The following is a 72,072-nucleotide window of genomic DNA, read 5'->3' as shown; positions in this document are numbered from 1 at the left end:
AATGGATGACCTTTAAGGCCCCTTCCAACCTAAACAACTCTATGATTCCATGACTTTAAATTCTACAAGGTACATCAATGATTTCCTGGCAATTTATAAACTCCTTTCCTCCAGCACTGAAACTTTGATGCATCTTTTCTATGGAATGAAGCTGGAGTTTAAATCAAAGGGATCTGTTTGTTGCTATCTGCTACTGCATCTCTATCTGAAATTTGATTTTGCAACTAAACAAAATTATTGATGCCATTTGATAGCTTAAGAATCTCATAAAAAACCTATAAAGGAATAGTTCATTTTGTTTATAATCTAATCATTATTTAAGATAAATATCTGTAAGATATTTATCAAAAGATGTCTAGTCATTACTTTTATTGTATTTCATCTTGTGCTTTCCCCATCTTTTAGCTGAAGGACACTAAAGGATTTCAGTTTTCCCTGACAGTGCATTTTTTCTTTAAGGACAGGCAAATGAAAAATAATAATACCCAGGACAAAGTGCTGGATGTAATAGCTCTGATCCAGGGAAATGTCTTCATTCAGAAAAGGATTTTAACTGTATTTTAACATTATCATCAGCTTCAGTGAGAAAGAAGAAGGTGTGTGTTTCCAGAATAAAAAACCAGCTTTGAACAATTTGCATGCTTAGTCCTTCTCCCCAGGAGGGACAGGAGAGTTCCTTGATGAATGAGAACAATGAGAACAATGAATATTCAGATCAGTGCAGCGCCTCTCCAGTCCTTTCAGGAGACCTGGTAAAAATAGACAGATCAAATAGAGGTAGGGGAAATCTCAGGGTGTATCTCACATCATCACTGGCTCTTTGAAAAACAGAGGGGCCTGAAGCAAAGTGAAACCAGTAAATGCAAAGGCAGGATGGCAAAACTGGAGTAAGAATTTCTCAGGGAATAAAAACAAAAAGCTTGAAAAAGTAATAAATGTCTCATTCCCTTAAATTCTGAAAAGAGTTTAATCAGTAGTGGGAAGGGTACCAAAAATTTCTGTATCTCAGTATTGATTTTTATGCTATGCTTATCCTTTGAAAGGCACAAGCAGGTCATTACTGAATCAAAGAGAAGAGCCCTGAAAAGCTGAGGACTTTTATCACCCTCAAAAGCTACCTATTTGTCACTCAAGATCACAGTGAACATTTATTTTTGGAAAACCATTAGTTCCTTGTAGCATGCAAGGGAGAGCAGTCCTGGCTGTCAGACAACAAGCCTGATGTTTCTGTTGCTGTGTGAGAGGGTTCATACATCATCCTTTCTGTTCCAAAAGAAGATTATTTCTCAGGCCTAACAAATAATTTATTAATTTACTTTGGCTTTTCAGTTAATGATTACCCAGCATTGCACCACAGCAGGTTTGTGACTCTCTTTAATACAACTCTATGTACAACCCATGGCATTTACATGTTGGACTTTGTATAAATAAACTCTGGACTAACCAGAGGCTCTGTAAAAGAAAACAAATACCGTGCCCATGGTTAAAAATTTCCCCCTCCCCTGAGGAAACTTGCAAAGCTCTGCATTTGTGTGAGGTTTTCAGGGCTTGGACTGCTCACTGCTGGGTTTCCCACATGGATCCTCCTGCCAAAGGACAATGTGCAGCCCTGTTGTAGCAGCAGTAGCCAAAATGCCCGTTGTGCAATGTTTATTTTACAACTTCTCTTTATTAGCTTGCCAGCCAGCCTCTGTTTAATTACAGTTTAAACTTAAGTGCTTGGAAAAAAACAAACAACTCTCTCCCTTTTTCAGTATCTAATTTCTGTGCCCTCTCTGCTTTATGAGTACTTTTTCTTAGCCCTTTCTTTTTCTTCTATTGCTTCTTTCTTCTATTGCTTCAGACATTTTCTTTGAATATTAAATATACAGTAGGACATAAAGAACAAGGAAATCTCCAAGTTAAGCCTTCTATCTCATTATGCTTTGCAATTTCATTTCAGTTTTTCTTCTAATAGCCTACCAAGATCATGACAAACTGCTCCAGAGAAACCTTTTCTCTCAACAGAGATCAAATTATTGTCTTGGGGTAAAAACCAGGAGTTGTTTAGGGAGTGATAAATTAACACCATGACAGTTCATAATAAATGTCCTGGAAAAGCTGACTCTGTGCATGAGATTGAGGGGAATGTGCTGTGAAGGGCTGAGCAGCACCAGAGTGGGTCAGAGCCCCAGCTCTGCCTGGCTGCACCTGGATCCTCTGAGTAAAGCAGGACTAAACTGGTTAAATTCATTCTGTGTTATTCTGGGGAGTTGTGAAGATTAGGAAAAAGAAAAGAAATAAAACCCCAATTCCCCAAAACCCTTGCCAATTTGGTTCTTCTTTTTTGCAGGTAAAAGATGATGGGGATGTTAAAAATAGCATGGTGTCTATAATTTATTCAGTTGTTTTTATTTCAGGTTTTGATGCCCCAGTTAATAGAGTTGGTATTCAGGTTTTCTTTGAAAAAATAATTTCAAACTTTCCCTGCAGAGAGGGATTATTTGACAAGGGCTTTTTGATGAGAGTCTGCTTTAATAATTCTGTGAGCTGCAGTAAAAGAGAGTTACAGTGAACCTGAAACTCAACCCCAGCATCTTTTATATTCTTCCAGTGTCTAATGTCTGTAATTTACATAGAATCTGCTCTGATGATTTTTTCTCTTTGTGAAAAAAAAATGCTTCTTTTGCTCTTTTAATCAGACAACTGCTTCCTCTTGTATTATTGACAGGTTTTGCCAGACAAAGTGGGGAAAATTTAGGTTGTACAGTTTCATTTCTTCTCCATTTTGAAAGATGTGATTATTCTGTTGATTTTTTTTTTCTAAAGATTATAGGTCTTCAGGTAGAGAGCTTTAAACAGTAATTATTCCTTTCAGGATGAAAGGGGGAATAAATGGACTTGTAGGTATTTGCTATTTACATTGATGACATTCAGCCTTGCTCTAAATGTCTTGTCATTGTGGTTACAAGATAAAGTAACCTCTGTGTTTTGGCACCAAATTTTGCTGCCTTTCTTAATGCACACAGTGCAAGCTGTCAAAACAAGTAACAAATAGAATGAAAAGGAAACACTGAAATGTGTAGAAGGCATAGACAAAAACTCTTTTTCTTATTGAAAAGAGAACTGAGCACAGGAACCAAAGAGACTTTTTCCATTAATACTCTTCCCTGAATTTCCATTATTGAAAAGGTGCTTTAGTGCTGAAAATCAGAAGTTGCATTAATATTAGAGCTGATTTATTCCATATTTTCCTGCTAAATAAAATTGGCTTCTATAAATAAATAGACCTGCGTGTTCCAGGCTAATACCCTTTTACTCTGTGTTGTAATCTCTCTAAGTGCTGCAGTTCAGATATTCCAGGAATGCACATGGAACCCTGACTGCTGGCCACTCTGCTCCTTGCATTCTCATAAATATTCCTGTAAAGCATCTTAGGAGTTGTCACACATCCAAATCAGCACTAGGCAGCTCTCAGTAAATGTTTTGCTTGTGTTCTACATTGTGTCAGGCAGAATTACATGAGTACCCAAAATTCAGATAGCTTCAGATAACATGAGACAAAAAAAGAATTTTTTTTTCTATTTTTTCTAATTTCTATTTTTAATAGAATACGATTAAAACCTGTGAGATTGTTGTTTTATTTACCCCAAGGCTCTAATTTGGGGCAGTAATACAGAGGGCATACCTGTGGCAAACTGGATTCTTGCAGAAGTTTTAGAGGGAGGCAGATTTTTTTTATTTTCCTTTGTAAGCTTGGTTTTGAAACCTTCTCCTTGTACCTTACCCTAAGAATTTTAATGAAATCAATTTTGTGCCAGAGGCTCTGTTTCAGTGTGAAAAATGCCATTGCAAGCTTGACACTGAAGACATGATTTCTTGTGAGCATAAACTCATGCACTAATAAAGTAATATTCAATTGGGGCTGCTATACACAGGCTCAGCCCCAGCAATTTCACAGCTGGTTTTGGCTGAGTTGGTTCATATCCATTGTGGGGGATAATTCAATTTGAATGGACTGAAGGCAAACATCTTTTACCTTGCTCTTCTGGATTTATTAAGACTTTCCATTTACCTATTTTAATTTCAAGAAAAATGGTAATGACCAGCTAGGCATATTTTATCTGTCCACAGAGGGGGCCATGGTTTCTTCTACCTCAGTACATTAATAATGGTAATTTGTTTGTTTCTAGTTTTGATGTAGGAAAGGCTGATTTCCTTTATTTTCAAGGCTTGTATTATGTATACTGAACCTTTTCTTTAACCAGTTAACATATGTAAATCATAAGGAACTGGACTTGGATGACCCTTGTAGGTCCCTTCCAACTCAGGATATTTTATGATTGTGTAATTCTATAAAGTAGTTAATTCACACTATATTGGCATTTGTTAGAGCAGATTTTTCTAACAGCACCTAGAAGTTGATGTAGTGTTTTTAACCATGAACCATGACTTGTTCCCAATGATTTCCTCCAGCAGCTGCCCAGTGGCTGGCACTGAGATGAAGACTGTGCAGAATTAATGCTGGTGCCTGGGACTGATCAGGAAAGCAGTGCTGGTGTTTGCTGGCAGGGTGGCCAATGCCATGGCTGGGGTCACACCGGGGTGTGACAGGTTTGGGCTCAGCTCCTGGTGGGTGACACTGGGCCAGGGCAGTGTTTGTTCCTGTGGTTCACCCCTTCAGGGGGGCAGCAGCAATGCTCTGCTGCTGGCAGAGGATATTGTGGGAATGTGCTGGCTCCAGTGCTGTCCTCTTGAAGGTCAGCTGCTGAACTGCTCAAAAATAGCTTCCCTTCCCTTGTTTTGTCAGGAAAGTACTTCATTATCCCAGCTCAGGATTAATGGAACTGTTTGATGAGTCTGCTTGGGAGAGAGGGAAAGAAAAGCTTTCCAGGCATCCCTCTGGCTTATGGCTTATCTCAGCTTTAACAAGTGACACAGCAGCAGGGCTGACCTCCAGAGCAGGGTGCTCAGCAGGTTTGTACTTGGTAATTTCACTGCCTCTAGCAAAGGACTGATGATATCAGCAGGTTTGCTCTGCACAGGGCTGTGCATGTGGATCTTCATGAAACTCAGTAAAACTGACCACTGAGCCCCTAGAAAGACAAGACATCACCCTGGGAGCCCCATAGCTACAGATACAATGCCTGTCTCTGAATATAAATTTATTCCATGACACGATCAAGGTGCACTTTGTCATATTCCAGAAATTTACCTTGTATTGTGTGGTTTTGCCAGGATTTGGAAGGGAAAGCTTTGGCTGAGTGGCAGCCTTGGTGTTACAAGCAAAAATTGGTGCAGCCTTAGCTGTGGCCTGGCATGGCTCACAGATCAATGCCCACTGCAGTCTCAGATGCTGAGAACACAAACAATCTACACATTGTAAGCACCAGAAGTCAATTAATTCCCAGAAGGCAAAAAGTTGGTTTCTCTGCAGTTAGAACTGAACAAGAAGTTAAGGAGTGCAGTTGCTCTATCCTCCTTTCCCTGGCTTTCAGGCTGTTACACAAACATTGCAAAGATCAGGTTTCTCTAGGCACTCACACCACCCTTTACCATTCATTCCAGGCCATTCTGGTTTATTTGGATGTAGGATTAAGTGTTTGGGCACAAGCGGAAATGCTGATTGGTTTTAGACACCTTCAGGAACCAGGGATGCTGCAGAGCAGATTGTATGAGTTCATCTCTAGGGCTTCAATTCCTTTAAATTTGTCCAGGTAAATATCTGGACTCTTGCAATTCAAGAAATCTTTTACTGACAGTTTTTAGGTCCTGTAGCTCACTGTGGACACTGACATGTCAGTGGAAATGGTTCAAAACTGCATTAGAGGAGATTTAGATGGGTGTTAGCAGGCATTTCTTTACTGAAAGGGTGGCCAAACCTGGACCAGGCTTCCGGAGAGGTGATGGATGCCCCAGGGCTGTCAGTGTTTCAAAGGCTTTGGACAATGCCCAGAACGATTTGCTTTAACCTGCTCAGCTTGAGGTGATCAATTCAGTGTATGCAAGGGATCAGCCCCTCTGGGAGCAGCTCCAAGCAACCAGCAAACTGAATTATTTTATATTTGTGTACACACACATCTACCCTCCCAAACATCCTGCTAGCAGGGCAGGTAAAGATCAGGTAAAACTATCAATATCTTTTTATCAGATGTAAAGAAAACCAAAACAGATATGAGTATCCATCTTGTGGTTCATGTCATGGATACTCCCTTTGTGAGGAACTTTTTCCTTTGTTAAATTCAGTAATTCAACAGCAGTGGAACAACACAAAACTCCAGATATTGGAAAGAGAGAAATAAAAGAACAAATTACCTTGGAGAGGCCCATGCATGGAACCAATGTAAATTGAGACTAATTCATATTAGTTTATTCATATTATTCATATAATTCATATTGGTTTTGCTTTCAAAATCTGTCAGGGATGATAAAACTCAGAGCAGGAGTTCAGGGTTTCAGAGCCTGAAGGCTCAGGATTTGCCCAGGATTCAGAGCAGGTTTTAACTGCTCCCATGGCCACAAAGCTGGAGATTTTGCCTCCTACTCCTCCCATTTCTCCTCCTGGGAGGAACAGGGCACTGTTTCAGTGCTCAAGTAATACTGTTGTTCTCTGTAGGGAATGTCTGAAATCTTAGAAAAGGACTTTGGGATTAAGCTGTCAGAAATCCTGAACTACTGCAGTGTGGGAATAAATGTGACCTAAAGACTAAGTTTGTCTTGAAGGAGTTTTAGATTTTACCAGCACCTTCTCCTGTCAAAGTTGATGAGCAAAACCAAATCATATAATGTACTAGTGCACCTTTCAGAATTAGTGCAGCACATCTGGCAGCCTTACCTTATAAAAAAAAAATAAAAATAAGAAAAAAGAAAAAATCACTAGGGTTTTCAGTGAAGGTGCAACATTTAGGGCCTTAATCTAGATTATATCTCTCCATACAGCACATGAAGGGGCTTTATCTGCTGCAGACTTCTCATTCTTGATATTTGAAATGGTGGCAAACTGAATATGCTACCTGGTAGAATGTTTATATTGGTGCATTCCTGAGAATCATCCCTGAGCTAATGAGCTGCATTGTGCTGTGCACCCCCTTGAGTAGGAAAGAGGAAATCAGAGAGATAATTAGGCTGTTTAATTTCTATTTATTTATTACAAGATAATATTGAAAGTATGATTTATATTTTATCTGACCCTTTTTCATGGCTTTTGAGAAGAGGGCAACAAGGGCACAGTGACAATAATGGCAAAGTTGGTGGTCAAGTGCCCTCCCCAGCATGCTTGCAGATGACACCAAGCTGAGTAATGCAGGTGACAAACCCAAAGGACAGGAGAGCATCCAGAGGGACCTGGACAAGCTTGAGAAGTGGCACCATGGGAATCTCATGCAGTTTAACAGGACCAAGGGCTGGTGCTGCACCTGGCCTGGGCAATCCCAGGCAGCAGCTCAGGCTGGGGGAAGAGCTGCAGGAAAGGACTTGGGAGAGCTGCTGGATCAGAGGCTGGCCTTGAGCCAGCCATGGGCCCTTGTAACCCAGAAAACAAATGGTGTCCTGGGCTGCATCAAAGAGGGGGGCCAGCAGGTCCAGGGAACTGATTGTCTCCCACCTGGAAACATAACCACTACCAGCAGAAGTTAATCCCAATGTCCTGAACGCAGTATTTAATGTAAATAACTACACCAAGGTACCAACACATCTTTCTCTTGATGTTCCTCACTATCACCTTACTTTTCTCACACCTGAATACTGAATATTATCAATAAAAATAGCAACTGGCTGTAGTTCTTCACAAATTCTGTCACTAAACTCTTAAATCTGCACAGTTTCAAAAGGAGTAACTCAGATTGGCTGCCCCAAGATCAGAGGCAGAGAAGCAAACGCTCTGAGAAGTGACCAGGACCATGAGAGGAGCTCATGCTTGAGGGTGCTGGGATTTCTGAGTCCTAATGGCACAGCACAAGTGTTGACCTCTTCCCATAGGAAAGTGGCATGGCAGGTGTATCACACACATCTAGGTCACACATGAGTGCGTGTGTGTGTCTGTCCCAGGGTAGTGACCCACAGGAGCCTGGAGAGGCCTTTGCCTGCAACTGGCAAAGGTGGGTGGAAAAATGTGATAGCTGAAAAAGAACATGAGCTTACAACGATCTGAACCTCTGCAGAAGCTAGAAAAACCCAGACAAGACAACATTAGTTTCTGGGAGACTGTAAGTTATTCCTCTGGATATGGAAGATGTCCTTCATTTATCAGGGCAGAGAATTTCTTTCAAAACAGTTTCCTTTTTAGAACAAATGTAATGCCAGTAGAATTTGTGAGCTGGAAAAAGAGCAAAGTGGTTATCTTTCACTTCCAGTTTTAAGGAACAGCTTTGAAAACTACTGGGAAACATTTACACACTCTGCATTCATTGCTGCAATAAACTTGCTTTCATTTTTAAAGCCAAGCAACAGCACGTGGGAATTCCACACACTTGGTGGTTTTTATAGCTCATGAAAACATCTGCATTTCCCTCCTTGGGGCACAGATGATTTGAGTCTCACCCAGAATACTGAAATAGTGTAGCCATATTGTGGCATTCATATTTTCTGGAAAAATCCCTTCGCTAAGGATTTTTCTCCTGGGAAGCTGAGAAGACTCAGAGGAAAAGGAAAACAATAATTATCTGATTTGCTTCTCCTATGTTTTGCTGCTTTGGAATGTGTTTGGAGATTGTTTACCAAGAGGTGGTTGTTTCATTGGATTCTGGTGTGAGTTGTTTTGACTCATTGGCCAATCAGGGTCAAGGCTGTGTCGGGACTCTGGAGAGAGTCACGAGTTTTCATTATTATCTTTTAGCCTTCTGTAAGTATCCTTTCTGTAGTCTTTAGTATAGTTTAGCATAGCATTCTTAAATATAATATAGCATCATAAAATAATAAATTAGCCTTCTGAGAACATGGAGTCAGATGCATCATTCCTTCCTGCCATGGGGCACCCTGCAAATACAACACCATATTTAGTGTAACTCCCTGCTATTGCTGTGCTGCCATGGATGATCCTCACAGTGGATCCTGCCCAGGTGGGAGCACACAAACACACCCAGCAAGGATGTCCTGGCATCAAAAAAGATAAAAGGATGTCTGTTTGGGTTATGAACAACCAGTTTTGAGACAAAGGGAGGTTAGGGGGAAATGTAAAATCAGTTACCTGGAACAGCAACCAAGCCATGAGGCTTCAGGATCTGTGGTGATGAAAGTCACCCAAGACTCTCCACCACCAAAGATCTCACCATGAAGCAAAGCAAGGCACAAACAGAAACTTATTAAGAGAGAAGGATTCACCAGCTCTCATAAAGCACAAGTTCTTCTCTACAAAGTTTTCTCAGACCCTGCTTACTCCCATCACTCACCTGCAAAGTGTGTTTGTGTCACTCTCCCCATCCCTGGGGCTCAGGGGGCTCCTCCACGTGGATCTGACTGTGGGCAGTCACCAGGCACTCCCCAGCACACAGGTACTGCCAAAAGCAACTTCTGTCTTGTAAAAACATTGGATTTAACTCAATGGCTCAAAAGTAGAGAGTAATAATTTCAGGTGAAATAAAACATAATCCCTCAAGCCTGAAATGTGCAAGATTGGTTTGGGTTACTTTAGAACAATCCAGCAGAGAGCCACTGAGAATTTGGGATAAATGTTTGAGCTGTGACTATTCCATCACTGCAACCAACGCCAGAACTTGGCACCAATTGCAGAACACACTGTTGGGCTGTACCAGTCTGGAATCAAAATATTCAAAACCATGAAAACTTTCCCCACCTAGCAGCTTTTTTCCTGAAGTAGTCCATATTTTCCCTAAACTTCTTTTCCTAAAACTCCTCCAAAAAAATAAGAAGCCTTTAGTCAAAAATAAAGCAGCACCTACATTGCACATCTTTAATTCCCAGGCTTTGTGGCTTAGTTTCTAAAGCAGTAATGGAACCATATTGACTTTATTTTTAAGTAAACCAGGCAAGAGAGATTTTGCTAACTTCAAGAAGGAAGAAGGAACAATGAATCTATATTTTCAAAATGAAGCTTGCAAAAGCAGCAAATACATGCAAGGTTTTAAGTCTTGCCTACCTAGAAAATTACCTGCAGAGTTTTGTTGTTGCTGTTGTTTTGTTTTTGTTTAACTCAATACATAACTGTTTTCTAGAGAAACAGAGTATTTTCTGAAGCAGAGTGGTACCCCTGAAAAAGGCTTTTACAGGTCTGGCCTGGCTTTACTGTCAAACTAGAACACGTGACAATCACAGACCCTCCAGCTAAAAATTAACAAAGCCCCTTCTTTACCAGCTTCACAAGGTTTCCATAAAAATTCAGGCAGCCCACTTAACACTTTGAGTCCAACCATTCAGACAAAACCAGGTATCAACCACCTCCTTCAAAAAATGCACTTACAAGCAGAGATGGTGCAATAGAGAACACACAGCACCTGCCCATCACAGCATGGACTGTCCTCAGTAGAAGCAGCAGCACTGCATTCCAGGAATATTTACCAGACCACAGGACAAACTATCTCTCAAAGAACCACAGGTTTAAGACACTGTTCACAGCTGCCAAAACCAAGTTATCCTGAGGAATTAATCAACCAGTTTTATGCAATTCAGGCAGATCTGCCTCCTCATGACTTCAGGGAAACAAACAAAAAAAAAATGGTGACCTTATTAGACTGGTGTCTTTTGGCTCTGTGTGGTCTCTGTTAGCACAATATACTTTACAGGTATCTCAACTTTTGTATGTTCTTTTTTTTAATCTGTTTCAACTGAAAAAAATCAAATGCTAATTAAAATACAAATGTCTCCTGACACTGTGATAAAGTCAACTTAGCAAAAGGAATGCAGAATGAAGTTCTTACCTGTGTTTCCTGACTGAAGAGCAGCAGGTTTGCGAGCGGGAAGGAGCTGAAGGACCTTCAGTGCATGTGACCAGAACCCAGCAGGGGCAGAGCTCCGGAGCTCCTGAGCTGTGGGGAGCTGATGCCATGGAGAACACGGCCCTACAAAGCGCCTGCACCCACATTTGTGCACTTCCACCTCTCCCCCCTCTGCCAGAGCAGTGCCTTTCCAAGGGTTAAGGCAGCAGAGGCACTGGGTACTGCAGCCACCACCCGGCCCCAGCCCCGAGGGGCTGCAGCAGCAAAGCTGCTCTGGGAACAACCTTCTGTCCAAGGCAAGGGAGAGGTGCTGGGGCCCAGCTCACACCCTGAACATGCTATGTCCTGCTTCCACACCAGAGCTGCACACAATATCCATCATCAAAATGGGATTCCTGCTCATTCACATGCATGGGAACAGGATTTGGACCCCAGTTCAATATTCAGCAAATGCCTTATTGTACCTTATGATCACCAAAACAAAAACCCCAAAAGCCCTGAAACAAACTTGCTACAGCTACAGGTCCAAGTGGGAGACCAGAAACAATCAGGCTATGAAGGCCAAAAAAAGGCTGTACTTTAAAAATGTTTCCTACTACATACAAGAACAAATGCAGGATGTGATGTTTGCTTAGTTTTATTAATTTATTTTTGCAGGAATCTGCAACTTGGAGTATGCACTTTCTGGAGGTACCATGCATGCATAGCCTCTGAATGCTTTTATACAATTTCATCTCTTAGTAATAAGTTCATTCACAGCATACACAAATCTAGAATGTAGACACCATATATACAGGATTAAACAAGATCGTGTCTTCTTTTTTTTAATGAAAAAATTTAACAGGGTTTCACACAGCAGGAAGTATGGATTAGATACACTGGTGCCACCATAAATAAATAAGTTTCAAGAACACAGTTTTTTAAAATTGGTTTCAAAGATACTGGAAATCCAGGATTATAATATTGCATTAACTCCATTGATTTCTGATTATTCCAAGAAAAATATTTGCATTTATGGACATATACAGCAATGAAAGCCCCAACTGAAGAAATGTGGCAAAACTCAGTCATGTCTGGGTTCATGTAAGATTGACTTTTTGAAACAAAAACAAAGGCAGCTGCACACAGAGACAGTACTGACTGTGAGATGTGATATCTGTGCATGTCTTCCTTCCTCGCGGGATTTGGAGTCACTGCAGTACAGAGCACATCAATTCTGTGGTACCAAATTGGCTGTTGAATTCTTTGTGTCCAACCATCCACTTCTCATCAGGATAGTCATGTTCACATTCTAGGGTACACCACTGGATTTTAAAAGAACTATCATCCTGATGACAAGCTTGTTTTTAACATATTTAATATTCTCACATTCTTTTTTAAAACATTCTTTATTGTTTTTATTTTGTCCCCATTTCAACTCAAGTATTTCTAATTCAGTTTCAAGGGATTTTACAATCAATATTAAATGTAGAAGTATTTAGAAATTGAAAAAGTATTTAGAAATTGAAGTGAGAGATGTATAGCTGGGAGAGATAAAAGTAATTGAGAGAAAAGCTGGGTTTAAAAATAAAAACAAACATGATTCAGTAGTATATCATAATCAGAAAGTACTGAGACCAGCTCTTTTAAGAATTATTACACCTTTTCACCACACCTCCCATTTTTCAAGGGAAACACACACATACAACAGACACACAGATACACAATTCAATCTGATCTAAGACTACATTTTACAAAGTACTTCCTTTCCCTTTCCTTTCCCACCCCCTTCCTCTTCACCCAAACAAGACTAATAATTACACCAAATTAAAAGCAGATCCAAAGTTCAGGATTTCTTTTGGTTTACTATGTTCTGAATAATTTTCCACAAGCCCCACTCTAAATAAACTTTTAAAGAACTACAGTAGTATCCTATAATTAAAGGGAATTCATCTTAATAGCACAGTAAATATAAAATAAGCTTTATAAAATTTCAATGAACAATGAGATCATTTTCGAATAACTGAATGTCCAAGTCAGTTACAAACTCTACCAATCTAGTAGCATGGTTGAGGGAAAGCTCAGTCATTAAGGAAAAAAGAAAATACAAGTAGTGCATTAAATCAACAGCATCAGCATCCCAACATTCTCTCTCTCACTCACACACACACACAAGTTTTATACAATACAGTGCATTTTGTTGCCAGCTGACATTAGGGTTTTATGTGCATTCAATAAATATTCCATAAACCAATCTTTTTGGTATAATCTACAATTCAGTTGGGGTTTGAATGGCATCACCTGCTTTCAGAAGGAAAATGGATCTTCCAATATTCAAAATACAATTACATTCTAACAAACTAGAAATATTCAAGCACCATGTCAAGTCTTTACTATTAATGTTTGAGTATGGGCATTTACAAGTAAAAGAATACAACAGAAGGGTGTGGTGGTTTTCTTTCTTTGTTTGTACAAGCAACAAATGAGAGTAATTGAAAAAGCTGAGTAAAGTCATTGGTACAAAGGATTCATTTTTCAATTCAATGGCGCTCACTCATTCTTCTAATGAGTATCTTGCTGTGGTGGCAGCCCTCCTTCTCTTCCTCTGGTGAAGCTGGGAATAAGATTTGCAAGTCTCCATGTAAGGTTATTGCAGTTCAGGGCATTTTTGGACTGAATGCATTATTTGCACCTCCTCCTTTGAAAGTAGCATCTATTCTGTCTGAAAATGGCACAACTGTGTTTTTGCATGACACCCCTACTCTCATTTGCTGACTGTCACTTCAGTTGCTATCTTTTTTGTAATTCCAGCAAAAAAAAATGCTTCTAGAACCTCACCAGAAGTACAAAGGAACAGAAAATTGAAATAATACAATGGCAAAGGCATCAGGATAGAAAAGCCATGAAGTTACTGGTATTGTTTGGAGTCATTAGCTATACAGCTGATAACAGCAATGCTTCTGCTCACCTGTTTCCTGGTTCTCAGTTTTGACAAACTGTCCACTGACATGCACAAAATTAATACCTGGCTTTTAATTTCAGCTGACAGTAACTGGCAGTAACTTTCTTACCCCCTTCCACATGTGATGAGCTCCCCTCACAGCAGTGTAAATCACTGGGAAGGAAGGAAAACTATCTCTGATGCCTTTGACTTCGTTTTGCTCTTTATTGGTGCACACTGATTGCTGGAGATCTCTTAGCTTATTTTAATTTATCCTGAAGATTTAGTGCAAGAACATATTGAAAAATGCCAGATAAAATATTGGTTCCTCATCTAAGATCAACAGTTTGGTTCTTACTGTTGTCTTTATAAACTGTGGGGAAAGAAGACACCAGATTGAGCAATGCAGTCAAGATGAGTTTTTCTCCACCCACCCCTTGCAAATGCTGCTTTATTTTAAATAAGGATTCAGACATATGATTGTTCTACCACAGCTTAGCATGTTATCACACATCAAGTGAACTGTGGTAATTGACAATATGGATGTGGCTGCCATGAGCTAAGAACAGCTTAAAATGAAGTAGTTTCAAAACTTCATGGTAAAGTTAATAGCAAATTTTGCTTTACCAAGTCAATTACCATAATTCAGCTGAAGTGCTTGGCTGCATCTCTGAATTGTGATGAAGTTATACCATAAAAACTCAAATGCACTGTACCAGCCTCTGACCAGTACACAGAACACCCTACTCAGGCACACAGCTGTGTCACAGAGTCATTCAGCTGCCCAAACCCAAGGTCGATCTCAAAGTATCGAGTGCTTTATTCCAGCAGCCTGAAGCATCCAGACAGACTGAACATCACCTTTAGAATACAGTGTATCATAGGCAGATAAGTACCAGTAGGATTTTCAATTGCAAGTCTTGTGTTCTTTAACCTATGACAAATATTTCCTGACCAAAATAGAAAGAATGCAGTGTGTAATTCTTCAGGATCTGGCATCTGCTATTTTGTACAGGCTGGTTTATTAATAATGTGCAAATAAACCTTTACTGAAGAGCTGATTAATCATTTTTCAGCTAACTTTGATCTGGGGCACAAAGTACCTTCTGTGCTGTAAACACCATGAATTCTTCACAAATTGGAAGCTGAAAAGGCCTAAGGAACTGGGTATAAACTCTTCTCAAACACAACCACGGCTGAGCCCAAGTCTTCCAAATGGAATTTGGAGTAGCCTGTGTTTGGCATATCTCACTGTGCTGCTGCACAGCACAGGCTCAGAAGGTTGTGTAGAAAAGCATCCTTTGAGCTTGGAAACACGACGGCCCAATGAAAGCATGCAGCAGGATTTTCATCTGCAACGTGGTAGAATTCATTCTCGGTTTATTACCAGTGTTGACACAGCCAGGTGGGCACTGTACAAGCAAACGGGATTGTAAAAAATTACCTCTGATTACACTCTCTGAAACACTCACACCGTCCCTCACTTAGTCACCTCAGGTCACTATTTCAAACAGCAATTTTTTGTAGACATAAGTTACCCTGAAAAAAAGCAGCAATTGCAAATACCCTTCTCCTTGTTTTTTTATACATCGCAAAATTTATCATTGCATTTACCTGTCTTCTTTTTCAGTAGCTTACAATCTAGAAGCACAGGGAGCCTTTGTTTTCCAGCTAGCTGTGGCCAGGTTAAGTCACCTCTGGCTCTTCAGTTTTTCTGGTTAAGTGTAACACTTCACACCATTACTAAGAGTCCTATAATTTTCTTTAAAAAACCAGTAGTTTTGGGTTGGTTGTTTTTAGAGCCACTAAGCAGTAACTATAACCACAGGAATAAACACCAGTAGTTATTTGCTTTCCTGCATACATTCTTCTCAAAATTAATCCTTTTACATTTTCAGGTTTCTTTTTCTGCTTTGCTCACTACAATGGGAAGGAATTTAACCCTTAATTTATTTATTTTCTAGTGCAGCAGAAGCAGAAACATCCTAGCACATTACCCCCACCCCTTGCAGTATGAAGATTGTTGACTGGCAAAGGCCGGGCAGGTGGACTGAAAGGTTCCCCATGTTTCCTTCTCTTACAGCTGTTGGCTTGAGAGCCTGTGTTCAACCCAGTGCAGCCCTCTCCTGAATTTCAGGTGTATCGTGGCATTTCACACTGTTCACAGCGATTTAGTGCTGGGTGATTTAGAAAGGTGCAGCTACCACAATTCCATGGGGCCCCTTCAAAGTCTTCATCTCTTGGCTGAGTCCGTGGAGTCTGTTTGGAGCTGTTTTGATGATCTAGAGAAAAGCCAAAAGAAAACATTTTATTTCAGAAGAGAAAGATCAATAGTCAAGATCACACTACTGAAAGGTCACCTAATTAAACAGTCTATCTTAAAATGAACATGGAAACCTCTTCCTAAAGCACTTCTAACTCAGTTTGTGAAATCTGAATATTTGAAGTATTTCACTTCTATAAAGAGCCACTTAACTGTAACACCTTAAAACCAAGAAGAGAACTCATCCCTGTTAGGTCACTGATACTGCTAAAGGTTTAATAGCTTAAAGCATACAAGTTTGTTAGTGGCACTGCAGCACCATCCTGTTAAGGTTTACACACAGCAGTCTATTTCCAAATATTTAACTACAATAACCCTGCTTCACCTGAAGGGGAAAACTACTTCTAACTCAGTTGCTTCAAGCAATCTGAAAAAAACCATATATTATTTCTAGCATTAATTCAGGCTGAAAAAGAATACAATCTAAAAATAAAATGACAGGCCTATTTCAAAACAAGACAATTCTTCCTCATGCCTTTGAAGCAGGGATATATGTACATGAATCAGCATTTAAGTCTGATTTCACTCATAAAATCCGTACGTACATAAAATCACACAATAGGCCTTAACCCACAGAAACACTCAGTTTTCCATGTCTCCTGACACCACCTCAACACCTCAGGTTATCTACTATAACTAAGGAATACTCCCAGGATGTGGAAACACATTAGAAAATGTTAATATTTATTAACACATACCTAGAAGGTATGGCTAGCATACCCAGCTGCTAAACATCAGTGAACTCATGTCTAACAAAGGCTTGCAATTTGTAAGTGCACACGAAGTAATTTGCAGTTGCTGCCTCACCTGCTAAGAAATGCAGCAGACCCTGATGACCACCTCAGTGCAGACAGTACTGAAGTCTTAGAGACAAACAAAGGAAATAAAAATAATCTCTTTGCTTAGATGCAGTCTCCTGGCCAGAAGCTGCACAGTCACATCAGCAGTGCTTGACCTTAACAAATTCCTGGTAAGGCAGGCAGTGTGGGCACTCACTGCGTTCCACTGACTGGCCAGATGGCAGCACAGAGCACACCCTTGTCTGCCCACACCCGTCTGGCTGCCCACGCCTTCAACAGCTCAATATTAAACAATATTTATTATTTAACAACAACAACAACAAAAAAATGATGCCTCCATGTAACAATCCAAGCTCTGAATACAGTACAGCAGCCCTACAACTGATCTCTAATAAACTGGCAGACAAAACCTGGAAACTCATTGTACAAATCCTTACAAGGCACTATCCTCCTAACTGCCAAATAAAATAACTGATTTCATGTGAGTTTTGCACATTGTTTTGCTTTGAAATAATACATTAAATATGGTAGTGTAATTAAGAGAATGTCTTCAAGCACCACAAAGTTAACAACTCCTGAATCAACAGCATGATCGCTGCAATTTAAGGTGACTCCAGCCAGGCACCCCAAGGCTCACCTGGTGCTACCACTTTCCTGGACACAACCACCTAATGCAGGGAACTCCTCCCAGTATTATCTTTTCTTTGAGCCACAAGCAGCAGTTCTAGGCCTTCTCTTTCTTCTAAATTTCCACACAGTAATAATTTTATTACATTGAGGGGTAAAACACTTGCTTCAAAAAACGGGGGAAAATTTCCTAATATGAATTCAAAATCACCTACGAAACCTTTGTGGGGTGTTATCAGCAACCAGAACTCATTTACAAACTTTGGAGTGTCAGGGAGACCGCAGGATTACTGATTCAGAAGAGCTGCTTCCTTTCCACTAACAAGTGCAGTGCATGCTAGTTACAGCAAGAGCAGACACAATGTTACAAATCTTATCACACATAACATTTTCAGGGAAAAGATTGCCAGTTTTTCTGTATCAGAGCATAGGATCCCACACTGGCTATTTCAGCTCTTTTTTCTAGTAGGGAATAACTATTTATAATCAAGGTGGTATTAACAGAACATCCATTCACAACAATCTGCCTGAGGAAAGCAAGTTCTAACCAGGATTACTGCACTTATAGAAAAATGTTCTGGTTTGAATTATAGACAGAAAAGTTAAATAACTAGAGCTGCTTCCTGTCACCACAGGGATTGTTTAAAAAGAAAAAAAAAAAACCTCACTCAATGCAGATGTGGTGATAATGCCTGTTTGTTGACCTACCTTTTTTATATGGCTTTGGTGGCACAACAGGACCAGGCTCTATGTTATCATAGAAGTTACATGTGGCTTTCGGATCAAAGTTTCCTGTCAGAAAAGAAAAAGAAAGTGTAAGGTGAAGGTTATTTAAATGCCTATGCCAGTGACATGAACATCCAAAGGCTTCTTATTTTATACATCATCCTATTATGACATTGTATCTTAGATTTTTCACAAGTTTTGTCCCATATTTTTAGTTTTCTGTCAATCATAGTAATTTTTAGCAGGGCAATCCCATACTGAAAAATCAACTCCAGCTCAACATTTGCATTGCTGTGAAAATATGTGAAATGTACATCTTCCTACAGGATACTTCCTTAATAAAAAAGGACTGCGTATCCTAATCTTTTTGATTCTATTTAAGACAAGTTTCTGTAAAAAAAGACTTTTAAGAACCCTAGTAAATTTCTGTTTGTCAGCCTCTTGGTTGCAACTCATTGTTAAGTTCCATATTACTTGGCCACAGCCTTTGTCAGCAAGAAGTTAAAATTTTAAGTGAAGGATCTTCACAAAGGAGTAATTTTTTTTAATATGCTCTTGGCAAAGTCATTTTATGTCACTACTTTGTCGCTAATGGAATTTAACTTGGCCAACAGAAGTATTAGCAAGCCAAGTTTATTACGTTGCAACTGAAAAAACACTCACTTTTTAGAGGTAAGTTGTCACTGCTAATACAAATTGAACTCTAAGAACTCCAAATATTCACATTTAAGCACATGCCATATTAGAACCATAGGATCATTTAGGTTGGAGAAGACCTCAAAGATCACTGAGTCCAACTGCTACCCCAGCACTGCCAAGTCAATCACTAACCCATGTCCCCAGGAGCTGCATCTATAGGTTTTTTAAATACCTCCAGGGACAGCAACTCCACCACTTCCTTAGGCAGCCTGTTCCAATGCTTGGCAACTCTTGCCCTGGAGACATTTTCCCTAAAGCCAATCTAAACCTGCTCTGGTGCAACTTGAGGTGATTTCCTCTCATCTGTCACTCGTTACCTGGAAGAAGAGACTCCACCTCACCACAGCCTCCTTTCACATTATTGTAAAGAGCAAGGAGGTCCCCCTGAGCCTACTTTTCTCCAGGCTAAGCACTCACAGCTGCCTCAGCCATTCCTCCTATGGACTGACTCTCCAGACTCTTCCCCAGCTCTGCTGCCCTGCTCTGCACTCACTCCAGCCCCTCAATGCCTTTCCTGTAGTGAGAGGCCCAAAACTGGACACAGGATTTGAGGTGTGGCCTCACCAGTGCTGAGCACAGGGGGACAATCCCTGCCCTGGTCCTGCTGCCACACTATTGCTGATCCAGGCCAGGTGCCTTTGGCCTCCCTGGCCCCCTGGGCACACCTGGATCATGTCCAGCTGCTGCTGACCAGCACCCCCAGCTCCTTTTCCTCCAGGTACCTTTCCAGCCACTCTTCCCCCAGCCTGTAGCTCTGCCTGGGGTTGTTATGACACTTTTTGAACCTCATAAAATTGGCCTCACCCCATTGGTCCAACTTGTCCAGAGCTCCTGCAGAGTTTTCCTAACCTCCAGCAGATCACATTTGTGACCACATCCAAATGATGTTTCTTTAAAAGTATCAATTCAATACCTCTAGATTGAAGGAGATCAACTTCTTTCAGTGTACAGTCAACATTTATTTGGAGTTGTCTGTTGAGGCTTCTCAATCTGGTCATTTCCTCAGGCTAGAAAGAAACATCCCAAAATAGTAATTGTGGGAAAGTCAACATCTTATTTGAAATAGAAATAACATTGCTATATCTTTGTTAACAGCTTTACTAAAAACTGAGTATAGATAAGGCACTGAAAGAAGTCCAAGTGTCTGGCCTACTATTCCTAACTCACTTGCCCTCAAAAAACATTGTTCTATTGGTATGTGAGGAGGAAAACAGACAAGTTACTTAATATTAAAATTCATTAGTAAGATGACATAGCTGAGCTCAAGTTTATAAAACCACATACATTACTTAACTCTGTATAAATGGATGACTTGCTACTCGAGTCTGCATCAAGATAATCAAAAACAGAATACAAACTGCAGCCCACATTAACTATTACTTGCTTATAACTGAATGAGGTCAAAAGTTTATTCATTTGCATCAACCCAAGGAGCTCCAAGAAGCCAAACCTTTTAGCTCAGTATATTTAAATCATTCAATGATGAAGGACTGCAATTATTTTTAACAGCATAATCACTTATTTAAGTGCATATATTTGCATATCATTAAGAAACCCTAAGTTACTGGAATGGAAAGCTTTCTTAATACTAGCAGCATCAATCACTAACACATTTTATCCTAGAATACATTCCAGCATCACAGTCACAAAATCACAGAATATTCAAGGTTGCAAGGAACCTCTGGAGATCATCTAGGACTTTGCATCCTAGAAGTTTACCAGACTGGCCAAGCTTGGCTCCCCCTGGGTGAATCTATGTAACTGCTGCTGACCACTTTCTCGTCCTTCATGTGCCTGGAAATGGTCAGTAGCATTAGCTGCTCAATCACCTTCCCAAGGATCAAAGTGAGGCTGACCAACCTGCAGTTCCCTGGGTCCTCCCCTTCTTGCAGACATCAGTGATATTTGCCCTCCTCTAGCCTTTGGGAACTTTCCCAAACACCATTAATGAACCAAAGAGTACCTGGAGTGGCCTTGCAATGACACCTGCCAGCTCGCTCAGCACCCACAGGTATCTCATCCAGGATTACGACCTCGTGTATGACTGCTTTGCCTAAGCATTCCCTGACCTGATTCTCTTCCATTAAGGGTGTACCTTCTTTGCTTCACACTTTTCCCAGGGTCTCTGGACCTGGGATTCCTGATGGACTGTGAAGACTGAACCAAGAAGTTCATTCAGTATCTCAAGCCTCTTCCATGTCCTACATAACCATGCCCCACAACTTGCTGAGCCCACATTTTCACTGGTCTTCCTGCTGTCACCTAGGCAGTAACAGAAGCCTTTCTTTTGGTCTTTGAAATCCTGTGCCAGATTCACCTCCAGTTGGTCTCTGGCTTTCCTAACCTCATCCTGGCACACTCAGTGCCTCTGAACTTCTCCCAGGTTCATCTGTGCCAAATGCTGCCCTGAAACAGGTGAGACATAGAACAGCCAACAGCCCTTCTGTGCCTTCCAGCCGACACCTGTGTGCATTGTTTGTGTCAATACAGCCAGTAAGTCTGAGCTGATCTGCTTAACAACTACACACAGTGGAAGCTATTTTTCAGCCAGATGAATTCCCTTATCAGAGCCACACACATGTTTGGGCTAGAGTCACTTGCAGGTGGAAGTCACAGAGATAAGAAGAATCAACAATGAAAAAAGGAGAGTTTCAACTATTTCAGGCAACACTGCCACTGAAAAGTTATTTGGCACATCCTGCACATACCAGAAGAGAAATACTGTCTATAAGAAGCAACTACTCAAACAATAAAATAGCTTTTTAAAAACAAAAGGCAAACCTTCCTGCATGAACACCAAGCTCTATATGGCCAAGGCTTATTGAACAGACTTGGACATACTTTTATTGGTTGTTAAGGAACCAAGTATATGCAGTTCTGTGGTCCACAGAAGTGCATGCATACAACCTTCTGAAGTTTTGTTGGGAACACCAAGAAAACTGCACACGTATCCATTTCATCAACTACAAGAATTAGCTCATGACAAGTCAAGTACTTAAAGTGTCCCCAAAGACTGAAGATTTTATACTCAGAGAGTATTTTTGAACAGTACCTGAGTTTAATCAAAACACAAAGAATAAATGTGTATGTTGAATTAAAATACTAACAACTTGCTTACTGTGGGAATTGCAGTTGTACAGCTGACTCTCCGAAGCCGCCTCTGCATCAGATCGTGCTCCATGCCATTGACTTCAGTCTTCAGGCGTTCAAGCTCTTCCTTCTCAAGCTTCAGCTCCTTTGCTAATCTCTCCATCCTTGCTCGTTGATGTAACAGCAAGGCTAATGTTTTACACAGAAGAAATAGTTACTAGCACATAAAAACCTGAACACTGAATTCTTAACGTATGCATAAGATTCATGAGTGACCCTTCTGGAAAAAAAAAAAGGTGATTGTAGACATGCAGCCAAATATCAGTGTGAAGATGCTTTCATGCCAAATGAACTACAATTTAGAACAAAGTTCTTCCAGAATAAAAACACATTTTATACAGTAACTTGAAGTTGTTATTACCATTTTGGTCAAAGCTTCTTTTTTTGCATTTGGTCTTTCTTGTCTCAAAAATACAAAGGCACCTGTACAAGGAGACAGCTTCTCAGGATGAAACAGCAACCTAGTTATACTAATACTCTACTGACAAAAAAATATATACCAGAGGTAAGATCAGGAGGTAACACACACTTCATACCTGCAGCTCAACAGCAGCTGACACACCAGCCCTGAGACATTAGCCAAATGTCAGTCCAAATTTGTTTTTTTCATTACTATTATAAACTGTGGTATAACTTCTAAGTCGTTTTAGCTTTTCAGGAAATATTGTAATCCTCAATACTGTAAGTTCCTAAGGGTTCAGAGGCAAAACTATGGATCTTCAACAAAATAAACTACAGAATCCAGAAAATAAATAGTTGAGTCAGCTCAGGTGCTTCAGATCTTAATTTTATAACAGATCGATATCTCCAACCTCTCTCTGCTGTTGAGTCACTCCCTCATTTTCATCATGGTACTGAAATTTATGACTCTCAGTCACAAAATGCTGTTGGGCTCCCAGAGAATCAAAGAAAAGAATTTTGACTAGCTAGAAGATAATATTCAGCTTCATAAAGAAGAGTATTTCTCAGTATTTCATCATGGTGCAAAGCTGGCCAAGTCAGTGTGATGCTTAATCCTTTCTGATCAGGCTGGTTTTACCTGATTGAAGTCTGCTAGGACAGAGAAAAAAAGACATTTGATATGTGTATATTCAGACAAACATGTTGCTCATATAACAATGCTCAAAGGAAGGAAGCTGTAGAACCTGCAAAATGATACTTCATGAAAAGTCACAGCCAGAACTTGCCCTTTTCTTCATCCCATCCAACAAAGGCAAAGGAAAAGCACATACTATTCAAGAGTATTAGCATATGAGCTAAAAAGAATTAGAAAAATAAGTAACAACATGGCAACTTACTGCAAAAGAAGAACACCCCAACCTGTTAGAAGCAAGTATCAGCATTCCACACAAAAATGTAGCACTAATTTGGATTTTGTATGGATTCACCAATTCATGGCCAATGAATAAACACCAAAGAGCCTAGCCAAGAATAACACCAGGTGTTTTTACATTACAGGCACCAAAATTATTGAATAGAACTGTTCTCTACTTTTTCAAGTAGCATAAGTCATGCAAGCAGAATTAAGAAAAAAAGTACAGATATCAGACTGAATGATTTTCCACTATTGTTACCATACCCTGTCTCTGTGTGATCCCTTCAACTAAAGATGGTGTGACTACATTTCAGAGCTTCACATTGTACACTAGTACAACTCATCAAATATGACTCATATTACAAAGAAGCAAAGTACAGAAAGTAGAATGAATTTCTGGTTACACTTTTTACAATGGCTCACATTCCAGCAAAAATTAAAGAAAATTGTTCCCTAAATTAAGCTGTTAAATATACTCTTTTCTAGGACTCCTTTGTGGTAGTAAAAAATAAAATGTTTATTCTTCTACAATTTATTTCTATCAAGTCTTCAGAGTGCAGCAATTAAAAAAACCTCTGGTAGGTATTGCCACAAATGCAAACACCCCAAAAAGCATATGCTAATTAGTTTTATTTGGTTTGCTTTTCAGAGACACAAATCTAGTGGAAGGCACAAAGGCAAAACCAGGTCTTACATTTCAGAACATCTTTTTCACAGCTAGATGAAGCTACTTGCATTTTTCTCACATAAATGACAACCTCTACTGAAGCTGTAATAGCAACATTACCAAACAAAGCTCAAGGCCTCAGTTACAGACCTACTGACATTCATTTTTACTGAAGAATTGGGTCTACAGAATTTCTAATTGGGTCTACGAGGTACAAAACAGTTTTGTTGATGAGTTAGAAGAGCTCAAAAGGCAGTAGGTGAAATAAGAAATCAAGAACTACAGAGCAGCACTATAAGCTCTCACTTCAGCTCTCTGAAGTAAAACAAAGGCTAGAAGGAACAACAGAGGAATAGACTCTTCTTTCCAAACACAAATCCAGAAAATACCTGTTGCAGGTTATCATTCTATCATTATCCAAATCACTGGTTTGAATCCTTGCAGATTGACTCACTTGCTCAATTTTAAATGTTTCAAATCTACACAGCAGATTACTCCAAGAAAAGTAGTTTTCAGCTCAGGGTTAACTTTACATTTTTTTTCTTTACTGACTTACCAAATTCTTCATTTATATATTAAAACTATGTTTTATCCCTGTGCAACAGAACACACATCCTAAAATTTGTCTCCCAATCTCCTCTTCCTCTTTGAAAACTCTAAGTGGAAGAAGTGAACTTTTGATTTAAGTTCTTCAAAATAATTATTTTATTACCTTTAAAAAATACTTGTATTGAGAAAGGTTTTTTAGCGGCATTCTTATCTCTCTTCTCTCTTCTCTTTAACTTAAAATTCTTCAATCTAAACTAAATGCAGAAGTCAGGTGTTCTAAAATACTTGAATGTGGAACAAATACAAAACAATATAAAAATCCACATGTAAATTTATGACCCAGTTCTTCAATGCAGAATTGACAAAACTGATACACAGTACATGAACAAACTACTTATCATTGTTAATTGTAGTGTTTTAAGAAAGTCGCCTAACATGAGAAGAACAGCAACGTTAGGACCCTTAGAAATTGTTTATGTATTAGAGTGAAATTTGGCAGTACTTAAAAAGAAATCAGAAAAAACTGTATGATTTTTGACACAGTTTCTATTTTTTCTGTACAGGTTCAAAAATTTTCACTAAGCAGAAAAAACAAACTGAAAATGGATTTTACAACAACCACAATTTGCAGGGTGAAACATTTACCTTGAGTGTAAGCATAGTCGTCTGATCCAGAACTAGAACTTCTCTGATACTTATGGCTTCCTTTTTCTCCTCCACATCCTGGGATTACAGAAATAGGCTGAATAGGTTCTGGTGCTGCAGAACGCTCTTCTTGGTCCACTAAATTTAAAAGATTCTCAGTCGGTGCTCGACCTACTGTGATTTTAAAAATGGTTGGGTTTGGCTGAGATACCATTACCCGAGGAGACTGTGTTGGTGCACCTGCAGGTCCAGCTGGTTGAGTGTAGGTAATATATACTGGATTAACACTAAATGGAGGTTTGGGTTGTCCTGACATACCTCTGGATGGAGAGCTTGAAGGAGGAGTAGTGGCTGCATACAGCGGGTGCTGGTTTCGTTGAGATGGTTGATTACTTATAGGTGAAGGGCTTCTGTTCATTGCAGTCCCGGGTCTTTGCGGTGGCTCAACTGTAATTTCTATTTTATTCATGGAACCTTTGGATAAACTAGGTCCAGCAAAAGGAGGAAGGTACGATACAGAGTGACCACCTTGCTTTTGAAAAGTCTGGGATGCTTGCTGATATGGATGGGGTGGGACAGTGGAAGGACTAGGAGGCATGAAAACATGTGAACTCTGGTGACTCAACTGAGGAGGTTGAACTTGGTGTTGAGGAGAGCCGAAGGGAGAGGGACACTGGGACGCGGGTGGAGATCGAAAAGCCGACTGAGGGATCTGGGGTTGTTTTGGAGAATACTGAGAAGGTTGGTAGTTCTGTTGATGTGGATATACAGGTAGAGGACGAGGAGTATAATGTGGAACTGGGCCCTGTGGCGATGAATGCCACTGTGTATTCTGAGGAGTCTGTCGTCCTGAAGAACTTTGAGATGTTTGTCTAATATAAATAGAGCCAGGAGTCCCATAAAGATTGCTTGGAATCTGTGGAAGAATTTGTAGAGCTCTGGGTACGCTCTGTCCAGAGGGGAGGTTTTGTGATACTGTAACAGTAATGGGATTTGTACTGTACCGAGGTATGTGCATATACGTGGGAGGGCCTTGCATAGCAGACGTGTTCATTCCTGGTTGTATGGAAGATGGCTGTGGAGGTGGCTGTGGAGGAGGAGTAGCTGCATTTCTATTCTGGTCATTCACGAAAAATGGATTGTAACTAGGAGAAGCTGCCACAACGGCGGGAGCAGAATGTGGTTCCTGGACTAAGCAAATGAGCTGTTTACCTGCCGTGCGCTGCGGGTCAATGTGTCCATCGCTTGAGCTGTGTACCAGTGTACGACCACCATTAAGTTGAGCTCCATCCCCCGCGTGATAGCTGGTATGAGGATGAATACCCAGATTAATGTGCAAAAGGCTATTTCTATTCATTCTGGTGTCATCAGGGCTGTGGTACTCCATATACAAATACTTGCTGCTCTCCTGTGCGAGGGCTCGACAACAGGCATCGAGGTTATTGTTGTTCTAGGAGCAAGAACAGACACCTATTACTGTCACAGACACCTATTACTGTCACAGAGCACAGAAAGAGCCAGCACTCCGTGTTCAACATTCAGCTGAGGCCACAACCAGGCCCAGCCTGGACACGGCTAGGGGTAACGTCTCATACACAGGTATTGAGAAATAAAGATGATACTTGCTACATGGTATGAGAGTAAAACATAGCTCACATTGCATCTGGCAAAATGCTCTGGTAACACTAGTTACACTATGACATATCAAAAAAACCACAAGTCCAGTTTTAGGAAAACAGTGGTTACAACTCTCTGCATGTTCTTCAAGGAACAAGTCCGTACAATTAACTACTTGTTAACTACAAGTAACAACACAAATCAAAATAAACTAGATCAAAATTTCAAACTCAGAAAATACAAAACAAAATTGCAGATAACATTTCAATGTTTATCTGAGTGTTTACTGCTTTCACTTTCAGTTTACTGTTTACCTGACTATTTCTCTTCACCCAGAAGCTTAAAACCCCAACATTTTAAACCTGCTTTTATTGGTAGAACAGTATTTAATACCTTAACAATGAAGTCAAAGTATTGCTTGAAGAAGTCTTGGGGATACCATAAAGAACATTACAATTCCAACCAAATTTAAACTGCCTTTAAGAACTTCAAGCTTAACGCTAAAAAAGGTTTATTCATACATCAGTGAGAAACCAAATAACCCTTTAAAATGTTTGATTTGTTCTGTGGTGCTGGCAGTTGAAACTATACAGACAATAAATTATGAATCAAATGAGAAATATAATGGGGAATTCCGTTTCCCGTCTTGCCCTCTCCACTAATTTTAGCTTAATATAGTCTGTAAAAAGAAAAACATAAATGATAGCTTTTCCAAATGAGTAAAATCACTAGAAAGTGTTCCAGATGGTGGATTTATTTTTCTCCCCACTTTATCATGTAACAGCCTCCATCAGCTGTAGTTCAGATTTTAATTTCAATAGTAACTAAAGAAAAGAAATTTCACTTTAAGTTCAAATAAATTCAAATAAGTTCAAATAAATTTGTCCCTTAGCACCCTAACTTTGTAAACATGACCCAAGACTGGTACCTTTTGTGACAGAGAGCACCTCCTTCCACAGCAAGTGTGTACATATTTATACATGCACATACACCCCTGCCTTCCTCAGTGGGCTAAAATTACCATTCTAAGGAATGGACATTAATAATGACTGCACTTCTATTTTAATCACTATCACTATATAAATTTGTATGCATATATTACATATATACACATATTGCCTTGCAATATAATTTTCAATAGCCACTGGCTGAGAAGTCGTATTACATTTCTTTTCTCATGGACTGTACCTAGTCAGTCAGAGTGAAGATGATTTTCCCAAAATTTTATATGATTTCACTATCAGATGAGCTTGCATATTCTGTATCTTCTCATATGAAGAGTTACTACTAAACATGACAGAAGAGTGCAGCACTTAAATAGGAACAGCTCTCACTCTACAGACACTTCTCTCTGACAACCTCCCTTCACGCTGAGCTCTTCTTCTGGACATCATTGATCACTGGAAATGTCCAGACATAGCACTAAAAATTTATGACCAGAATATGAGGAAACAAGACCTTGTAGTAACAATCAGCACCACAATGCCAAGGCAGCAGTCTCAAAAAAGTGAACCACTACCATCTGCCACCTGCCATCTAAACAGAACTTCATGAACAGAGCTTTCAGTTTCCGTAGGTCACTTGGTCAGGGTGCAGGTAAGAGAACACACACAGGACAGGCTCTGATTTGATTTTATCAGGGTAAGGAATGTATTTCTCATTTCAAAGGACCCTCAATTTTTGACAGGTCTAAAATTCCAAACTGATTTAAATCTAGAGCATTTATTGCAAATGGCTATTAGAAATCAGCTACACATCTTTAAAATAGAAAGTGGGTTTGAAAGCAAAATCTATACTTTAAAACATAACAAGTATTTGCTGTGCAAAGTTAACTAGCTATCCAGAATGCCATATAATAGACAGAACACCATATGCTTCTGCAGTGTTATGGATTCTTTAATTTGATCAGTTTAAAAATGTCTATGACAAACACAGTTTATCAAAAGGCTTGTGTACTTAACAGTACAGAAGATATGACTGCCAAAATAAGTAAAGCTTTAAACTGAAGGACTTCCCCTTCTTTACATTTGTCTGAAAGCAATTAATTTTTATTTGTATGGTTTAGAAGACAAAATGCAAAAAATACAATCCCTATTCTAAGTAAACCTATTCACCTGCCAGGGACAGGCAGGATGCAAGTACAGCCTTCCAACCTCAGCCACGGCCACACAAGGCCAAACCAGATCTTGCATGTTTCTATTCCATTCCTGATTCCTCCCATTAACTGAAGGTATTCCCAGATGACCACTACTTATTACATGTGGTGACTTATTATCACTTCCAATTTCTGATTTGAGATGAGAGTGGAAGGATGAAATGGAAAGGAAAAGGAGTGCAGAGAGGAGAACCACCACCTGACCTAGAAAGATAGAAGTACAACTAAACCTCTGGAGAGCCATGAGAAAAAGATACCATGAAGGGGGAAAACAGTCAGATTGCTAAGTCCAGATCCTTATCTTGGAAGGATGAGTGTTTACTAAAACCTACTCCAGTATATGTATTATTTATGTAGCCATCATCAATTAACATCCTATTAGCCTCTTTCTTTATTATCCATATGCATACAGTCACAGGTCACATAGACAAGGAAAAAAACATCAGTGCAAAATAACCTCTATAAACCTAAGTGAAGAATGACAGAATTTTTGTACCTAAAAGACAAGACAGAAATGCAAGTAGTGGAGTCTTCCAACCTTTTAAAATAAAACCAGGAGAATGAAAATCTATGCTCCACATGTACTACTAAAAAGGGTTTTCATACTGAACTCATAGTTTGTGCCCAAATAAACCACACAGAGTGTTCACCATACCTGGAGCATGCACTGAGACACCACCCCCTCAGGTATCTCAGGGAAGCGCTGCCGGAGGTCGTGGAGTACCTGCACGTCGAGCTGCTGGCTGCCCTGCGCCATGCCAGATGGATGATGTTCCAGATCACCAGAGAACGGAAGTCAACAGGCCTTCCAGTGATTGTGGTCTTCTGAGGCTTCTGGCATTTTCTGTAAGAAAGAAAACACCATCTTTTAAGCCATCACAACTCTTTGTCCTTCCCAAACTGCTTGTGTAGAAAAACTACAGTAATGCTTTTTAACTACCAAGAGAGATAACAGCTTAAACACAAGGGGGTGGGAATAATCATAAATAATAAATGAATAATCTCATACAGTAATAGTAAAACACTTAACATACCACAGGTATGTCTATATGGTATTGCACTGGAATGTGCTAGTTCAGGTCTTTACTCAGTCCCACTGTAGCACCATGTGTGACTTTAATTACTGTGACCTGCATAAAATAGAACTGTTATATATTTACTCCCAATGAAATTCTGAACAGTCTGCAAAAAAGAATGAAGTTATTACCAATTACAGATATTTTATTTACAATATAGAAATAAAACGAAGTAGCTACTCTATTAACAGGGCTCAAACTCTTTTGTCTTTACACCACTACAAATCCAAGAAGTTGGAAGCAATTTTTGGGAAACTGAACAAGAATTACACAGAATTTAAAGAGCCCTTTGCAGGGTTAGAGAAGCATCTACATAAGATTTTTGTGAAGTACCTGTTACATTCATACTAACCAAAATTCTTGTATTCAACAACAAAATATTCTACCTGAACTTCAATACCCAAGGACTACTGGAAGGCAAACACAGTCCGAGTCAACAAATGCTTTTTGCGCTTGTGACTCATGATCACAGCAGTAACCAAAAGGCAGATGATGTCTAAGGAAAGATTCACAAAAACTTTGCATGAGGTGCTGCTTGACACAGCCCCTGTTACACATCTATCACTGCTAAGCTTCAAAAACCTTTCCAACACTACTGCTCAGTGGAATTCCTAACTGTAGAGAATGCACTGCTGTGTTCAAAAAGAAAATGAAAATCAGATATTAGCAGAGCTGGTGTTTAATAATACCTTATCTACCCAAAGTCCCAAGTTTAAATCATGCTTATCTTGACCTCAGTGCAGCTGGGGGTGGCACATGGCACAGGTACTCAGTCAGCTTTTCATTTGTTATTTCAACTTCCAGCAGCCTCCAGCAGCATAACAGACCAGCAAATGCACACACACCTCTATGCATTAAAATTCCAACAGTTTCCTCAGAAAGTTTCTTTATTTTCATAGGCAAGAAAACAGAGTATGTATCTTCTAAGAAAAGTAGTGTCAGGTTTAGGGTAAAAAACATCTTTGGTTAAAGTTTTAGGGGTAAAAAAAGCAGGAGTCAAGTCCAGTCCATGATGTGTGGCTCTGCATGTGAACAGCTCTCAGCTGCCATCAGCATTCACTGAACACCACCTGTGCTCACAGAAAGGGTCCCTCTCTGTCCCATCTCATTATTCCAGCACCCACTAGCACATCTGCCATGTCACACGCTTTTTCAAGATAAATGAGACAAGTCTAAAGAACAGTGAGATATGTGAATTATCTTCCAGTGACTTAGGAAAATATCCCAATAAACTTACATGTACATCACAACTCATTTCTGTTCACTGCAGGAATGCCTTTTTTAAAAGGAAATGCAGTTTCCAGCAGAAAATTCCTATCTACACTCACAATAGGGGATATTTTATAAGCCTAATTTTTTTTGTAAATGGCGAACAAACATTATACTCTAAAAGGCAGAACATCACAAGAATACTCAAAGAAAACTTGACAGCAATCAAGCTCTATGTGTTTCTAGACAACTCTCCTTATCCCAGGAGGCAAAAGCTGAAATGCAGTAATGAAGGAGTACCCTAACAGAATAAATTGCAGTTAAAACCTCTGTGGAATAATAAATGATGGCATCTGAAACAGAAGTTAATAATTATAAAAATTTCATTTGCATGGGCAAGAGCCTTTGCATAATTTCTCTCTTAAAATAAAAGTTTAAACGTAACATGGGTGACTGTAAATGTAACGTGAACTGAAGACCCACCATCAACAAATTCAATGTTTTTCTACTACAGTTTTAAAATAACAGAAGTTAACTTTTTGTTTTCTAACATTTCCCAAATATGTGTGGTGAGTAGAGGTATAACACAAAGTAACTGGCAGTTACTGGCCAGCTACGAATTTTATCAAACTTCTAAACACAATGGGTAACAAAGTTCCAATTTTATTTTGAGGAGTTGAAGCTTCCAGCCTTTACACTTAGATAGCCTTAAAAAGCCTACAAGAGACTCAAAATAACTATTGGGGAGCACGAACAAACACACAGTAATTCTGAAGTCCTTGGATTACATTGTTAAACTACTGTGAAGACTTGTTGGTTTTTCTTTTCCCTAGCCAATACCACAAAATTTACAATTGTCATTATGTATAAACCCAGCCTTTTGTCCTACTTATTGTCCAGCATTTTGTTCAGCTTATTCTACTTGACCTGACTACAACAGGCCGCACATTTTCCACTCTAAGCAGGCACGAACTGGCTGGAATACAATACCCACTTCCCATGTTGCTCCACAGCACACGGCAGGCAGAGAACCAAGTTATTCAGAGAGCCAAGGGCTTACAGCAAAGGCTACACAGCTGAGATGCTTAGACAAGAACTCCTGCTGAGCCACAACACGCTAGGAAAGCAATCCTTCAAAGACTTTCTTCCACAGCATTCACAGGCTAAGGGACGCACTGAGGTGCCTTACATGACCAGCCTTGTAATTACTGAAAGTTCAATGCATCAAAAACTAACAAAGTCAAAATGAAAACAAGATGTTTCATCTGTAGCTTTCAGGAAAGAGGTGAGAGTACGCAAACTCTAGATGGAAAGTATCTCATGAAGATGGAATAAATTAACAGTGCTAAATACATGGCAGTTCTAATGGCAAAACCACAGCATCTTGTCAAAGAATTGGTCCTGCTGTGTTAACAAGCAGAGCTGACCTCAGGAGCCACTGAATGAATCTCAGGGATTAAGCAAACCATGACTCAAGTCCTAAAGAAATAGAATAATTTGCCTTTTCACACCTTTTACATGCCCATATGATATATACATTTAAACTTTTCCTTAAGCCATTTGTGTATATGATGAGTTAAGAAAACAACCAACAGTTCCATCAGTCAACTGATGCCTCTTTTCTGAAAGAAAAAATAAAAAAGCAGAACTACTATAGTCTTGATCCTCCCCAAGATCTGTTCAAATATGTAGAGAAGGAAATCTATTCTGCTACTGTCATTTCTGAAGCACTAAATCAATTAAAATAAAGACACCTAAATCACCAGGAATGAGATCCAATTGAAACTAAATTATGTCAATAAATACTAATTATGTCAATCAATACTATCTGAAAATGTATAACTTACATACTGATGTGCACTTATACAATTACTATGTATGGAACAATTAATTCCTGAGTGAACTTCCAGAAAACAGGCTACCTGGAAGACAGTTTCTTAGGCCTTAATAATTTACTTTTAATTGTTAAGTGTTTTATAACAATAGTTGGGCATTGAAATGTAAGAAGAAAAAAAATCAAGAGGCAGAACACAAAAATAAAAAAATCAGCTTACAGAATCATAAATATACTGGGGTCAGAAGCTACCCACAAAGAATATCAAAGTCCAGCTCCTTGCCCTGCACAGGACAGCCCCAAGAATCATACTGTGCCTGAGAGCCCTGTCGAGACACTTCTTGAACTCTGCCAGGCTTGGTGCTGTGACCACTTCCCTGTTCCAGTGCCCAGCCACGCTCTGGGTGAAGAACCTTTTCCTGATACCCAACCTAAACCTCCCTGACTCAGCTTCAGGCCATTCCCTCGGGTCCTGTCCCTGTCACACAGAGCAGAGATCAGTGCCTGCCCCTCCTCTTCCCCTCAGGAGGAAGCTGTGACTGCAGCGAGGTCTCCCCTCAGTCTCCTCCAGGCTAAGCAAGCCCAGAGCCCTCAGCTGCTCCTCCAGACCCTTCCTTCACCACCCTCACAGCCTCCCTGATTGTTACAACCCACATAAAACTGAACAGCTTTCTCCACCTTTCTTCTCACCCTCAGTCAACTCAACTGTACTAATCTGACCTGTTAAAGCGGTTTAAAAACCAAACCAAATACTTTTTACTAGTTTAACAAGCTTTCTCTGCACAATGCATAGCCACTGAACACCACACCACTGTGTAAAGGAAAATGAAAAGGTAAAAAGGGGAAAAGGACACAGGACCAAGAACACCACACCACCTCCCTCCTTTCAGCACATGTCACCCATCTGATCTGTTGAAGCCGTGACAAGAGGACACCTTCACCTGAAGCAGATTTGTAACAAAAGCAAAAGCTGTTCTTGTATAAACAGCAGTAAATCAGAATGTGGATTTTACCAAGTGCTGTCAATACTGGAGTTAGCACAGACCATGCTGTGGCACTGCAAGAAAGCTCTCTGTCAGCTGAGCCCCAGTGCTACCACCAGATACCAGGTCAGAACTGAAACCACACTTCAAACTCCCCATCACTTGCTCACCATCCAAGTAATACTAACACTATGCTCTACAAAAACTCTTTGTGAGCACTGTGTCAGACCAACTGATTACAGGCAGCAGCTCTTTATCACTAGTGATATGATTCCAGCCCCTACATCTCTGCTGACACACTGGTTAAATGTTTCCAAAGGCCAGGATACTGTCCATGCACTGCTTGCCAACAGTAACACATGAGAAGACGAGACTAATTAGCTCAGACAACATATTTAGAAAGCACTTTATTAGACTGAGTATTAGTATCTCTGGGGCTTTAGCTACTACTGTTGTTTTAACAAATAAGTATGATTTCAGCCATTACTGCATCATCACATTCCAATTCCACTTCTGTATTTCTGTACTCAAGTAGATGTTAAGGTGTATAATTATTGTGGTGCTTCCTACAGTGACTGCAAGCAGAAAAGCTGTTAAAGAGCAACATTTTTGTAAATTAGCTTCTATAGAACCATGTCACTTAAGGTTAAAGTTAAAAATTCAAACTGAGTTGCTTCACACAAAGGATTAACTATGTAAAAACGTGGTTTTTAACATCCCATCCCACACATACCTATTATTTAATAGGCATCAATTATAGCCTTGTAAACATGCCCAGCATCTGACCTGGCTGCGGATGCAATCATGTAATCCCACCTCTAATCCCTGAGCAGCCTCTAGAACCATTGTTACCTTAAATTCAAAGGTGCCTGCCTGCAGTAGAAAATTACATTAGCTGCAATTGTTAAAAATCATCACAACCTATTAATTCCAATACTGAAAAATAAGACAACAGATTTGTACACTAAGTTTGCATTTATTTAACCATTCAAATAAGCAAAAACAATTAACTCATCCCACAAATATCACAACACTTACATCAATCCAGCTAAAACGCTGGATTGCTCTCGCAGCAAAGGCAGGCAAATGACTTTATGGTAATGTGACACCTTCACAAAAACTTGCTAGCTAGAAGACCCTAAAATCCCAGAAATACAAGAAACTAAAGTGTTTTAACAGTCCCAAGAGCAATTTTTCCTCACAACCATCTTCATTCACACACTCACTGTATAAACATGATATAAGAGAAACCCTAAAGATTATTTTTCCCTGCAACTGTCCAGCTAAAATAATTTTTAGGATTATATATAGCTAGGCACAACTTTTCCACCTCAGAAATTAGAATGCCTATTTGTTAAGAGAAGTTTTCTTTACTTACAAGGTTATACATCCCACATCTTTGGGACTGTATTGCTTCACACAGTAGGAAGGACACAACAGAACTTAAAGACATTTTGTCAGTTCACAGACTTATAAAGTTCAACAAAGCAAAATACAAGCAGTCAATGTTTAAAGCTGAGCTCAGCATGCTGCTGACACTGTTCTGAATGACTGGCTGTGTCAGTAAAACCACAGCTTCATGGTTTGGCAAGCTGTCTTCTGATGAACAGTCATTCACTTGTGGAAAAGACCATAAAACCCCTGGATGGTAGGAAGGCAATGTGAAGCACAAAAAAGAGGTATACAGCAGAATGAAACTAAAAATAAAGCTGACAAGCTATCACTGTTGACCAATTGATCTCTTTTGGTAAAGTTATACAAGCTCTCCTGACAATTCCATATCCCTGCCCATTTATCCATACAACAGTTACCCAGATGTGTCATGTGATGGCCTAGACAGCTGAGTACTGAAATGGAACGTTAATCATTAAAGTCAGCATGATTAGAATATTATCATCTCAGACAAAAAAGGAGTGTAGAGCAACAAAATCATTCCTTCACTTGTTAGGAGTTTTTTTTTTCTCAGTAGTTTAAACTTAAGCAGTGTTCAGTTTTATCCATGTTTGAAACTCTTTCCACAGACTCTATAAATGAGTAATATTATGATACACTGTTGTGTGTCTGTATCACACAAAAACAATCTATAACTCTGAGGTAACAGAAACCCGGACAGAAGAAACCCATTTCTGGATGAACAGTGACACTGCCTAGAAACATGACTGAAGCATAAAAAGGTTTAATCTGTAACCTGTGCACAAGCATGTTAATTACACAGGTTGACACAAATATTCAAAAAATCATTATCAATCACTGCTCCCTCTTAAGCATGTGCTTTGTGTTCTTTTGTGTGCCTTGGCATTTGCTTTGCTTTCCCCCCTTTAATTACACTCTGCCATCCTTATGGGCCATCAACATTGAAATGAACTAGTGTTTAGTATATGGGCAGTATCCTGGCCTTTGGAAACATTTAACCAGTGCATCAGCAGAGATGTAGGGGGTGGAAACAGAAAACAATTACTGTTTTCCCTCTTCCATCTACATCACAGAGTCATTAAGGTTGGAAAAGACTTTCAAGATCACCAAGTGTAACCTCTGACTGAATACCACCATGCCCACTAAACCATATCAGTGAATGCCATGTCTACCCATTTTCTGAACACTTCCAGGGATGGTGACTCCACCCTTCCCTGGGCAGCCTGTTCCCATGCTTAACCTAAAGAGAAGAAACTTTTCTTGATATCCAACCTGAACCTCCCCTGGCACAACTTGAGGCCAGTTTCCTTTGTTCTACCTCTACTTATCTGGGAGAAGAGACAGACCCCCACCTGATTACAACCTCCTTACAGGCAGGTGAAAAAGCAGTAAGGTCACCCCTGAGGCCTCCATCTCTCTTTAGCCAGGCTAAACCTGGCTCCCACAGCTGCTACTGAGGAGAACTGTGTTCCAGACCCTTCATCATCTCCATTGCCCTTCTCTGGACATGCTCCAGCACCTCAAAGTCCTTGCGATGAGGGATCCAAAACTTGAATTTTCCAACTAAACATTTATATAGAGACATAATTTATTTAATTGCATTGGAAGCAAAAGGGGTGAAACTCATCCCAATCCCATATACAAGTCAAACCTCCACAAAGTAGAATTTACTTTTAATAACTACACTACACTGGGAAATAGTAAAAACTGAATTATAACGAGAAGACTACTTAACTGGAACAATGATACTCCTTTTGGCAAGTAGCTAAGAGGTTCTTGGCCAGTAATTCCTCTGCTAAGTAAGTCACAGCACAGTCTGGTTGTGATGAGACCCTGAAAGGTCACCCCAGTTCCAAAGCCCTGCTGAGGGGGCACTAGATGAGGCTGCTCAAACCCCTGTCCAGCATGACCCAGAACACTGCTAACAGAGCATCACCTGCTTGGGCAGACTGTTCCAGGGTCTCGTCACCCTCATCAGAAATGTCTTCCTTATGTCCAATCTCAACCTACTGTATTCCCATTTAAAACCATTGCCCCTCATCCTGTCATGACAGACCTTGGCAAAAAGTCTCCCCTAATCTTTCCTCTAAGCCTCTCATACACTGAGAAGCTGCATCACAGTAGAAAATACTTTGAAGGAACTGATGGTTCTCTCACTCCAGTGAGCAAGTAGAAGCAGCTCTCACTACAGAGCAAAGTTACAGAAGAGAAAGTTTCCAAGGCAGGGGGACAGCTCAGGAATGATGCTCCCATGCCACAAACACCAGCTTCCAGAAGGGCTCTGCAGAACATGAGGTACAACTACAAGTTGCAAATGCAAGTGAGTCTGTACAGCTCAGAGATAATCCTGAAGTAGCACAAGTATCACAACTTAGTACCCAAAGCTGTGAGAACAATGAACTGCCTTCCTTACAAGGACCTATGCCCTATGATTTCTGACTGAACACCTGTGAAATGAGGCTGTGGCAGGGAAAAGTCCTGCAGGGAAGAGTACACTGTCAGATTTCCTAATTCATCAACTTCTGTGTTGGCCCTGATAAAAGCAGTTTTATGATGATGCAAAAAGTTTTTGGTAGTGATATCCTGTTCTGGGAATCAAAACGAGCCAGAAAGGATACAAGAAAATGTGAAACTGCATACTATAAAGCATTAGAGAAAATCTACTGTAAATCCATGGATCACAAACTTCAGCCTTTTCTTCATTTTTAAGTACAGTCTGCTATTCATATTTCCAAGTTTAGCAACTACTAGAAGCTGAGGTTTATACAGGAGAGAACTGAGCTAACAAAGTGCAAAAGTACTGGAATATCGTTTCATACACAATCTGTTTGAGAAAGTGAGCCTCCTTCTCAGAAGTTTGAGATTAACACTTCTCAAAGAAGCAAATGTCTCCAAATATTGTTATGGACACTGAGTTATCTGCAGAGCACCAGTCTGAATCTTGACAAGCACAACAGGAATTCAATATTGTTCCAGGCTGAGATGCTTACTAGCTCCTACACAAGGTGATTCTCAGCATTAACTCCTACTCCTACATGACAAATTCATTGCTAAGTACTGAATTCACCTGTAAAACATTCAGAACAGGCTTTGTTCCTAAGGTATATTTCCAAGTCAAAACACAAGTCTCTCCACAAGACACTTCTACAAAATTAATCACTGTGAGTACTTTTGCAGGACTTCAGATCAGTAAGAATTCACTAAAGCCAGAAGCTGCAAAAAGTCTCAAGAGAGAAATCATTTTAAGAAAACCCAAACAACAAACCCACCAAATCTGGATTACTCACACTGAGCTTGTAAAATTTTGGTGTTACCTACACACATAAATCAGCTGTTACACGTTTCAATGGCTAGTCACAAAGTCAGCCTAAATGCGCCCCTTACTTTTCTTTACTTTTTCACTTTGACTTGGGCTTCTCCCTATTAAAAATAACTGCTCTAAACAAACCAATTGTTATCAATAAATCTGAAAGAGGCTTCATTTGCAGAGTAAAAGCAACACACTGATTGTCTAAGCCTGCAGATACTTCTATAAAAGGCACACCAATGCACTTCACACATTCTGGGCTAAACTATTTGAATTTTTAACCAGTTTTTTTTTCTTGGGTGGCTCGGAAAACAATTTTATGAAAAAAGCATGGCCATCCTCTCAGGGTGAGCTGAAGCGGTGCAATAACTACAAAATCTGAATTCACTTAGTCAATCATGCTGCGATCCAGTAATAAGATGAGTTATAAGAACATACAATTTGAAAAATAAAACCTAATTGCTTATGCTACCACAGAAAATTTCATCTATTTTAATTAAAACTTGAAATATTAGAATTAAGCAACTACCAAGGCAGAAAGAAGAGGCCATAAGTTCTAAATCAACTGTTTGAATATCAGGTTTCCTGCTTCTGAAATACCTGTAAGACTTTTGTGATGGTTTGCCATAGTAGTGTTGCAAACAACAGTTTAAAATAAACAGATCAGTCAAGTTTCTCTGTTAAGTCTCTGATTAATTCTTCTATGACAAATCTTGAAAATACTCTAAATTCAATACACTGAATCAAAGCTTTCTACAACACACCTTGTCTTAAACATTTACATTTTTCTGCATCATTGAGAAAATGATCACAAAGTATATTTACACCATAAATTAGAAGTATTCCTTTTCCTGCAGAAACAGGAGAGACTGTAACTACCACTAATTTCAAGTCAAGTGACCTGTGTAAGTTTATTAAGAGCCCATATAAGTGACAACTCTGCAAAAAGCAACATCAATTGCAGACTGCCTGCACACTTTATTCCCTACATTTCTATACCCAGCATGGCCAGTTCAGAAAGGAGAAAATGGTACTGGGAAGCAAAACACTCAGCACTGTCTGGCCTGATGACCACCAGCCTCTCCTCACCTTGGCCACTGAAACTTGAAGAAAACCCCTAGATTGGAAAGAAGCGGAATGAGGGGATGACAGAACCACCTGCCAGGATCCCCAGCAAACACAAACTGATGGAGGACATGACTCTTCACACATGAAACTGAGGGGGGAAGCAGACAAGCACATATAAACAGGAACAAAAAGGGAGAAAGCTGATAGAGGAAAAAAAACAATGGACGGGAGTCAATACAGAATAGCAGGACAGAAAAATACAAACCATACTCACTACAGCAGAAAACATCAACTTCCATTTCTAAAGTTTAGAATTAAAAGTTTGGTGGCCTGACTGTGTAAATTTCTTTGACATGAATAATTGCTATAAAATACAATGAACAAGTTACACAGCATGCCTGTCTTTTCTATCATTCCAGAACTTGTTAACATAAGGAAAACTAACATGGACCTTGCTGATTCTGTGGTATCTTCTGACAAGTCTTTGCATGAACACCTGCTCATGGGAGTGTTGCAAGACAGTCACATAATAAAGAGGTTACACACCACGTTCTATTAATGCTACTTATGTTTACTGCAATATAACACATTGACACATTGAGGTTATCCATGATCACACCTGTACATGTAGAGGTGCTCGACCATGTGCCATAGTCAGAAACTGCTGTGCCCAATATCCTTGGGCTGTAAAATAAAAAATAATCAGCCAACAACATAAATACATACAGACATGTACGTGTATGAGCTCTATATGTATATACAGAGATGTCATTTACACCCTAGATTATGCTTTTTACGTATTTCTTTTTCTTCTTCTTTTTTTTCTTTCTTTTGCTTTTGGGGCAGAGAGGGAAGAATACCTTAAAATTACATTGTTGCTTCTACAACAGACAGCTTCTGCAACATCAGACCACAATCATCTTCTATTAACATTATTTTATCTCATCTTAGCCCCAGATGGACTTTCTGGGGAGATGTGCCTTAGATACTACATGATGCAGACATTTTGAAATGCTTTCTTTCTACACTAACTTCAGCATTACCTATTAAAAATATTAATGGGATACAAAAAATGAAGAAAGAGAACTCTGGTGAAAGGAAAGCTGTTTCCCCTCTTTCCATAAGATTCCATATGTTACATCTGTTGCAACAAGAAGCATTGGTATGTAAGGTAGTGTTTAATCAACACTCAGATAAAGCTGTAGCTGTCCTGTCTATGGAATTGCTTGAACAGCAAATCTCTATAAGGAAGCCTTGATATTTCAGATTCACTTGTTCTATCAGCTTGGCCAGAAATGGAATAAGCCAAAAGAGATAATGGAAAGACTAGAATATGAATACAGTTGTTCATCCTAAAATGCAGTCCTGCCAAAATTCTTGTACAGCTTCAGACCTTGAAATGTATCCAGTATCTTTACTTAATGAAAGCTTTAGAGTATCCTCTTCCTACAGAGAGCTCCAAACCAGGTGGGTTTAACACCTGAGAAACTACAGATAACAGCTGAAAAATTGCAGCCACCTACATTAAACCTTTTCATGACCAAAATTAATTTCTGGTAGAGTCACAGAATGGGTTGGGTCAGAAGAGATTTTAAAGATTACCTAAATCCAAACCCACTGCCATGGGCAGTGAGACCTTTTCACTATATGTATACACATGTGTGTGTACGTATGTATATACGTTTGTTAATATATTTTTATTATTTATTTTTCTTGTATTCATTGCTTCTGCCAAATTAAAAATCTAATAGCTACTTGGTAAATTCTTCTGCTCCCAACTCAGTATCCAAAGACTGTACATTTGAAAAAACAATCAGTACTTATGGCTAGAATATTCTATTCTAATAATGCAGCAGTCTTCATACTGTCAAATAACTTTCATGCTCTTCTGTGCACTCTGGGTACAATATTGAACAGACTTTTTTCCAACATTTATTCTAATTTCCTTATTTTTCTAAAATTAAATCGGAAGATGAATGAATTATAATCTCTCATAGGTCGGCTACAGTTACACAGAAGCACAAACTCCTCCTAAAACCCACACATTAGCTCTCTCTCAAAGGCTTTAAGTCATGATTTTGGTAGGTTAACCAAAGCTGTGTTTGCAGTCTGGACCTTAGTTACTCAACTCAATGACACTGCCTGCAAAGGCAGGTTGGCAGTATTCAGGTCATCTGTCATAACATTTGTTTATTTTTCTTGGTCTACACCAGGCCAAAAAATTTCAAATCCAAGTGATGAGATTGACACAATTCCTGGCTGGAGCATGTGTAACTTTTTACATACAGCTGAGCATTTTGTGATGATGGAGGTGGATGCTCTTTTACACAGCCTGTGACTGCAACCTACATCAAGAACATGTTGAACAACCCTTTGGCTTTATAGAATTAGCCTTGTAGGATACAAAGTAGAGGCAAAGAGGCCCTTGACTACTAGGCAATCTTTCCACAGCTGACACTGCACAGCTGGCTGATGGTGAAGTTACAAGTAAATGTCACAGATAGAGATACTGAAAAAAAAGGTATAAATCTGAATATGAGACAAAATGAATGAGGCCCATGTCCTGGAACCTTCAGGAATAAGTAGTACTTGACTCTTCAAAGCATTTCACCCAAAAGTCCCTATTCATAATTTCAAGGGTATAATTTCAAGGTATTTTTACAATACCTTATTTTTATTCTACATGACAAATATCCTTCCTAATATAAGTTACACATGCAAGTTAAACACTTTAAGCAATCAGCATCTCTCTAAGGCCAAATCATTTCCACTCTGATCTGCCTTACTGTACTCCATTAAGGTTGGTAGGATAAACTGCAGTGATTTCATTTCCCTTTTAGGAAGCTATCCTCATAATCCTGCTTTAGAAGAAGAAGAAAAAAACACTAGGGCTCAAAGGCAGCTTCAACCTAAAATAGTTACTAACTCATTCTTTTGAAGAGGTTTGGATTATTTCACTCAAAACCAAAAAGATGCTGTCCAGCAGCTCAGGGTAGGTGCAGCCTCCAAAATCCATGCCATTCTTTGTTTTAATAGACCTTGCTCTTCTCTAAGGACTTATGGAGTTTTGAGGGTACCTCAGTAAAGCAATAGCTAAAGAACTGTTGAAACATTCTCTACACTACACTGAGCTTGCTCTGGTATTTGTGCTGTGCTCAGGGCTCTTCACCTCCATCAGAACAGAATATTGGAACTGACACCCACTCAACAATTTGAGCAGATGCACTACAAGAACACAAAAACCTTTCTTTCACCTGATATGTCACAGTCGTTTCCTTTGCTTGGATACTGCAGCAAAGGAAGAGATGTGGCATTAACCAATCTCCCAGCTTCTTTACTGGAAAGAAGTGGGAGTGTCCATATGGTTTGTAGAAAGCAACAATGTGGAACACACCCAGCTCTTCAATTACTAACTAAAAATTTCAACCTTTTCAAACCAGTTTTTTCGTTTTTAACTCCAGGAGAATCATGTACAGAAAACACAGAGGGGAAAAATAAGAAAAAACTCAAGGTCATATCTTCCCACAAATACAATGCAGTCTTATCTCCAACAGGAGGTTAGACAGTAGAAAAACCTAAAGTTTAAAATAACTTGCTGTCCCCCCTGGCCAGCCAAGCACAACTGCCACCAGAGTACTCCCCTGAGGCCAGTAAGAGACACGAAATGCCAGCCCTGGACAAAGGAGCACAATGTGAGAAATTTGTACATTTCTGAATAAAAAACCCCCTAACCAGCTTATATTAAAATAACATTGTAATCTGATGCCTTGATTCCAAAATCCCAGCACAAGTAGTCACACCCTCTGCTTCACCAAACAGCCCAATGACTCCTTCAGAATTCTCACAACATTACTGCAAACAAACTCAGCTCTAAGCATTTACACAGCCCAGACTCAAGTGTAAGCTTTGGGTTCTCTCTGCTTTGAGAGGAGACAGAAGAAGTAAGGAGATGAAAACCTTTGACATTTTTAGTGCTGTTTAAGCACAAGCCTTATTTGATTTTGTTCTGAGTCATTCCTCCCCCACAGGATGGAAAGCAAAGCTACATGTTCAGTATGTGAATGGCCAGATGAGCTGAGCAATACCACAACAGACCTGTTAAGTCTCTCTATAAATCATATGCAGATTTTCTGTTCCCTCTAACTGCTGGAGAAATATGCAAATTAAGTAATTAGGTACCTCAGAGAAGCATATTCTTTGATTCAGCATCAGCTTTAAAAAAGCAAAGGTAATTCATGCTTTAAAAAATCCCAGACAATACAATAATAATTGGTGCTTATTTTCACAACTATTGCATACCACCAGTTTTCCATTATAGTGAACCAAACTCAGTACTATTTAAAGGCTGAGGGTTTTATTGGCTGAAAAATGATGAAATCTTTTTTTAAAAAACAATATTTACCTGAGAACCACAATCAAAAGAACCTCCAGTTACCAGATTTACATTATAATACTACCTCATCCACCCTTACAGATTCCCTGTTTTAGCCACCTTCCAAGAAAGGCTCCAGACAGGGAATACACAAGACTTTGGATCCTCAACACCCACTAATTCTCCATTACTGTCTGCACCGTTTAGCCTATGGAGTTACCCTTAATTCAAGTATCTTATTATTTTGTCTAATTTTCAAATGGATTAAAAGTAAATTTCACTGAAATTTAAACATTTGCAGAAGACAATGCACATTCAGCTCTGTACATACTTCCTCAAGTACACAATAATCTCTATTACTTTGATTATTTGTCAGATTTCCACACCCAACCATTCAGATTGATAAGAGCAACTTGCTATGTATTTGAGACATTCATGAACTGCACACAGTCCACAGACAAAACAGCAAATGAGAAAGTGCCTTTATAATAACACATTTCCAAGTACATGTAAGAGTAAAGACATTCCTTCTGTAGTAATACATCTTCAATTCAACTGAATCCAGTCCAGAATAAATACAAACACATAAAAAACCCCGAAGAGGTGCATGATTAACCACTACAGGTTCAAACGCAGTAGTATTGACTTTCTACTTACTATTCATTTTTTAGAATTTTTCAGTGACATCATGAAAAAATCATATTAAAATGATAAAATTCTATTAAAAATTCTCAATCCGCATTATTTATTACAAAAAAAAACCAACTTCTAAAATTCAAATTATTTTTTTCAAATAAGAACCAAATATTTGAAGGAAATCTCATTACTAGAAATCAAAAGTACGTGTTCCTAATTTACAAAATTTTTCATACAACTGCTTTTACCTAAATAAAACAGAACTGCCAAATGTATTTTACATTTTAAAAGCAGTTTTTAAATTAATAGCATATGACAAATGTATCTCTAATGAAAACTATGTAACAAACATATCCTAGACTGGTCTGGAAGTCAATACAAAGATAACTTAGCAGTGAATTTTGTAATATTAGAACTACTAAGATGCTATTGAATGCTACTTCCAGAAAAAAAAAAAAGAAGAAAAAACATCAAAAGTGCAAAATAATTAACAGAAGGAAAAAAACCACACCAAACATTACAAACATACCACCCTCAAACAGCAAGCTTCTTACAAACTTTAACTGGGAATATGGGGGCTGCAATCTAATTCCCTTCTATGCAGAGGCACAGAAATACACAGTTACAAGGGAAAAGCAATACTGAACATCCAAATTCATAATTTTTTTTTGTCCAGCATACAGAGTCACAACTCAAAACACCAAGGAAACAGCAATCCCAGCACAAGAGAGGAGGTATTGATATTGCTGTTGAGCTCTGAAAAAACATTAAAAAGTTTAAACAAGGGAGTATTAGGCACAGAAAGCCTTTAACTTCAGGAAATAAGTTGGGGTGGTGGTGGGGGGAGGAATCTTTGTATAGGCAAGTATTTATCATCATAAAATGCACTCCAATAGCACACACTGGGTGCTTCCTCAAGGGAATTGTCACAAAGGAAGTCTCATCTGGCTGTTTCATAATAATTTTAAACCAGTAAAAACACAATAAATCTGAAGAAAGAATTTGCTTCTCCTTTCCTTTCAATGCTTGCTCCTCCCAACACACCACCACAAATTTAGAGACCAAATAGTGACATGGACATCACTAAAGCTAAACTCTGATTTACAAACACTAAATACTCACCCAAACTGACTCCCCCCAAAACCCCCCAATATCTTGTGTCATAGACAGACACAGAACTCTGAGACAGAAGCAGCAGCCAGGGTGAGAGAGAAAGAAGTGTTAGACCAAAGTGTCAGGATGAGATCTGACCACAAAGACCTCAGAGCAGACTCTTCCTTCGGGTAAGGCACAAAAACTTATTGGAAATTAGACTTTCTCATTAAGAAAGCAGCCCAAGTCACAGTCTGAGGCTGAACTCTTTGATTCCATTTAGCAGTTTTCCTGTTACAGGAACCTCATAGGTGCAAGGAACTATGCAACCAACAGTTCTGGTTGGTCACACTTTACCCAGTGATTTAGACACTGAAAACATGTAAGATTTGTAAAAGTCTTATCTTCCATGTTAAATGATAGAAAAAGCAGCATCTCCTTGAAATCCAGATGATCTATATTCAAGCAAGCCAGAAACCTAACCTAACTACCTTGGAGTACTGTTGATTGTTCTCAACTTCCTGAAAACCTACCTTCCTGAATCTTCATTTTCTTTTTTATTTGGAAGAACTGGGAAAAGTTCTTAGCCTTGACCACAGGAAAAACAAAGCCATCAAACCAGATTAGTTATGAATCCAGGGATTAGTAAATATGAAGCACAGAACAGAGAAAATAATCCAAAAGCCAGAGCAAACTATACAAAATACAAATATTGTGATTGAAAAATGTTAGAATTTTGAGATACATAGAACTGATATGAGTTTGATCCAGTATCATATAAAAATTGAAGCACACATCTAAAGACAAGTTTGCAATCCTCACAGATCCCTCCTGAAAAGCTATTCTGCAGAAAGACTTACAATCACAGTAATACATTCAGAAGTTACTCATCTTTGAGTATTTAATAAAACTAACACAAATTTGATGTACTTGAATATATGTGCAATAAAAACCTATTACAATTCAACCTTGAGGTTTGCACCTTAGCAAACTCATTTCATGTTTAAGCAGTCTTTTTTCATAGCTAGTAAAATCATTAACCATTAAAGGAACCCAAATTAAATACTGCTTACTACAAATGCAATACAGCTGTTAAAACTGCTATTTAAGAAAGCATTATTCAAATAATCACCAAAATACTTTCTGAATATAAAAAAAGTCCAGTTTTTTGGTAGAGTATTTGTCTACTGGATAGTCTTCTAGTGGCATTCTGCCACACTGTACAGGCTATCAGGAAACCAAACAACTAAGATGCTCATAGTACAGAATATGGGATCATTAGTAGTACTGAACAAATAACCCCAAGCATTAAGTTTTTCTCCTTGCTTGACTTTTCTTATAGTTTACTGAAAATTAAGATTATTTATGATTATGTAACATGCTTACATAATTCACAAATTCTACTATAAACAGAAATAACTGGCCCTACAAGTCTGAGTACACCATACACTTGCTGGGAAAACAAAACAAACACCACCCTCAACCTCCATAAAAGCAACTACAGTGAAAAAAACCAAAACAAAACCAAACTCAGAAAGGAGACAAAAGAAAGCCCTAAGCAAGTCTAAATGCATTCCCCTTATGTATGTAGAGTGTTCATCTTCTGAACAGACTAAAAAGCTTGTGCCATAAACAGTTTAGCTTAAAAATGAGTGCAGCTTACATAAGCCTGTGGCAGTCAACCATTTTTACTGATGGCACTACAACCAACAGTTGCAAAAAAGTTCAGAAAGTAAAACTTAGGAACTAATTCAAAATACCCATAATCCTTACTCCAAGGCTGACTAAGTAAGGCTACTGGCAAAGCTGAAACTCAAATATTCCATGAATTGTCAAGTGGATAGAGTAATCCAAGGAGTATGCTCAAGTTATTCAGAGTAACCCCAAAGCAGAAATTTGCTACTGTCACAAGGACACAACTCCTCACCTAAGACACATCTTCTGGAATCTGTGTTCTAGCACAAAATCAAAACATAAGAAGAAGCATACAAAAATGTCAGTGTCATAACTACTTTCCTCTCACCTGAATCATAGGAATTCTAACACTTAAACCTATTTCTTTCTTTTCCTCTTCTTCTGGAGCTCACAAAAACCTTACCTTTCAAAACTTTCAAAAAACAAGACATTTAGAGACTTTAGAATCTCATTCTTCAAACTCCTTTACAGGAAGCAGGACAAAACAATGATCAATGATATAGATTTTAACAGGATTCAGTGGTAGGGGAGAAAGCACATAAGGACTGCTTGGTTTTGGGGGATCTTTCTAAAACTCAATTCACAGAAGGGAGTCAGATTTCTTTTGATCCTTTCCTGTCAGCTCCCCACGACCAATCCCCCTTCAGCAAGTTCTCTGAGCCATCAAGTCCATGAACTGACACCCACAGGGACCATGGCTTCACTGAGCCCAGGAATGACAACAAGAAGTTTTCTCCACCTCATCCAACTACCAGGAGAGTGAGCAGAATCCCTCTTTCAGAAGATATGGATTTCTTTAAAGGTTAGAGAAGGAGCTCTTCTTCCATCTCCCGTGTTTCCAGGACAGGAATCCTCCATCAGACTGGAGACACCAGTCCACCACTGCTGTGTTTCAACCTCTCCGTAACAGACGGACATGAGAACAAACTGCACTGGGATTTGTGAAGCCAAAACCCAAGAACTAAACGGTACAGATAAGAACCAAGCAGCACAAGCCTCCATGCCTTGATCACATCTTGGGTAACATATGCTCTTAGGAGAAGTGTCATAAATTTTTGCTACAATTTTACAGAAAAAATATCTCAGTTAAGGCAAAGCAGCTTTTAAGTGACTGAGTGTTCCTACAGAAATAGAAGTACTGTTTATCACAGTGCCAGAAACGTCTGTGTTGTTGGTTCTAGTGCCTCCATGAGTAACAACAACAGAGATCACTGAAGATGCCTCAGTGTCCACACTGCTACAGAAAGGTCTCACTCACCTGATGGAACCAAGACCATTAAGACCTGCTGCACAGTGCTCCTGAGAGGATTCTTTCTTCTCTTTGGAAAACTTCAAGTTGTCCTCTACAGAAGCCACTTCCCTCTTACAGACCTCTTACTCCTAGATCAAGGAACTTTATTTCAACACTTAAGTCATTTTTGACTCTCTCTCTCTCTCCTTTTTTTTTTTCTAATACAGTAGATCATGATTTCTAAAGACAGACCAAAATAGCTGATCTTACTCAGGTCTCTCTTAGGCCTAAGGCTACCTTCAGCCTCATTTACCTCAACTCCCAAATCTTGAAAGGGATTGGCAGGTAGAACATTTACTTGACTTGGAACTTTCTTTAAAGCAAAAGAAGCATTTACAGCATCTAAAGGCTGGGCTTCAAAAGTCAAGAGGCAGATTTCATTTAAGAGAACCTACATTCTGCCATTTATGAACTTAATTCAGCTGCAATAGATGTGGTACAAACGCTCTCTTCCCTGTCTGACCTCTCTTCCTTTAAACTGGATATTCTAAGAAAACAATAATTAAAAAATGTTTGTTCCAGAAAGTGCCAATGAACTCAAACCAACACAGAAGGAAGCTGGATGTAAACAGGGATAATGCTCAGTCACTACTTGCTACTGAAACCAGTACACATTGAAGAGCAACAGCTTCAGTGTAAGAGCAGGACAAAGTACAAAACTGCAAACATATTCCTGAGCAATTATTCAGAAAGTTCTTACTCACAATGCATGAAGCATTCAGCCCAACAATGAGATTTGTTGTGAAACACATGTATTGAACATTGATGCTCATGAACTTAGAACAGCATGCGAATTTCTATAACACTTTCATGATGCTGCCCAAACAGCAGGAAACAAAGCATAGATAAAGGACTAAAATACCTCTTCCCCTGTGCTGTCCATTTGAAACTGACTAATGAGTTGAAAAAAATCCACAGTAATGTACAAAAGCACCGACAAAAGTTTAAAATATAATTTTGTCTAAGTGTTCTGAATTCAGCTACAACACTTACTCAGCAATTACTGAAGTCTCATTTGCAAATGTCCAGATCGCCCAGCAGCTAAAACTTGATTTTTACCAGGAAAGAACATAAAGTGACTTTTCAGCAGGATATCCAGCAAATAACTTAAAAGTTTTTAACACATTGAAATCAGCAGTGAGAAGATGATATTTGATGTAATGCTTGCTAGTAGAAATTTAACCAATTTGTATTTTGAGCAAATATGAAGCAACAGAGAAATTGTACCAAATTAACACTTCGTCTTACCTAGACATGTAATTTCTGATCCAGCATTAGCAGGATTACAGCAAGAATTACTATTCTTTCAAGATTAACATAAGAATTCCAAGAAAAAAAAGCAGGTACACTTTAATGCAATGCTCTGCAACAGCCTAGTACCTGGCTTACTATTTCTGCCAGCTGATCTTAAGAACATCCACAAGAAAGCCAAGTTCTGTATTTCTTTCATAACTTGCACAACATCTAGGTAAAAAAAAAAAAAGGCAACAAAACCCAACCATCTCCTATTCATCAACTATCATTGATCCAATGCCCAACAAGAAGAACAAAACAAATCTGTAACCCTTTCAAGTGCTAAGAAAAAATGCCCACATCTTGAGTCAAGCCAAAGTATACAAACTCCTCGCTGAAGACACAGAATTACACCTGAGGATTTATACCAACATGACAAATAACATACCTAGCACAAGCAAAGCCTTTTGCCAGCCAATTGCTAATGCAGCAGTGGCACTGTAAACCAGGAAGAGTTGCTCAAACAGATGAGACTTGGGGGCAAATCACCTCAGAATATAACCAAGGAATAGAAAAATGCTTAAGTGTAAAGCTGCAAGATTAAAATACCAGCACTGCTGTGGTTCTTTTTACCAAATCTGGTAAGAAACAGTCAATACTGAGTGCAGTTTATTAAAATGCTCAAGTTTTTTTCCTGCCACAACATCCAAAACAAATACTCATAGTAAAGGATTTCTTTTTCTAAAAACTCTCCATTTGCCCCTAGATCAACCATGATTTCACATAAATTGATCCACTTTTCAAACTAACATACACTTTAGCAAACATGCAATTTCATTTGAAAGTAAGTATTTCATTTTGAGTGTGGAACAAGACTGACTGAACAGAATCTGCTGAAGGGTGTTTTCCAGAAAACACTCTCAATGATCCACCAGCAAGCCCACATGCAGGTAGGAGAACATCTGTACTTGAGCTGTGACAGCGAGGCTGCTCAGCACTAGCACAGCAGAATGACCTCCCTCCTTTCTCTCCCTTTGCTATTTGCTTACAAAGCCCCCTGCTTTAAACAACTCTCTGAAAAGAGCAGTAATTTTCCTTACTGAAGAGCCAGATCAGGACAAAACCTGATAATTCAATGCTTTTAAAATACCACTACTTTGAATTCAGACCCTTAATAAAATAAAGCCCACCAGAAACTGAAGAACAAATGTTTCTTAAAAACACAAAACTGTATATAACTTTAACAGATATGGCATTTTTCATCTTTAATCTCTAGTGCTATGCTGGCTATTTTAAAACAGTACCTGAAAAGGGAGAAACATTCAACATAGTAATCAATGGGGTGTAAGAATATTGAAATGTTATTTCCACAGTGACATTAAGCTGAGACAGACATTGTGATCTATCTGGTATAAATAATCTTCAAAAAGAAAAGAACAAGAAAAATGCCAAACAATAAGAACTCAGTGCACAACTTGAACTATATCAGCAATACTGTGGCATTGTCTCACCATATTACATACTGAATTTTGTGACATCTATTTCAGCTTCTCAACTCAATGAAAACACCCCAATGGTGTTTTTTCTGGAAGTTGTGCACGTGAGTCTCCTGGATTCCAATACCACAGTGCCACTTAAACACTGACAGATATAGCACAGAAGTTGCTGACCAACCACCCTCCTCACACAGAACAGGAGACACCCAGCATGGACATTCAGTACCACAGAACCACCTACACTAGCACCACTTGCCTGCAGCTGGAGAGAGCACTTTGTTTAAGTATTATGAGCACATGGCCAGTTTGAAAGCCTTTCAAAGGACAGCTTTGACACTTGAAGGTTTGGCAGACTACAAGAACCTATTCTAGCAGTGCTTTCAACCAAAACCTTCAACATTTGCACGAGTCTAAACAAGTATTTCAAAACTCATCTTTCCATTCGCAGGGAGAGTTTCACACGTGAGAACTGGCACCACGACATCATCACACATGCAACTTCTGCAAAGCAGTTCTCAATCTCTCACAAAAACAAGACAGTCAATGTTGACTTTTGGACAGTATTTTAGTCTACTATGACCATATGAAATAAGCCTAGAGAAAATTTGTACTCTAGAGAGAACCAAGAGTTCCAACCTGGAAAAAAAAAAAAAGTGACAATAAGAGAAAACTTTGCCAGAGATTTGAAAGTAAATCCCTAATATCAGTTTACTGCACTAGGTAGCACCAACATTTTTCAGTTCAGCTTTATTTTTCTGTTAAAGACAGGGACAGGAAAAGATACTGCAAGAACCACAAGTCACAGATATTTCTACCATGTATCTTGCAGTCCAGAGTAGCCCAAAAGGTGCTGATGGTAATGTTTCAGGATCTGTATGAAATCTCTCAGTTTCACACTGTTTTTCACCTGCCTTCTAACCATACCACATAACAAAAATAACTCACTGCAAACACCTTCAGTTACACTTTCCTTGTGTTTATGTCTGAGCTCACAGGCACTGCACCTACAGCAGAGGAACAGCAGCATCATAGATGCTCCCAGAGCAGAATGTGTCATAGCACAGTTGAGTTGGATGACTAAGCACACACTCAGACTTGATGTTACCCAAAATTTACTAGATTTGATCATTTACTCAATGGCTCGATCATCACTAAAATACCTTTGGTGTCAAAAAAGTAAATCAAAGGCTTTTGCTTGTGTTGGTGATTTTGTTGAAACACTGAAGCTGTGAAAATAGGGATTTGAAAATCATCCCAGTTGAAGGCAAAGTGCTTTGAAAAAGAATTAAATAAAATACTTTAGGTTTCCTATTTATAATGAACTGCAGTACATACCCATGCAACTCTTGCCCTAACCAAGAATACTTCTGCAGATCATGCTTTAAGGATTCTTATGCTGTTGACAAATACAAACAAAATGAATCACCACAGGTTTGAAATCAGGAGAAAGCCTCTAGACCAGCGCAACCAAAACCTTCATTTAAGCCCTACATAATTCTCGAGAGGGGACAGAGGAGTTTGCCAGATAACCCAAAGAATCACATCAATGTACTCTCCTGGATGACTCCAAAGGAGTATTTTCCCATTAGGATTTCCTTTTACTCTGCAACTCAACAGAGACACTAGCACAGACATCTCCAAAGCTGGCTGAATGTCAGATGTGTTTTCACAATACCTATTCAACTTATCTAGTCTTCCTCAAGATGAAAAGTCATGGAAAGGAAAAGGAGCCTCAATGAGATTCAGGAAACAAGAATGGACACAGATCTCACAATTCCCTCATTACATTTACCTGACATCATTATATGCAAAGGTTATGACACAAGATGAAAAAAAACACATAATAAAAGTATAATTTCATAATAAGAGTATAATTTCATAATAAGAATACATCATACTCATCTGACTACCTGTGTTTAAACCAAAAGATTCAAGATTAAAGGCAGGCTTAAATGCTAATTTTATTATTCTTTACTAATGTGTGCAAAATTTGGTAGCTGGTAATTTTATGGACAAACAAACTTCTATATATATATTAATACAGGTTGTTAAGGCACTCTTCAGATTGCTTCTGTCAACAGACACCATTCATAAGGCAGGACAAAGTGCAAGCTTTAACAAATGTTGTGAAATACTTTATTTTTAAGAATCCTGTTCCTCTCTCTCTACAAAGAGGAAATGAATTTAACATTTCTTTTTACATGAAATATGTTAACTGCAAGTATACTTAAGGAGGGGCAGAAGAAATATTGCTTTTTTCACAGAGCTAGAAAACAAAATTAAAGTTACCAGAACAGTGACTGTCCTTTAACCATGCAAGCTTTACCTGTAAATTTCTGTTCTACTAAGTCCTCTGGAAATATTAGTGATCAGGTGGACCTGCTAGGGAACATAAGCCCATAAAGAAATACTACTCAATTTTTTCACAGTAAACACCAGCACTAAAAATAACAAACACATATTGACACATCAGCTGGATAGGTTGACCTGACCACTCTCAAGATTTATTTAGAATTGAAGAACAGTGTCTTCAAACCTGTTAGCACTGAGACCTTCCATAACAGTTTCATGCATGTTTACCTGAACACAGTGTCTTACTTTAAGTTTTTCCATTACTTTCCAAGTATGGCATATCTAAGCCATTCCATTTTTTTTGGACACAGGGAACCTCTACCAAAACCTGAAGTAGAGATACTCCCAAACCACCTAAGCAATTGTCTTTCCTATCCTTGTTTTCTCCTTGCCAAAGCCAGGGAAACAAGGGCCAATATCATGTTACAAGTTATGTTTGAACAAGGGGAAAAGCACAGCGACTGCACAGTCCTACACTAACACTGAACGGTATAAATATGAGCTGCATCCATCCACCATATCCACTTACATTTAAAAAAACACCTAAAACGAAACTCGAGTTAATTTTCCTCACAGCCAATACAAGCAGCCGATAAAATCTCAAACCCGACCTGAAGCCAAGACTCTGGACAGAGCAAGGAAGGCCTTGCTACCTTTGGGGGCCTTCTATTTCTAGAGCCAAGACACAGCAGCAGCAGCAGCAGCATCGCGCTGCAGTCACGTCCAAGGGGCAGCGTTTACCTGTGAATCCATTTGCTTTTCATTAATTAATTTATTTTTACGCAGCAAGAGCAGCATCAGTGGCCCAGCAGGCAGCACAGCCCCTGCTCAGGGGACACCCGCACGGGATCCCCGGGCACTCCGCCCGCCTCGCTCCGCAAAGGGCTCCAAAAACAAAGACCAAAGTTTTCCCTGCTCGGTGCGTGGGAGTGCAGCAGCAAAACAGGAGCCAGGATCAACACGAGCCGCCTCCCGTCACCACACCCGGGCCCACGCAGGGCAGGAGAGCCCCTGCTCCCCGGGGCAGCCCGTCTGCTCCCCCGGCACGGCTGCAGCCCGCTCCCGCACGGGGAGGGGGGACACCCACAGCCCGGCGGGATGGGGAAGTGAACAGGGGGTGTCACCCGAGCCTCCCTCCCTGGCCCCCGGCAGAGGGGCGGCCCTGCCCGCCCCCCAATTCCCCCCCACAGCCCTCCCTCACCACCGCCCCCCCTCACCGTGCTGCGCTGGGGGCTCGGCTCCGGCTGCGGCTGCGGCTCCGGCGGCTGCATTCCCGCCCCCCGGCTCTGCCCCAGGCCGCGCTGCGGGGGCCCCCCCGCTCCTCCTGAGGAAGGGGAGAGGCAGAGGCGCGTGGCCCGGCGGGCGGGCGGGCGCGGGGAGCGGCGGCTGGAGCAGGGAGCGGGTCCCGGGGCAGAGCGCGGCCGGGAAGCGCTTCCGGGCTCAGTGCGGGGCGCTGGGGCCGCCGGGCGGGGCGGGGCCCCGGCTGCGCCCAACGGCGTCCGACATGGCGCGGCCCGCGCGCGCCGGACCGCACGGCTCTCGCGAGACTTGGCGGAGTCCGCGGCGGCGGGGAGAGGGGAGCGGGGGCGCGAAGGCGCGCGGCCACGAGCGGGGGAGGCGGGAAGGGGCGGGGATGGGGGCGGGGCCGGGGCCGAGGGGCGGGGCCAGGGCGGCGTGAGGGGGCTCCGCGCTGGAGCTGCCTCCTGTCCCTTCCCCAGCCCGGCTCGCGGGCGCTTCTCAGCGCCTTTAAACAAAACTTCCCCCTAGCTGGGGTAGGACACAGCGCTGTGTGCTAGAGATGACTGGAGACCCTCGCCCCCGGCTCCCCCCCTCGAGGAGCCTGAGCGTGGCTGGGCAGGAGCTGAGGTGTTATTTTCTGAGTGTTGGCAGCAGCGATGCGGTGCGTGCCCACAGTGGTTACACAGTTCACAGAATGGGTCCGGTTGATCACGGTGGGTCATCCGGCCCAGCCTCTCGGCTCAGGCAGGGCCTCACAGAGCACAGGCTCGGGGTTGTGTCCAGACGGTGCTGGAATGGCTCCAGTGAGGGAGACTCCATGCTCTCCATGGACGATCTGTTCCAGTGCGTGTTCTTACATGGCACAGGATAGCTGTGAACAGAAAAACGCTGCTGTGCTGTGCTCCTACCCAAATGTCTCATGATCCTGTGCCAGTCCAAGTAATATTTTTGGTCCTTCTGCTTGCAGGATGGACTCGGGGCTGTTATGATTAATATGGATTGATCCAGTGTGAACTTTTAATTGACATCTCCGGAGGCTGAAATCTTCCTGTTGAGGCAGAGCCTTGCAGATGGTTTAGTGGGTGTACACTGATTTTTCATCCACACACTGGGCCTTGAGATTGCACTCGCTTTGTACACCAGCATAAACTGGTTTAAAGCATCTTTTCACAAATCATAAAGACTATTATTTGTGTTCTTCACGGTTTGTGTGTGTGTGTGTTTAGGTATTTTCTTTGTTTAAACAGCATCTGTCTTGTGTAGATTTTTTTGGTCTTTTTTACTTTTTTTGTCTTTTTTACAGTTTCAGAGCCACAGAAACACCATTGCACTGATAGCAATGAGAGCAGATGCAGAGCCCTGTAACCACCTCCTGTCTCTCTCTGGCACAGGATTGGAAATGCAGGGGGGATGTGTGTCTTGTATTGCCATTACTGACTCTCCACGTCATCTTCCGTGTGCAGAGGCCTCAGCTCCTGTGTCAGAGGTTGTGTGAAGTTAATTAAGGAATTCCTGTATTCTGATCCCCACATCGGAAACATGCCAAGCCTGACTAACACTTCTGGAGAAGCAAAACTGGAAGTAAACAGGATCTTGATGCAACAATACTTTTATCTAAAAGAGTTTGATTCTTATCCTCTGACTGGAACTATTATCAAGATGCTGAAGTGCATATTCCTCAGCAAAAATACATAATTTCCAAATATAAGTGTGTGCTGTTAATGCCAATGAATACTCCCATAGCTATATGTAGTCTCACTTAAAATGTAAGAAACAGCCCCTGGTGCAGCTGTTGATGGTGGGCACATGACAGTCTCTGTGGCCTGACTTACACGTGCTGGCCCTGGCATCAGCATTTTTTGTGTTTTCCAGCTATAGTCTTAATTCATCCTGTCATTGCTGGTTCCAGATTTTTCAAATCAACATCTGAGTCACTTTGTCACTGCCCCTCTATAAAGTCCTTGCACTACAGCTCCAGTGAGTCCTGGCAAACCAATGTAGCTTCATATAAGTGGGCTCCATGGCTCCTTTTCACTTCAGAAGCAACCAGTGCTTTGTTTTGTTTGGAAATGATGCTTTCCCTCTGCAATTCTCTGTAGTGGACTGACAGAAGACTGTAATCCAGCAATTGCCTGACTTTTATCCCACTTTCAAAGCAGGAGTGTTCCAACAGAAATTGCAGACACTCAGAATTTTTCATCTACCCTTAGCTAGTTGTATGCTTGAGAGCAGGATTGTGAGACTGGGAAATTAATCGCTCTTGAAACTTCACAATTAATCATAGCACAGCCAGGGCTGTGCTCAAGAATTTAAGAAAAAAATCCTTATGGGTATTAGGTGCCTGATTACCCCAGAAATCAAAGGTTGTGTATGTTCTAACTTTGCTGAACACATCTCTGAAAGCAGTTAATTTTATTGCTGATCCAGCTTTTGTGTCTCTTAGCCATATGACAACTACAAAAATTGATTATACGGAAAAGGAATGTTAGGAAAGCGCTTAATGCATTTTTAGCTGCTTCTAATGGGATTTAGCAGCTGGAAACAAGGAGAGCTGGCACTGAGTAATCAGGGCTGTTCTTAGACAGCTGTGTGGGAACCAGAGTATCAGGACTCTGAAAAAAATCACCATTTTTTTCCCTGTATTTTAAAATATGCAATATATGCAAGGAAGAATTTGAAAGCTAGCTCTCAATACTTGCAGCTCAGACAGTTAACTCAAAGTCAGATGGAATTCATTGTTAAATCCAGTTCTGTAATAACTTCTAGATGAAAATGCCCCTGGGTTCTGTGTGATTTTTTTTTTGTATTTAATGCTTATGGCAGTTACTACTGCCCATTTTTGAAAGGCCTCAGGTTTGGATTTAAATTCCATGCTACATTAATTTTTAAGCAGAACAAAAATGTAGTTATTTCTGCTCCCCTTTTCTCTTTATTAGCAGCAATCCAAGAGACCCATTTTCCTGTTTTGGAAGAAAGCAATTTTATGCATGTTTGTGCCTAGGCATTGCAGTCAGAAAAACGTCTTGGTAAAGTGGCCCTTCCATAGGTTTTCTGTCTGAGTAGTTCCTATACTCACTTAGCTCCATTTACAAATCAAAAGCATAATTTTCAACATAAGCACTCTAAACTGAGTCTTGAAAATCCCCCTGTTACACCATGGTTGGTGTTTTGTCACTGAAATGCACTGAATAAGTTTATTTGGTGATGCCTAAAGGGGAATATAGTTGCACTGTGTGGGGATGGAGTGCATCTATTTGTCCGAGTTTTAGTAAAAAAAAATATATATTTTTTGGTCCTAAAGTATTTAAGTATTTATAAGTATTTATGAAAAAAAAAAAAAGAGAAATGTGTGCCTAGAGTAAGAAGGTACCATTGCTTTCATATTATTTTCCTTATGGAAGGAAATTACCTTGGGATAAAATCTAAGCAGTCATATATAGGTCTGTGGTAGTACTTTGGGTTAGTGTCAGGTCCTGCTGACCCCTGTGGTAGTTTGTATTCAAGAAATTGCAGAATTCAGGGTCTAAGCAGGATTATTTAGGTGGAAGCCTATGGAACTGGAGCTCACAGTGAAGGATATCCTTTCTATGATAATTTTAATTCTGCCTTCTTATTCTTTAAAAAGTCCTGTGCCCTTGGTTTGTAAGTGTGCCTCACTTGTCTGTGTTTCATTACATTTAAACAATGTATCCTTGGCCTTTCCTCAATTTAAGGTGAATTCTATGCCCTAAAAAACAATTTCTAGAGCACAATTCATGTACTTGACTTCAAATTTAATCAAAACTTTTTGGAATTACACATAATCCTTTGTACTTTTCTTTCTGCTAAAGCTGTTTGCAAAGCTGTTGTAAAGCTGTTTTGACTCTGCTAGATACCCAGGTTATTTTTTCATTTCAAATTGGTGTCAGCCATGTCATCGAGGTAGCAGTGGAAAATGTTTGTTTTAACAGGGTTCATGGATCAAGAAGTTGAGCTCAAAGAAGATATCTTGGAACTTAGTGACTGCAATAGTGAAACTGAGAAGTAAAAATAAACCTCTGAGAAAATGGAAAATATTCCCAAGGGCAGTCAAAAATGTTATTGCTTTATCTTTAGGTGGAATCTTTTGCTGCCTTATGAAGTGGAGATCTAAATAACTGCATATTGTTGGACCCTAAAAAAGGTCACCTGACAGTTTGAGGAACCTGTTGGTGTATGTTTGTGTGCCTGTGTGTCCAGGAAAGGATAAGGCATTATCCTCCACTATTCCCTTTTCCCTTTTTCCCTTATTCTCTGCTTAGACATAAAACACTGTCACATTTCTGTACCAGAACATTTTCAAGGGGTGCCTTTTTACTCTGAAGTTCTGTGAGTGACTCCAGCAGGCAGGGACAGAACTCTGCTGCTCTTTGGGAATGGTCTTCTGACCTGGAGAGCCAAGCAGACACTGGGAAGAGCCAGAGCTGCTCCCCCAGGGTGCCTTCCCCCACCTCTTAGTTGGCTTGCAGTTATCACTTTTATTTTGCAATTTCTGTAATTTAGTTTGCTGCTTTACAGATTAGTCTGTGACTTAGAAGAACTAGACTTTTTGAAGAACAGGTTCTTCAAAAGCATGTTTAAAAACTTTTGAAAATTTCAAGTGTTCCTTTGCAGGATCTCCTTAACAACTGCAGTCCTGGCATAGTTGCTGTCTCTATAGCTGTAAAGTTGGTGCTGGAAGACTGATGAATTAAATCAGTCATATAAGGGATTGGGGCATAAGTGGTTTTCAGTGTTTGAATGGGATATGTAGTGTGAGGAAACTGAAAAGACATCCTTGTGTGCATGCCTTTTATGAACATACATTTTTGTTGTTAGGGTTCAAAGGCTTTAGTAATAATTCAAACAGAATTTGTGATTTTTTTTTTCCCTGAAGTGACATGAAGACTGTGTTTCTCTTTTGGATTATATATATATAAATATAATTGATTCCCTTGGGGGTGTTTTTCATTGCTGTTGTAAAAACACCAAAAGCTTGTTTTTAAAATTTAAAAGTTTAATAGTAATAAAATGGCTATAAAAATAGTAATATAATTAGAGTAATAAAAATTTGGACAATTTGGATTAGGACAATACAGAGTCAATAAAAAGAAAGAGTTATGGACAGTCCAGGTACCTCTTTCTGGGCAAAATAAGCCTGAAAAAGGACCCACGTTAACAGAGGATTAACCCTTAAAAACAATAACCTGTTGCATATTCATACATCTCATGCATGATGCATAAATTCATTCAAATACAGGATTTTTGGTCTGGTCAGCGTCAGCTTCTTCCTCTGAATCCTAACGGTGCCCTCCAGGTCTGAGTGAGGCAGGAAGAAGTTCATTTCTCCTGATAATGGAGCATTAATTCCCCCTCTCTAAAAGATTTAGGTGTCCTGTGGCTGCTAGTCTCGCTGTGAGTCCTTTCTTTAAAAAAAGTATCTTACACAGCATAGTTTCTATTTTAACATTATGTTATAACCTATATTTAACACACTACTTAAGAAAATTAATACAACATAACTTTCTAACATAGCACATATAACATTCATGTTAATATTTGTGAAAAGCCAATCATAAAATACACATTTTTCACAGCTGTTAATTTTGGTGCTCTGGTCAGATATAGTTTCTGAATACCTAGAGTTTCCCTGTGGTAGCAGAAATTTAAATAAATGACATCATTTACTCCTTCTGTGCCAGTGCTATTGTGTGGGACTACTGTATTCTCTAAAATGAGCTTCCGGTTTTATCTTAGGTGTGGCTGTCCTTCCGCAGTGCACACAATGCCCCTGCTCTGAGTCCATTGTGCCATTTATGTCTTACATAGATGCACCTAGACTGGGGAGTCTGATTTGTAAAATTGCTTTTAAGGATTTTTAAATTTTTGAGAATAAAAGAAACACATTTGCAAATTGCCCTAATAGAAGACTCTGTGTGCGTTCCTTAACTTTGGATGGTTTGGTGGTTTGCAGTTCCCTCAGGATGAGTAACATTTTTCCCTCAGTTCTTGTAATCAGATCTAATAGTATCAGGGTGTTTTCTCCAGTTCCCAGATTTTTCACTGAAGTGTGGCATTTGAAAAGGAGATAATGCTTTTGAGTTGTACTGACTGCTTGTCCAAACTCATCATCACATCCTGTCAGTGGCCCGGCCATTGCTCAGTGCTGGCTGATCCTGTGAACAGGAACAGGGGCAGATAGCAGATCACCACATCACATCAGATAGAGTTGCTGGTGAAAGCAGTCAGAATGACTGGGACAGAAAAACCCAGTCTGTAGAAACAAAATACTCATCCTTATGGGAGTGTAAGAGAATTCTGATAGAAAGCATTACTGCCTAAGGATCAAGTGCTCTTTACACTCTTTCTTGCTTTCCTACTCATTTGTTGGGTGAGAGAAATACAAGGGGTGTTACACCCCTGTGAGCTGTCCCAGAGGGAAGGAATGATGTGTTTTGACTGTGAAGTGAATACTTCCTTTTATTCTCTGTTGTTTTCTCCATTCCTGGAAAGATGCACAAGTGTAAGAAAAAATTATTTCCAAACCATGCTCTGTAATACCACTCAAAGGTGCAACCCTGCTGTGGGATATGAGTGAAAACCAACTACTTACATGAGGTTTTGGCAAAGGTTCCTATTTATTATATAAAATACAACAGATTTTATTCTGTGATTGTTTTGACTGTATTTTATAGCCTGCTATGGAAAGTTCATTTCAGCCATGCTGAAATATTTTGGGCCAGCAGTAAGAGCATAAGTTGTGTGGGAAACATTTGCAGCATCAGTCTATTGAGTCAGCACCTGCAGTACCTTTACTCAGTAAATGATGGGGCATAACCACACCTGGTTTAATCCAGCTAGCATGCAGTTTGACAATCATACAAACATAGCACTCTAGGTTCTAGCAAGGGCTCACAAACTTCATATATATTATATATAAATATATGTAGGGTTTTCTGCAGGTCTGTAGAGTCAGTGATGAAGTGTGTGTTGCTGAGTCTGTATTACTCCTGTTTCCAGATGAAAGTTAATGTGAGTGTGGCCACTACACCAGAACCAGCTCTTGTGTCAGGGTCATCTGCAGAGAGGCTGCAGTGGTGTCATAGCACAGACTGGGTTAGTAGCCAGAGATTAATGTAATTTATGACCTACATGTGTTCCTCAATAGTAATGGAGAATTTTGTCTCAAATCACTGGGCAAAGCATGTAATTTCTTGGAAAGGAAACTTTAAGGTAGAGCCCTATAACTAAATATTTAAAAGTGTCTTGCTGTTGATTGCAGTTTATGACATCTTGCAGTAGTGCAGAACAGCCTACAACAGTTCTATAACTCAGCAGCACCACTTTTGGAGGAAGACTGGGATGGTTGAAGAACACTGGTACTTCAGGGAGAGTTGAGGCCAAGAAGTTTTTTAAAACACTGCTCATGCTGCAACACTTTATTGAAACAGTTCCCCTCAATTCTTGAGAAACTAAAACTTAAATCTGAAGGCATCTGAGACTCCTGTTCCAAAGTCTCATCCCAAGACAATAATCCAGTAAAGTACTGGACTCCCAGCAGCCTGGGCCATATGTGAGTATTTTACAGGTATAAGGGTAATGTAAGGCCAGGGCAGAGCACAAAACTGTTGCTGATGGTGCACAAGGACTGTGCACAACATGACCTCAGTGATTTTGCAGCTGGGACACCATGGGCTGGTGTGTGCAGCAAGGAGAGTTTGCAGAGTCACTCGCAGCCATTTGTCACCAGAGCGCTGGGGACAAACAGCTTCTATTCCCAAAGTGATGCCAGGTCATATGTGGGGTTTTTAGTTAGTTAGTTAACTTGCTTGCTGGGGGCACTAGTTTATGAGCAAGAGACTTCTCCTGTCTCCAGCCAGCTAAAAAGCACTGGCCCTTCTTTCTGTGAGGTGCTGGGGTCAATGGTAGCAGCTGCTTCCAACACTTCTGGTGTGGTGAGCCATAATTGAAGTGGGAAGTCAACTGATAAAAAAAAATCTTCTTATATCTGTCTTTTTGCTGAAGTCCTTCTGCTAGCTGCCATGGATTCCTTGGTAGTAACTTGAAATCCATTAAATATTAAGCCACACAGTATTAATACTATGATTGTCTTTTGATCCACAGACCATTGGCTTTTTCCAGTTACAGGATCTAATATAAAGCATATGAAAACAGAAAACAAATCCTGCTGTCATCAGGTGAAATTAGATTAATGTTTCCTTTTTAGGAAATTCCAGATGGTCTGCAGAAAGGTTTTCCCTGAGACACTAATAATAAAGATTCACCACCTTCTGGTCTCTTTGAAAATACACACTCCTGAAATTCATTCCACCTTTTTTCTCCTTAATGAATATAAGTAAATTTTCTGAAGACTAGGAAGAACTTCTTGCTGCTGGTTTTGTATGGAATACTTAAATTTTATAAAATTGGGCAACTATTCTAACATGCATAGTTAAGGTACATTTGTTCTGTACTAATCAAGGCTTTCATAGTCCAGCCTTCTGTATTGTTTTCTACAGAGGTTATCAGAGCATGAAAAGGAGTTCTGATTAACCTTCTGTCAGGTACTGCAAGAATAAGAACAAGCAAAAAAATGACAGAAAATTCCAGCAATTCTCCTGGGTTATATGACCAGACAAAATCTGGATGGGTGGGTTTTCTTCAAGCCAGTAGTTTGAAAAGACAGGCAAAGTTCACAGGGGGCAGAGGAAATAAATCAACCAAAAAAAAAAAAAAAAAAAACCAAAAAAAAACCACAATATGAATGCTGACTTTTAGAGAGAAATACCTCAGGGAATTCACACCTTTTAAATAAGCCTTTAACTGGACATGCAGCTTTCCACCACAGAAACTGAACATCATTTCCAAACAATGTATTTTCCTTTGTGTCAAATCTGTACCAACACAATAGTAAACACAGTGAATGCAATTAAAAAAGGATGAAAGTCTTAATTTTACAATGAAATAAATGGAGAAGAGAAAATAAATACTTCATATTTCAATATCAGAGAACAAAGTGAAGCAGTAAATGAATCAGGCTAAGTATTTCACTTTTCACTAATAAAAAAAATATTTTTCAACATCTGTGAGAATTGTTTTCTTAACAAACACTTCCAATTATATGTGAAACAAGGCAGCTGCTCATTTCCAAAGACAGATAACTATGTATTTTTAATTTATGTTTTCACACAATCCTTTATTACAGTAAAATACAAAGGATGTTCTTGAATTTTTTCACATCAGACAGCAGCTGACAGCCACTACTATTGTAGGTTTAAAAACTTATTTTTTTGTCTGTCTTGTCCCCAAGGAAATGTTTTGTTTCAGAGTCCACATATGCCTTTCAAAACGTACCTTCAGCAATATAAGAGCTGGAATGGTGTTATTCATCCTTGAATTCAAGGATTCCACTCCAAAACTCTTACCCAAAGTTACCAGGCTGCATTGCATGTGGTTTCAAGTGAAAGCTATTCAGTTTTCCACGAATTGGGAAGTACGGTGAAGTTTAAAGAAACAGCTGCTTTTGAAGATGACTTTCCAAACCTCGCTCACACAGGGTCTGCTGCTTGTTAGCATTCAAGTCAAGGCGAAATTATCTGTGCTTCCTTTGGCACAGAAGCTAATCCTGGTGCATGGTTTGCATGGGAAGGCAGCCAGGCCCCGGCGCAGACAAAACTCCGCGCGTATCCCTGGAGCGAGCGCTCGCAGGACGCCTGGCCCTGCGCCTTTCTCAGCAAGGCCATAAATCTTCTGGAAGCCAGCAGCATAGGGGAGGCTGAAGCTGGGCTTTACTGCTTCGATTTCCTATCTCATTTCAGTCTTTCAGCCAGAAGATGTGTCTGCCAAGGTGTACATAGAGGGAGCTGGTGTAGTTCCAGGAGTGAGCTTATGCTATTGAATTCTGTCAGCAGTGCAGCTTCACTCAGATAAAAATGTTACCAGAGACAATAAGCTTGCAAAGGCTTGCAAAAGCTATGTGATTTGCTGTTTTGTCAGGACCCAGGACATCCCTCTGGCTGTCCTGAGCAGCCAAGACCCCTGCCAGGGGGCTCAGAGACCCTGGCACAGAGCCCAAAATGCCTGTGGTTTTGATTATGACCCCTGGAGCAAATTACCAACCTTAGATGAAGATCTGCAAGCCATGACAAATTAGGTAGAATGGTAGGATAGTGAATTTATCCCAAGGTGAAAAAGTAGATTTTGGAGTTTTTAGAATGGGGGTTCAGGGGGGAAAGATGGAGGGATCTGGGCATGTCCTGCCTTTCTCCTTCTTCTTCTTGGCCTCCATCTTCTGCTGTGATGTTGGCACTTATAGATTGGTTTAGAGTAGAAGCTCACTGTCTAACATAGGTGATAGGTATTGGAAAGTAATTGTAAACATTGTACATGTAGTTTTTAGTATAAAGACATAACACCACCCTGGGGGCAGGCAGAGTGCCTGGAACTGTCCTGCTGGACGGACCTGGGCAGGACAGGAGAGTGAATTTTATAGATAGGATACAATAAACAACCTTGGGACCGAGAAATGAAGAGCCCTGACTCCTTCTTCAGGCGCCGGGCTGGGAAAAGAGACTTTGGAACTCTTCTTGGGGTCACTCTGAGCAGCAGAGACCCCGACACTGTTTGGTTTAGTTTTGTGTAAGGATGAGGCAAGTTTTAGGACAATATTCAAATGGGACCAGCATTACTTATTTTTCAAGTAACTGTACAAAAATTACGTTGTGTACAGAAATTAACTCTTAAACCCATCACAGCTGGTTTTATTTTTAGATTGTTTTAAGGAGCACATCTAAACGTAACACAGCTAGAAGATTTTCCGCTGATTTGATGTGCACACACTCAGACCCTTAATATCTGAGAAGAGAATCAAGAGAAAGATATACTCATTTGAAAGAGAATTAAGCACGCAAAATCTTTCTTCCTAAAGGTAATTTTTTTTTTCTGGGCTTTCTTCTCTTTGAGTTATGAACATGCGCAGCTTTTTCTTGCTGTGTGAATTTTGGTTGTTACTGACAGGAGCCACATGCATCAGAGAAACTTGTATTATCAATTTGTATTTCCATTTCAGCCCTCTCAGTTGTCTAAGCTAAGAGTCTTATCTAGATTTTACTATGGCAGGCTAATACCCCTGAAACCAAGTGAAGAGGGAAGAGCAGGGTCAAAGTGTGTATGGGGCTTGAACAGAAAAATTCCATAGCCATTTAACGCTGGCAAAAAAGAATACAAGAATGGTTTTTCCTTAAGTAGTGTGAAAAGTACCTGCATCAGTTCCACTATAGCATTTGTAATACATGTCACCAAATCCTGAAATTGGCTCAGAAATTGAGAGGAAGTTTATTTTTTTTCTTGCTTGTGATTTTGCCTCTAGAGTTAAATAGTTTTATTGAGACATTTCCAAAATACAAAATATTGAGACAGCTTTCCAGAATACAAAACACCTTTTTTTTACAGTTTAGCTTATATACAACGATTGCTTCCTAAACAATAAACAGCAGAAATGTACTTCCTAACAGATCTCCTATTGATCCTTCCCAAAGTATTTTAAGTAGATAATTAACACAGGGTAATTAAAAGTATCTTCAGTCTCTGTAATTGTACAGCCTATAATATTTCATAGTAATGTGATTCATTTTATCTGAAGTTGTTCAACACATATCTTTGGAACAATTTAATTTGCATGCCTGGTTGGTACCGCCTTCCCTCGGCTCAATTAGTCACAAGTCTGAGCAGACAGATTCAGGCAGACTCATGGTTTGGAGTCTCCCTTGCTTACTGGAATTCTTTATAGGAGTTAGAAAGCACAGTATCCTTAGGGCTAAACCTCCAGGGCAGCAACACAGCCCTCTATTTATAGATAGTACACCAAAAGGGAGCAATTCCATGGTCATTACTTTCCAGCAAAAGAAGGCAAGCATCCGTGAAGATGGAGGGATCTGTTAGCCGTGTGTATCTTTTTCCACAGCCCTACAGAAGGCTCAGGATACTGACATCCCTGCTCTCCCCATCATGGGTTTCTGTGTGTTCTCTGAAAAAGCCCAGCCTCTCACTATGTCTGGTAAGCCATGGTAATTTTATGGCCATGGTGCTGCAGGAATTTGAAACTGCAGGTTTGGCTCAGCAGAATTGACTTCTGAGTAACAGCTGTATTCTAATGTGTTACATGAAAAGATGCAGTTTGATAATTTTCACTTAATAAAATGTTCTATGAGTAAGCTGTTGAGAGATTAGCACCCTTTTTCTGATAAAATTGCTAGCTGAATGCAGATGAGAAGTATTTCATTTGCTAACCTATCTACATTGTTGCTGTCTAAATGTTTTAACAGAAATACTCTTAATAAGAACATACTTCCTAAGTGACTGTCAGTTTGGTAACAATTCTAATTCAAATCATATAGAACAATGGGCCATGGTCTTTATTTAGCCTGGCACAAGGCTCCAGCAGAGAATAAGGTGGACAGAAGTATTTTCATGTTGTCACTGTGCTGTCTGAATTCTGGGCTAGATTGGGTCTCCTTGCTCTAGGCCAAAAGCTCAAGGGTCTAAAGTTATAACTGTATCACATTCAGAATTCATGTAAGAAAAATAAAACTTAGCAGAGCTTGGCACTAACATACAATGCTTTTGTCATGGGGTCAAAAGTCACTTTTGATTATATTTTTGATGAACTGTGTTGCTCAAAGAGAAGAAAAGTCTGTGCATGGGAAAACAAATTGTTCCAGCCATGACTCTTCAGAAACATCTTATATTCTGTGCCAGCTCCAGCATTCCCCAGGCCTTTGATACTCATGAATCATTTCAGTAAACCTTATTCCTTCTGGCTTTATTTGATTTTTCTGTGTTGGGATGTATCATAGCAGATAAATATTGTGCCATTTCTTTGTCCAGTGGTCATTTTCTCTCTGCTTTAAAAAAATCAGTGAATTTGGTTTTCCTCTTCCATTAGATCATGTAGTGAAGCTTTTGGATCTTTCTTAAGCATCATAATTACATTTTTTTAAAGTTCCTTTGTCACATTAGTTGCTACACACATGTTTCTTTCCATGTTATTTCTAATCCACCCTATCAGAATGACCAAAGGTCGAAGTATCAATGAAGGAGATGCTGAGGAGGATTGAGAGCAACAGTAGCCAGGAAACTAGCCAGGCTTCCAGTGAAGAGACTGAAATACCAGCCTTCAGTATAGAGAGACACTTCTCTTGGACAGTTTTAATATTTGCAGGGCGCAAAGACTGGGGTATTTCATTTGTCATCTCCAAAAGGTCTCTTGTCAGCTAGATTCCCTTCTTTTAATTTATATCAGTTCATGACTATTCCAACAAAGACTGAAGACATAATAAAGAAAAAAATATAAGGTTCTTTTTTATAGTGTCTTTTGTTCGCAAGAAAGGGTGCCACTGATTGTACACCCTAGGGTACCCTATAACAAGTTGTATAAGAAATCTGTGGCATGGACAAGAAAGAAATTGAATACATTGTTTCTGTGGCAAGGGATGTGTGAAATTCTCACCTGGTAGAGATCCAAAAGGTGAGCATCGTTAGCAAAAAGGTAGATGTAAATAGCTGAAGCCTTCATTTCCCAACCCAGGTTGTGCAACTTTGCTAAGTCAGAGGACTGAGTTTGTGTGAGGTCTATGATGTAGAGAGAGTTATTGGAAAGTTTTTACTTTCAAGTGCTGATAATACTTCTGATAGAGTCCAAGACCAAATTCAGAACATGTTCTGATACAACATCACCACCACCAAAATAACCCAAACTTCCAAGAGGATGCACCTGAGTGGCACTGTGACTTGCACATGAATGGCTGTCAGCAGATTTGAGTCAAATTTCATTCTCAGTTACCCAGCTGAACTTAGATATCCATCACCACTTGGACACACACCCTTCTGGCTGGTTCCTGCTGGCAGTCCCTCCTAGTTCCAGAAGTACACGTTGGGATTGCCTCTTGCCCTAGGGAGACTCAGGCTGTGGGTGTGGGGTGGTTTTCAGGGACTGAATCTGTAGTGATCAGCTGACTCCTTTCTGATCCTTTCATTGATACTGCAATCCACTGCACATGGCATCACATCCACATGACAAATCTGGAACAGAGCTGGCTTCCCTGCTATCATTAACCTCTGTTCATCACGATGCTTCAGCAGGCCTGCCAAGCTCTCCAGTAGTAATGGGATAAATATATCCTGCTGAAGCAACAACACGAGGGTAAGCAGCAACTTTATCTTGCCATTTCAACTTTACACTTTGGAAAAGGAATGACTGTTCTGAGCAACTATCACAGCAGTTGCTGATATTAGCCTGAGCTGTTGATGGTGACAGGGTTTTCAAAGGAGACTTACGGCATCCCAGTGGATTCACATTTTATATATGTCAGCTTGTAAATGGTTGGAACTTCCTTTTGGCATTACAAGGGATCAGCAGTAGAGAAGCTACATAAGCCAATTTCTCTCTTGTAGTTGATGCAATTGACTTTTCAGACAACCAGGACCAAAGTACATATTTAATGCTTTCAGTGCTAGGTTTTTAAATTCATTTTAATGGAACAGCTTCCTTGGGTTTGCCCAGGATTTATATTGATAGAAATAAAGGATACCAAATCAGGATACCAAAGAACTCAATGCTGTGGGGCTAAAGAAGGGCTAAATACTTATCTCCACTTATCTCCCAAACTCATTCCAACGAGTCAAAATAATTTAGTTTGACAGGAAACTATGATACATAACATAGAATATATGTAGCCTCCAGCACCCACTGTGGGAAATCTCTACTAACTACACTTGTGGCACTGAGAGCAAAATGTGTCCCCTGTATCTTTAAGAGACCAGCAGTCTTGGAACAACAAATTAGCCTCAGTCTGCAGTCTGTACACTAAATGAATGAAATTTTATCATGCTTCCTCCAAGAGTGCAGAGAGCATGGGTAGATGTAGGGTGAACCTGTGCTACTCATTAGTCGCTCAGGGATGACACCTTCCATGTTATGCTTGCTGCCATTGTACATCAATCCACTTTACAGTTTTATGTCAAATACTTTTTTGAAATCCAAGTAGATTATATCCATTAATCACTTTGCCCAGTCTGTGTTCCTTGTGATGTCATCTCTTATTAATATCTTTAGGATCTTGCCTACCACCAAGGTCAAACTGGTCTATAATTTCCTTGCTCCACCCCAGGCCTTTATAAAGAGGGTTGTGTTTGTGTTATGATGTCCTTGAGTAGCTGCTTCATTTTCAGAAGGCTACTAAGAATCTTTCACCTATTTTTTATGGTTTTGATTTCTAAAGTTTTCTAGAAGTACTGAAAATGTTGCTTTTAGTTGCCTTAGTTGGCCCTTTTGGTGTTAAACCTGGACTCTTCACTGCTAGAATCTTTCCACATGTGGCACCATCTCATCTTCTTTCTACACAGAAAGTAGCTCACTTCAGTTTTCATTTACCTCTTTGTAGTGTAAGGTTTCTAACTGCAAATCAAAAAGCCTTCATCCTTTTCTTATTTTTTTTCCACTTCTGTGAACGTGGTGATTATGGTCAAGTCTGGGCAACATACAGGATTGCTTGGGCTATACAAATATCCTTGATTAGATTCTGTTTTTCACGGGTGGAAATAAAAAAAAACCCCAACAACCCAACTTGTATTAATAACTGTCTGGCTATCATTGTATCCTGTCTTCTCTTTATATACCCATCAAGTTTGAAAGAAGTTCATTAGAGGCCAGACCATTTTACTTTGAAGCCTTCAACACATCCCAAGCATAGCAATGGAATTTAAAAAGCAAAAAGAAAGAAAAATTGCAGTGCAGTAAACAGCTATATACAGATTACAGGCTAAAGCTGACTGAGATGAGGAAAAGTTATCCGACAGAAATAATATTTTAGTACATTCTGTAGGTAAAGTCTTTGTCTAGATTGGAGTAATTACAGTTGTGTCGTTGAAAGTGGTGTTCAGAAAGTTAATTAAATAAATCCTTGCCAATGGCCTTAACAGAAATCCAAATGGGCTAAAAGAGTTATCAGCAGCAAGTGCTGTACCTGTCATAATTAGAACCAAGGCTTGGCTACTGTAATGAGTCAGAGAGAAGTCTTGACTTCATTTTGTCAAATGTCTGAGTAAACAGGAGATTTCACTGGAAATCCTTATTAGAAGTCCTTCAAGAGAACGAAAATACATCAAAAATAAACCACGGAAATTTGCTTTATTTATTTTGAAGGAAAACATCTTGCTGTTCTAAACTTTCTTACCCTGATAATTTCCATCAGTGACATGAGTGTATGTATATATATATATATATATATATATATATATGTTTGACTTGGTTTAGATTTGGATTCTCTCAGTTCTGAGCGAGATTGCGCGTTGATGTTGCATGCAGGGCGGTGCAGATGAGGGCACAGAACATGCCATGTACATGGTGTCAGCATTCTCAGCATGTAGCATAGCTTCAAAGGCATGTCACAAATTAAGATCATGTTTAACTTACTGTTGTCTTTGCTGATGCTTATGAAATCTGCCACTAGTCTTGCAGCTTTTTTTTTTTCTCGTTTTGGCACCCAGTCTTTTAATGAAGGAGTTGATATACATGACTTGGTCAAGGATGCAGCATAATGTCTGTATCTTTTGAAAAAAAAATGTGGGTTTTTATCAGCAGTAACTACCAATATGGTGCAGAAGGGGGCATGAGTGGAGTTCTCAGCCCTTTCAGGGAGAGGGAAATGTTTGGACAGGAG

General features: G+C 39.7%; 1 protein-coding gene across 1 annotated transcript; it reads right to left on the bottom strand.

Moving 5' to 3' along the window:
* Positions 1-11,489: 11,489 nt before the first annotated feature.
* TAB3 (TGF-beta activated kinase 1 (MAP3K7) binding protein 3) lies at positions 11,490-55,593 on the bottom strand. Its single transcript, XM_036406991.2, has 7 exons — positions 55,336-55,593; positions 29,717-29,905; positions 25,290-26,739; positions 22,082-22,242; positions 19,877-19,970; positions 18,247-18,330; positions 11,490-16,070 (listed from the first exon to the last, which is right to left on the bottom strand). The coding sequence occupies exons 2-7, from the start codon at positions 29,816-29,818 to the stop codon at positions 15,922-15,924; spliced, it is 2,040 nt and encodes a 679-aa protein (XP_036262884.1). The 5' UTR covers positions 29,819-29,905; positions 55,336-55,593; the 3' UTR covers positions 11,490-15,921.
* Positions 55,594-72,072: the final 16,479 nt, after the last annotated feature.

This window comes from Molothrus ater, chromosome 2 (genome assembly GCF_012460135.2).
Source record: "Molothrus ater isolate BHLD 08-10-18 breed brown headed cowbird chromosome 2, BPBGC_Mater_1.1, whole genome shotgun sequence".
Classification (NCBI taxonomy): Eukaryota; Metazoa; Chordata; class Aves; order Passeriformes; family Icteridae; genus Molothrus; species Molothrus ater.
The sequence above is the reverse complement of the archived record's forward strand: the minus strand, read 5'-3'. Positions and strand labels throughout refer to the sequence as shown.

Coding starts and splice junctions, on each gene's coding strand:
- TAB3 (XM_036406991.2), bottom strand. CDS start 29,818: ATGGCGCAGGGCAGCCAGCAGCTCGACGTGCAGGTACTCCACGACCTC. Junction 26,740..29,716: donor TGTCTCAGTGCATGCTCCAG/GTATGGTGAACA, acceptor TCTTGCTCCTAG/AACAACAATAACCTCGATGC. Junction 19,971..22,081: donor GTACAACTGCAATTCCCACA/GTAAGCAAGTTG, acceptor GTTTCTTTCTAG/CCTGAGGAAATGACCAGATT.